The following is a 70,412-nucleotide window of genomic DNA, read 5'->3' as shown; positions in this document are numbered from 1 at the left end:
CGAGCCCATCTTGGGGTGGAAAAGGGAGCCTGGGCACAGCAAGTGTCAATCCTGATCCCATTTTTCCTTGCCAGGGAGACTTTGAAGCTCCCACTGGCCCATTACTGTCCAGTGAGGGATCTGGTTTCCTGCCATCAGATGGCTATTGGCAGTGACAGAAGCTGTCAAGATGAGAAGCAAAGAGGAGATAGAGCTGGAGGGCAGCTATTACAGGCAGAGAGATGAAGAAAGGGGGGAGGAAATAAATAAATATTTGAGATAAAATCTAATAAAGCACCAGCAAACTTCCTGGGGGAATGGAAAGATAGGAAATAGGCTTTCAAAGAGGAGATGTGACTTGCAAGGCAAGCACTTAGAAGAACATAGAGCTGGAGGTGTTCAGCCTGGAGAAGAGAAAGATGGGGAGACCTCAGAGCATCTCCCAGTGCCTGAAGGGGATGCAGGGAAGCTGGGGAGGGACTTGGGACAAGGGCCTGGAGGGATGGGATGAGGGGGAAGGGTTTCCAGCTGCAAGAGGGGAAAATCCTTAGTGTGAGGATGCCCAGAGAAGTTGTGGCTGCCCCATCCCTGGCAGTGTTGGAGGTTGGATGGGGCTTGGAGCACCCTGGGCTGGTGGGAGGTGTCCCTGACCATGGCAGGGGGGTGGAAATGAATGAGCTTTAAGGTCCCTTCCAACCCAAACCATTCCAGGATGGTTCTGTCCAGAGAACTTGGGCCATCTCCAACCTCAGAGATTTTCAGAACCAGACTAGAGAAAGCCCTGAGCACCTCACACTCCCAGGACCCTCTTGTAGTGGAACAAAGCAATCAGACACCTCTGATTACCGAGAAGTGGGTGTGAGCTGGTATCAAATCCACCTGTGCCCAATCAGGGCAGGCCCCTTATTGAGCATGTGCAAGACCAGGGAGCCAATAAAAGGTGAAACTCACAGCCACAGACTAGCTCACTCCCGAGCACAGTATTACCTTTATTGCGCCACTAGCGCTCATCGCCACCAAGGTGAGGCTCTCGTGGTGCAGCTGGTTAAGACCCAGTATTGCAATGCCGAAGGCCCCGGGATCGAGACTCCACAGAGTGGCACAGAGAGCTAGTCTGTGGCTGTGAGTTTCACCTTTTATTGGCCCCCTGGTCTTGCACATGTTCAATAGGGGGCCTGCCCTAATTGGGCACAGGTGGATTTGATACCGGCTCACACCCACTCCTCGGTAATCAGAGGTGTCTGATTGCTTTGTTCCACTACACCCTCTGGTCATAGAATCACAGAATCCTAGAATGGGCTGGGTTGGAAGGGACCTCAGAGATCATCAAGTCCAATCCTTGATCCACTCCCACTGCAGTTCCCAGCCCATGGCACTCAGTGCCACATCCAGGCTCTTTGGAAAGATCTCCAGACACGGAGAATCCACTACTTCCCTGGGCAGCCCATTCCAATGCCTGATCACCCTCTCCAGAAAGAAATTCTTTCTCATCTCCAACCTAAACCTCCCCTGGCACAACTTGAGCCCCTGCCCTCTTGTCTTGCTGAGAGTTGCCTGGGAAAAGAGCCCAACCCCCCCCTGGCTCCAACCTCCTTTCAGGGAGTTGCAGAGAGTGATGAGGTCTCCCCTGAGCCTCCTCTTCTCCAGCCTCAACACCCCCAGCTCCCTCAGCCCTTCCTCACAGCAATTCTGCTGGATCCCTTCACAGCCTCCTTGCTCTTCTCTGCACCTGCTTCAGCACCTCAAGCTCCTTCCTGAGCGGCTGAGGGGCCCAGAACTGGACACAGGACTCAAGCTGTGGCCTCACCAGGGCTGAGCACAGGTCATTCCAGGCTCAGGCATTGCAAGAGATTTCAGGGTTGTAAGGAAGAATTCTCCTGGAATTCTCCAAGACAAAATACCTCTGTCCCCTTTGTCTGGCAGGACAACCTCTTGGCAGCCCATGGGCTCCCTCAGACCTTGCAGCCCTCAAGTTTTCCTTTCCTTATTCCCTAAAAGGCTCTGGCAATGGGATGCCCAGGGAGGAAGGCAAAGGCTGGACAAGATTTTTATTCTCAGCACTGAGCTCTTCCCTTCCCCTGGGGGAAAATGCTGCCCTTTGCCTGCCCATCCTACTTCTCATTAAAGCTGAAAGTAATTTAGAGCTGCAATATTTGGAAGGGATTTAAAGCCACGTGTGGTGCTGAGCCCCCAAAATAGGCACCAGTTCCCTTCCTAGGTGAGGACTTCAATGAGGATGCAGGCAGGGGGTAGCCTGGGTTGAAGTCTCCATCTCCTTCCCCTTCCTTAACTCTGCAGGAAAACACAATAATTCATCCACCTCCATTCCTGGCTGTATTCTTAGGCACTGGAGAGCTTGAGCACTCAGTGTTAATCAATCGAGTTGGAGTGGAGCCATCAGCCTGTTACTATTTCAAGCTTTTTCAAAGAAGAAGAAGAAGGAAGAAAAAAAAAAAAACAAGTCTGAAAAAATAAAAGGCAGAAATGAAACATTTCTCTGGTAGTGTTGCAGAGAGAAGGAGGACACAGTGGTTGCTTTTTTTTTTTTTTTTTAATTTTGCACCCCCTCTATAGAATCTTTTTGAGGGATTTGGAGAAGGAAGAAAAATTAAAATAATGAAGGAGTGGTTTAATAATGACAGGAGTGGTTCAGAGCCCAAGGAAAGAGGCAAAGGATTTGGTGGGTTCAGTGTGGGGGATCTGAGGGGGGTCCCAGGAAGGTCCCCATCTCACCAACCAACCAACCCCTGGTTCTGTTCCAGGGAGCTGCTGGTCCTGAGGGTGCCAGAACCCATCCCAAGGAGTTCTGTGAGCCCAGGGTTAGAACTTCCCAAAATTAAAGTCAATCCAATGTTCACATCTTGGGTTCTGCTACTCCCAAGGAGGTTTTTGGGCAGCTCCATGCAGATGAGGTCTCTTGAAGCAGGGAAAGAAGGCTGGGTAATTCCTCATGTCCTGAGAGGATCAGGATTAAAAAAAAATAAAATTGTTGTCAAAGATAAATCTTAGCTGGAGCCTTGGGCAGAAAGCAGCAGGGGAGAAGAAACTCAAATGATGGCATCAAGTGTCCCACATTGGGGTCAGCACACATGGAGTGAAGGGGATGAGGCAAAAAGGGGGAGGCAAAAAGGGGGAGGCAAAAAGAAGAAAAAAGGAAAGGAGAAAAGAAGGAGAAAAGAAGGAGAAAAGAAGGAGAAAAGAAGGAGAAAAGAAGGAGAAAAGAAGGAGAAAAGAAGGAGAAAGAAGGAGAAAAGAAGGAGAAAAGAAGGAGAAAAGAAGGAGAAAAGAAGGAGAAAAGAAGGAGAAAAGAAGGAGAAAAGAAGGAGAAAAGAAGGAGAAAAGAAGGAGAAAAGAAGGAGAAAGAAGGAGAAAAGAAGGAGAAAAGAAGGAGAAAAGAAGGAGAAAAGAAGGAGAAAAGAAGGAGAAAAGAAGGAGAAAAGAAGGAGAAAAGAAGGAGAAAAGAAGGAGAAAAGAAGGAGAAAAGAAGGAGAGGAGGAAAAAAAAGAGGAAGGAGGAAAAGGAGGAAAAGGGAGGGAAAAGGGAGGGAAAAGGGAGGGAAAGGGAGGGAAAAGGGAGGGAAAAGGGAGGGAAAAGGGAGGGAAAAGGGAGGGAAAAGGGAGGGAAAAGGGAGGGAAAAGGGAGGGAAAAGGGAGGGAAAAGGGAGGGAAAAGGGAGGGAAAGGGAGGAAAAAAGGAGGAAAAAAAGGAGGAAAAAAAAGGAGGAAAAAAGGAGGAAAAAAAGGAGGAAAAAAGGAGGAAAAAAAGGAGGAAAAAAGGAGGAAAAAAGAGGAAAAAAAGGAGGAAAAAAAGGAGGAAAGGGTTGGACTTGCTGATCTCTGAGGTCCCTTCCAACCCAGCCAATTCTCTGATTCTAACTCCCAGCCCCTTTTTGGATCCTCCACTCCTCCTCCCAGCAAAAACCTGGGAAACATCCCATCACCTCCTGATCTCTAATACCTCCTGGGAGAAAAAAAAAAAAGGAAAAAACCAAGAAAAAACCCTTCAATATACCTTGTAATAAACACAATTATTTTTGGCTTCGTTGTATTTCTAAGAGAGCCATAAAAAAACCCTATAAACTCAGGTAGAAAACCCCAGGATATCTGAGACAAATGAGATGGAAAAGCTCTGAGTGTGGTAAATACAGCCTGACAGCTGCAAAGAAATCATTCCTGGCTATCAAGGGAGGGAAATCAAGCTGGAGCCATAATCCCTGCTTTGTAAAGAAAAGGGACTTAAGAAGCTCAGGGATGGAGTTTATCACCACCTTGCACATTTTCCATCTTTGCTGCCCAGCCTGAGATAACCTCTCCCCACCGTGGCAGCAGAGCTGTTGGGCAGCTCCTCTCCTTAATCTGCCTGAGACGAGGAGGGACCTGGTGGTTTTAATTAGCAATTAATTAATCAGATGAATTAAACCTCAGCACTGAGGTGTTACCAACTGGAAGCCTTCAGAGAAGTTTTGCTCTCTGCTGTTATGAATTATAAAGATGGAGTGGGCATCCCACTCCATGTGGATGGGATGTTCCTCAGGATGTTCCTCAGGATCCATTGCAAGGAAGTAAATATTGCAGGGGAAGAGGTGGCCACTTGCAGGAAAGGCTGAAGATCATAGAATCCCAGAATTCTTTTGGTTGGAAAAGCCCTTTCAGATCATCAGCTCCAACCATTCCCCCAACACTGCCCCATATCCCTCATCCCCACATCTCCAGGGCTTGGGAATCCCTCCAGGGATGATGGGGACTCCCTTGGCAAGGCCCTGACAACCCTTTCCAGGGAGAAATTGTTCCTAAATTCCAACCTAAACCTCCCCTGACATCTTCAGGCTGTTTCCTCAGAAATTCTCCAGCCCCTTCCCCATCTCTGGACACCTTCCATCCCTTCAATGTCCTCCTGGTCCTGATGGACCCAGAACTGACCTCAGGATTGTGCTGCTGGGGACAATCCCTGCCCTGCTCCTGCTGCCCAGACATTATCCCAGTCTCTAAAACCTCTCCTTCCAAGGATGAAGCCTGAAATACCTTCACCCTATGACTCCCTGTGATATTACAAGCCCAGCCTCATTCCACCTTACACCAGTAATCTTTTTCTCAGCTGAAAGCACTGCTCCAAATGACTTTATCCTCTTGCTGGTAAAAATATCACAGCCAGAAAGAGCCCTCCAGGAGGACCCCAAACATCTCCCTGTTATTTCAGCATCTGCCCTGCACTGGTTTTATCCAGGAGGCCAAGGAGCAAATCCATGAGCCAGCCCTGTAACACTGAGGTTGGAGATTTTTAGGAGCACCACACACCATTCCTGCAGCAAGGGATGTGCTCAGCTTGGCTTCCCTCCTCCTCTCACCCACCCACCTACCCACTCATGCTCTATTTATCTAAACCCCCCGAGAACAAACCAAGAGAGAATAAATAAAAAAAAAACCCAACATCTCTGAGGCAGCCTAGGAAAAGCAAAGCAATTCTAGGCAGAACCTTTGCAGAGCCCAGGAAGGTTGGGATGTGGTTGGGATGGCAGCAGAGGATGCAGATTGCTTCTCCACTGCTTATCTCGTGGAGGCAGAGCTATCACACCTCTCCCACACACCAGCCCTCCCACAGCCTGGCAGGGTCTGAAGCAGAAAATGGCCTCAGACTTAAAAGGGAATTATTTATTTATCCTGCTGAGAGATGTTTTTCATCAAGGTTGCAGCCAGAACTCAGCCGGGTGTTCCTAAGCACCGTTAAGATGTCTCATTACCAACTCCAAAGCCTGGGAAATGGGGATGGGCTGCTCTGCAAAGCTGGAATTAAACTGGGGAGAATCACATTTCCAGAGTGCTGTCCTCATTCAAAAGCACTCAGTGATCTCCTGACCCCTCATCTTCCCTACAGAGCCCAGGAAAGTCTTCAACATCCCAAGCTTCTGGCTCCTGGAATCAGGGGAACCTTCACTGCCAGGCAAACACCAACACCTGAGGGCTCTTAATTACAGGAAAAGCTGCAAACATCACCTCCAGGTCCAGCATCCACAAAGGAAAGTGAAAAAAAAAAATTATTCCTGTGGCTGGAAGGGCTGCAGAGGAGAGGAGATTTAGATTGGGTGTTAGGAACAAAATCTTCAGCGTGAGGGTGGTGGAAAAATGGAAGAGGTTGCCCAGGGAGGTGGTTGAGAGCTTGAGAGGTCCCTTCCAACCCAAATTATTCATAGAATCATAGAATGGGCTGGGTTGGAAGAATGGGTTGATCTCTGATGACCTCAGAGATCATCAAGTCCAACCCTTGATCCACTCCCACTGCAGTTCCCAGCCCATGGCACTCAGTGCCACATCCAGGCTCTTTGGAAAGATCTCCAGACACGGAGAATCCACTACTTCCCTGGGCAGCCCATTCCAATGCCTGATCACCCTCTCCAGAAAGAAATTCTTTCTCATCTCCAACCTAAACCTCCCCTGGCACAACTTGAGCCCCTGCCCTCTTGTCTTGCTGAGAGTTGCCTGGGAAAAGAGCCCAACCCCCCCCTGGCTCCAACCTCCTTTCAGGGAGTTGCAGAGAGTGATGAGGTCTCCCCTGAGCCTCCTCTTCTCCAGCCTCAACACCCCCAGCTCCCTCAGCCCTTCCTCACAGCAATTCTGCTGGATCCCTTCACAGCCTCCTTGCTCTTCTCTGCACCTGCTCCAGCACCTCAAGCTCCTTCCTGAGGGGCTGAGGGGCCCAGAACTGGACACAGGACTCAAGCTGTGGCCTCCCCAGGGCTGAGCACAGGGGCAGAATCCCTTCCCTGGACCTGCTGGCCACGCTGTTCCTGAGCCAGCCCAGGATGCCATTGGCCTTCTTGGCCACCTGGGCACACTGCTGGCTCCTCTTCAGCTTCCTGGCAATCCAGACTCCCAGGTCCCTTTCTGCCACTCTGTGCCCAGCCTGGAGCTCCCCATGGGGTTGTTGTGGCCAAAGTGCAGGACCCGGCACTTGGAATGTTGAACCTCATCCCATTGGAATCAGCCCAACTCTCCAGTCTGTCCAGGTCCCTCTGCAGAGCCCTCCTGCCTTCCAGCTGATCCACACTCCCCCCCAGCTTAGCGTCAGCTGTGAATTTGCTGATGATGGACTCAATCCCCTCTGCTTTTGTCTTTCAGAGCCAGCTCTTTGGCATATTTACCAATTTATCTTCAGCCTCCATGGTTGGAGCTAGCAGACATTTAAAGAGTGCAGTAATATACTCAAAAAATGCCAGAAGATTTAGCTGGAATACGAAGGGAGGGATATAATCCCAGCCCACTCTGAAGCATTTTTTAACAGGCAAGGGTTATTTTTTCTCTCATGAGCCTCTTGTTCCATTTTGATGTGATTTAAAAAAAATATAATATAAACCATTAAATAAATATCATCTAAACCAGTCCAGCATTTTTTCTTCTGTTTGAAAACCGTGATGAGAAAACACTTTAGGAACAGTTGCTGTAAGGAAAAATAAAAAAAAAAAAAGGCAAGGATTTTCTTCAGGGGAAAAAAAATAAATTTACAAGGCCTCTTCACCCCAAGCCCAGGGTTTTTTGGTCTTTTTCTTCAAGAAGGGAAAAAAGCCATGGTCCAGAAAAAGCTGAGCACTCAGAAGGGTGGGAAATGAGGTGGTGTGAGCAGCAGCCTTGTGCTGACCCTTCCAAACTCTGGACTTACCCACAGGCTCTGTGGCTCTTCAGGTAGGAGGGAGAGGAAACAATCTGTAGGAATGATTGCTTGGAGAAAAGCCACAGCCATTTGTATGTGCTAATCAGGTGCTACCTGCTAATCAAATCTTGATTTTTCAGGAGGAGCTGGGCTTTGCAAAGGCAGAGAACCAGAGCAGGGCACCTCTCCATAGGCACACAGCAGAATAAATGCATTTTCTCTGGTCAGAGGCAGCTCAAACCCATCCCTCTTACACCTGAGCATCCCTTTGGTACTCGTGGTGATTCATGGATGCCAACCAGAACAAACAGGTTTTTAAATAATAATCTTTAAGACATTTCTAAGTCAGCTGGAGGCCAACCTGAAGTTTTGGGAGGAGGGCAGTGTGACCCCAGCTCTTCTTCCCTTTGTCTCTACTGGGAGAAGAAGAGATGTGTGTCTGCTGTGTCTGGAAAATAACATCTGGAAGGTGGCGAGGAGACACCTGGCAAGAATTGTTGATGAAAAACAGCTCAAATCTTCCAACTCAACCCCACCTTGCTGGCTGATTTTGTCTTTCAGCTGAATCATGGCAAATGGCCCCGTTTTTGACAGTGCCAGCAGCTCCCAGGGATGCTCCCAGGCTCAGCAGATGCTCAGAGCTGTGGACACCAGGGCCATGAGGCTGGGAAAAAAGGGAAAAATCTTCCACCTTTCTGTGCTGTTGATGGCACCAGAGAAACCTGGCTGGGTCTTCCCAAGAATTTGGGTCTTGCTTTGCTAAAGAGTCCCTTTTGTCATGGTGGGACAAGGCTGCCAGGGGCTTGTAGTCCTCTCCATCGTGTTGAGGTTGAAGATCCACCAGGCAGAAGGAATTTCCCCCAGCCCTGAGAGCTCAGAGCAGATCCAGGCAGCCCAGATGTGTTGGCAGATGTGGAAGCATCGAGCCAGCATCCAGCTCTGGGTAGCACAGACCCTGTGGGGAAGCAGCAGAAGGTTCTTGCTGCTCTGAGGAGCCTTGGAAACCCCAGTCCAGCTGGATTGATATTCCCAGAGCTGTTAACTTTCTGTATTTCTTGATTTCCTTCCTTTTAGAAAGAGGAAAGTGCTGCCACAGGTGAAGAGAGGAGGAGAAGAGAGAGCTCAGGGGGATCTGCTTGGGATGGAGCTTTGGGCTCCACGGGGTTTTGGAAGAGGAGCAGCCACAGACCCCCAGGAAAGGGTCTGGGAAAGCTCCCACCCAAGCTACAGGGTGATCTGATCCTTTCTGTTCCTCAGCTGAGAAGTTGAGGTGACTCCAGGACTCAGTGATATTCCAGCATCCTGGCAGAGGCCGAGCTGAGGCTCACCCACCCATTGCCTCCCTGATCCCAAGGGATGGGCACTGTCCAGGCAGGACTGGTTTGGGAAAGCTGCCAGCAAAGCCTTTCCCTGAAGCAGTTTAAATTCCAGCAGAAATGCCAAGGAAAACACTGGCAGCTCTGGAAGCCTGGCCAAAAGCCTGGGGAGATCCCTCCTTCCATCTTCCTGTGGTTCTGCATAACCATCCCTCTGCAAGGGGGAAAAATTCATTTACTGACTCAACCCAGCTGCTGATGTTCTCCTGAAGCTGGGGATTTTTGGAGCTGCCTGAGCAAGGTATTAGCTGTTTCTCTCAGCCTGAGAGAGAAGCCAGTTCTGACATTTCCAAGCCCAAATTCTTGAAGTTTCTGCTGCTTTACAGAGCCTGGCACCAAGTTGGGGCTAGAAGTAAACTCTTCTCTTTCCTGGGCTGCAAAAAGCCAGGTTTTGTGTAGAGACAGAAGATAAACCAGGTGCCTGGAATTGCCAAAGAGTGGGTGTGAGTCCACCTGTGCCTGGTTAGGGCAGGCCCCCTATTACCAGGGGGCCAATAAAGGTGGGACACACACCCACAGAGTGAAGCTCACTCTGGTGCAAGGCAATGGAGAGGTCAGCAGCTCGTTGAGCCTCAGGAGCAAGAAAGGCTCCTCCTGCTACGTTTTGGGCTTGAAATCTCAGCCACCAAATCACAAGAAACCAGAATCCAGCTCATACTCCACACCAGCATCCTGCCAGGCACATTGAGCATCTGGAAAACCTCTTCCACTTGGGAATTCTTTGGCAGCACCTTGCTCCTGGCCTTGTTGAACCCCATGGAGTTGGCATGGGAAAACCTCCCCAGCCTTTCAAGGCTCTCTGAAGGGCTGAAACCTGCTGAGATAAGAGATGATTCTCTGCTCCTGGCTTGATTGTGTCTCTTCAGTGGCTGCCAAGCTTCAGCAGGGACCACAGGGCTTGGCTAAAGAATTATCATTTGAACTGGAAATTCAGATTTCAGCCACAGCTGGCACCCAGGATCCACATTGTTTTGAAATTATTGAAGATCTTTAAGAAGAAATTCTTTGGTTGAGGGTTGCCCCCAGAAGCTGTGGCTGCCCCATCCCTGGCAGTGTTGAAGGTTGGATGGGGTTTGGAGCACCCTGGGCTGGTGGGAGGTGTCCCTGCCCATGGCAGGAGGGTGGAAATGGATGATCCTGAAGGTCCCTTCCAACCCAAACCGTTCCATGGTTTTATGATAATTCTCTGATTCTCTGAGAACACAGATCTCAGTGTTGCATCTTGAGTTTCTTGACTTGGAGAGCACCGTGGGGAATCCCTGATTTCTCCCTTCTCCAAACTTTTTTTCTGGTGGTCTGGGCTTGTAGGTAGAGGTGTTACCTTTGGTTAACCCAACCCTGAAAGAAATCCAGAAGGCTTCTGGGGCTGTGTTGGTGTTTGAAATAGAAACCAGCCTGGGATTCCATGATTCTACACTTGGAGGTGGCTCAGAGGGCTGTATCTACATCTCCATCACCTTAACCACTGCCCACATGCTCAAAGTCAGCATCACCCCATGGGAATTGGTGTCCTTGCATCCGAGCAGTTCAGCTTCAGCCTGGCCCAACTCAGCCTCTTCCCAATCCTTCATCCAGATTTCTGCCTCTGCAGGACCCCTGGACCCCTCTTCCTGACCCTCAGTGTTCCTGCCTTGCTGAAGTTCCTTTCCTTGCCTTCCAGCCTTCAGCCCATTTCTCAACCTTTGCTTCCTCCTGCTCTCAGGAGTCACAACTGGAAAATAACAAAACCTGGGAGCTGAGGCAGCAGAAAGGATTTTCCCTGGGATGGGATTTCTGCAGGAACTGAGCTAAGAGCCCATGAGAAACCTCTCCCTGCAGGAAAGGGAGGCAGAGGAGGTTCCTGAAACCATCAGACTCCTCAGTGCCATGTCCTGAGCTGCCAGCAGCCTCAGGGGACCAGCACATTCCCAGAAAAATGAAGACACAGGGTCCCAGGAGGATCTAAGTGGCTTTAAAAGCCCCAAGCTCTGAGCAGCTACTGAATTTTTCATACCCCACACTCATGGTCTCTGGGCTGCCCATGCCCATGATCAGTGCCTGGGTCTGGCAGAACAGCACCAAATGTTTTTTCCAGCCAAATTGGCCCCAGATGTCCCCAAACCAGGGTGCTGAGCAAGCCCTCGAGGTGCCCATCTCTAATAGGAACTGAGCTGGGTGCAGCCAAGTATCTACAAGGGGCTTGGATGGAATCTGAGGTTGGAAAGAGAGACAGAAGTGAGGCTGTGGCTTTATTTGCATCACATCTGTCTGGTTGTGATGGTTCATGGGTGCAAAAAGGGCAGAAAATGGGTTAGCTCCATCCATCTCCTGAGGTTCAATGTCAAACCTCAGCCTGGGTTGGCATCTTAGCTCAGGAGTTATCTTTATTTTGGGGGAAAAAGAGCAGAGCTTGCTTGAATCCCCCATTTGGGAAGCTGGATGAGGGGGAGATAAAGGGACTTTTAGTGGAATTGGTTCATTTTATTGCTGTCATTTGGGTTTTAAGCAGGCCCTGACCCCTTCATTCAATCCTGCCTGGCAGGGGTGGTGACACGAAGGCACCAGATGCCTGGGAGAAGACCCTTGGGATGAAAGGATTGTGATAATTATTCCATGGATCACCTCCTGATGTCTTACAGCCACCAGTGGATAGAATTCAGCTGCAGGAGCTGATCCTATCTTCTCCTATAAAAGGTTTTATCAAAGTCATACCAATACACTTGGATGAAAATTGGTTATTTGGGATAGAGAGAAACAGGTTCTGGGGGAAAAAAAACCCAAAAAAACAACAAAACAAAACACCTGGGATCTAAAGAAACTGTTCTGGTTTGAATAGATAACAGAAATAGAGAGAAAGAATTAGAAGCTGTTCTATTGTGTTTCTTTTCAAAAGGGTATTTGGGGTTCAAATGAAACTGAAGGAAGTTTAAGGAATTAAATGGAGCTTTTAAAGGAGCAAATTGAAGCATTTTCATGCAAGAGTGGTAAAATGCATCAGCTGTCAAAATGTTTCAGCTTTTACAGGGCTCCTTCCAGCTGAGTTGATGGGGAACTTAACAGGCAGTGATGAAATGAAGGTAATTCCTGAGATCCAGCTCAGCTCTTTTGGGGACATCTGCCCCATCCCAAATCCAAGCTGCTCTCCTGGCCCTTGCAACCACATTTTGAGTGAGCTGGGACAGGATTTGATTATTCTTTGCTGGGACTTTTCCCCTTTTGGGTGTTTCTTCGTCAGCCACCCTGGAGACTGAGTCTACAACCACCAAAGCTCTGTGTAAATGATGCTGCAGCCTCTCTAAATAATACTGGGTTTGTGTCTATCACAGATAAAAAAGCTGAAAAATAGCCCAAAATGGCACAGTGGGTGCTGAGAGCAACCACGAGCTCTGGCTGCTCCTGCTGATGGGGACAAGTGGAGTTAATGCACTTAACTCCAGCATTTAGGATTCCCTCTATAGGGAGAGGTGGCTTTGGTCGGGCATTTCATCTCCTCCTATTAATCCAATAGTGCCAAGCCAGGATGGGATCTGTGTGTGGTGGGATGTGGAATTAGCTGGGAGGGCACTGAGTGCCATGGCTGGTGGATTGTCACGAGAGGAGAGAGAGAGGTGGTCCTTGGGCACCAAAATCTGGAGGAAAAGCTCTTTTCATCCCCATCACTTCAACCCAAACTCATTACTGGGCAGGTTGGATCCCCCCAGCTGTAGGAGATGACCACCATGATCACAACACCATCTCCATCATGTTTTTTCACCACCTTTGCTCTCCTGACCTGACTAATCCCATCCCTGCATCCAGCCTGTGCAGTGATGCGAATAGGGCAGCAAGCATGGAGCCAAGCCACATCTCCTGCTCCAGGGATGTCCTGTGGTGTCCCCTCCCACAGTCAGACCTAAACCAGGCTCAGCACCTTCTCCATCATGTTTTTTACCACCTTTGCTCTCCTGACCTGGCAAATCCCATCCCTGCATCCAGTCTGTGCAGTGATGGCAATAGGGCAGCTTGCATGGATTCAGGCCACATCTCCTGCTCCAGGGATGTCCCGTGGTGTGTCCTATCCCACAGCCAGACCTAAACCAGGCTCAGCACCTTCTCCATCATGTTTTTTCACCACCTTTGCTCTCCTGACCTGGCAAATCCCATCCCTGCATCCAGCCTGTGCAGTGATGGGAACAGGGCAGCAAGCATGGATTCAGGCCACATCTCCTGCTCCAGGGATGTCCCGTGGTGTGTCCTATCCCACAGCCAGACCTAAACCAGGCTCAGTACCTTCTCCATCATGTTTTTTCACCACCTTTGCTCTCCTGACCTGGCAAATCCCATCCCTGCATCCAGCCTGTGCAGTGATGGGAACAGGGCAGCAAGCATGGATTCAGGCCACATCTCCTGCTCCAGGGATGTCCTGTGGTGTCCCATCCCACAGCCAGACCTAAACCAGGCTCAGCACCAAGGGGACAACATGGACTTGGACCTCTGCTCCACCTCCTGCAGTGCCAGCAGGGACAACTTTTCCCTTGATGGGATTTGAAAGGGAACATTTGGCTCTCCCACTGCCAAAACACCTCCAACGCTCAGGAACTTGGGAGCTAAAATTCATGGCTTCTGGATCCCAAAAGCCACCAGCTCAGCTGTTTATCCTTCCCTGTAATCACACTCCCATCTGTTATCCTTTTTCTTTATTACCCATTCCCTTTCCCCCCTCCCTGGGTCTCCTTCCATGGATACCTGAATCCTCCAGAGGTGAAAAGCTCCCACCAGGAGAACACTCCCAGTTGGAAGAGCTGCTGTTTCTATTTCAAACACCAACACAGCCCCAGAAGCCTTCCAGATTTCTTTCAGGGTTGGGTTAACCAAAGGGAACACCTCTACCTACAAACCCAGACCACCAGGAAGGGAACTTCAGCAAGGCAGGAACACTGAAGGTCAGGAAGAGGGGTCCAGGGGTCCTGCAGAGGCAGAAATCTGGATGAAGGATTGGGAAGAGGCTGAGTTGGGCCAGGCTGAAGCTGAACTGCTCGGATGCAAGGACACCAATTCCCATGGGGTGATGCTGACTTTGAGCACGTGGGCAGTGGTTAGGATGATGGAGATGTAGATACAGCCCTCTGAGCCACCTCCAAGTGTAGAATCATGGAATCCCAGGCTGGTTTCTATTTCAAACACCAACACAGCCCCAGAAGCCTTCCTGATTTCTTTCAGGGTTGGGTTAGCCAAAGGGAACACCTCTACCTACAAACCCAGACCACCAGCAAAACGTTTGGAGAAGGGAGAAATCAGGGATTCCCCACGGTGCTCTCCAAGTCAAGAAATTCAAGATACAACACCGAGATCTGTGTTCTCAGAGAATCAGAGAATTATCATAAAACCATGGAATGGTTTGGGTTTGGAAAGGGACTTTAGAAATCATCCAGTTCCACCCCCCTGCCATGGGCAGGGACACCTCCCACCAGCCCAGGGTGCCCCATCCAACCTTCGACACTGCCAGGGATGGAACAGCCACAGCTTCTGGGGGCAACTTGGGGCTCAGCACCCTCACCCCAAACAATTTCTTCCTAAGATCTCCTCTCAATCTCCCCTCTTGCAGCTTAAAATCATTCCATCTCATCCCATCACTCCATTCCTTTATCCCAAGTCCCTCCCCAGCTTTCCTGCAGCCCCTTCAGGCACTGGAAGATGCTCTGAGGTCTCCCCAGAACTTTCTTTTTTCCAGGCTGAACACCCCCAATTTCTTCCTAAAATCTCATCTCCATCTCCCCTCTTTCAGTTTAAAGCCACTCCCCCTCTTCCCATCACTCCATACCTTTGTCCAAAGTCTGTCCCCAGTTTTCCTGGAGTCCCTTCAGGCACAGGAAGGTTCTCTAAAGTCCACCTTGAGAACGTGTAAATCCCATTTGGTCCTTGGTTTCCCCCAGCTGGCTGCTGGTTTCTCCCAGCCCCAATTCCAGGAGCAGAGCCCTGGTGTTGGTCACCTCCTGATGGTGCAGTAGCACCAAGCTGCCTTCCCCAAGGAGAAAGAAAAGGTGCCAGAGGGGAAAAGGAAAAGCAAAAAGCTTCACTGTGTTGTCCATGGAGAGAAAGTCCAAGACAAGGAGAGGTTGGGGGCACATTCCTCTGCTCCCAGCTTCACCCCATCCCTGGGATGGCTGCAGGAGGCTTCGGTCACACCATCAAGCTCCACTCCTTCCCTTGGCTCTTCCCGTGGATGTGTGGTGGTGACACCACTCCTGCTGGCCTGCTGAGAGGGGGAGAAGGGGCAGGAGCTGCTGCCAGAGATTTCTGCTGCTTGGCAGTGAAGTGGCAGGCCAGGTAATTAATTATCCCTGCTAATTAATTACACCGGACAGGAGCTGGGCTGCTCCCTGTAGGACTGCATCCCATCACTCCATGACCTCTCCCATTCCTCTCCCATTTTTCTTCAGCTCCTCTACTCCCAATCCTCAACCTCAAGCAGAAGGGGATACTTGAGGCCTGAAACCACCTCAGGGTGAGCAGGGAGCAGCTGGGCACACATGGCAATGTGACAATAGCTCCTGTCTGTCACCGAGGGTTTGATTTGCAGCATCAGCTTGGACAGGGACACTGCGCTGGGTTAGGAACTGGCTGGAGGGCCCAGAGAGTGGTGCTGAACGGGGCTGCATCAAAATGGTGGCTGTGGTGTCCCCCAGGGATCAGTGTTGGGCCCAGTGCTGTTCAATATCTTTATTGATGATTTAGATGAGGGGATTGAGTCCATCATCAGCAAATTCACAGACGACACCAAGCTGGGGGCAGTGTGGATCAGCTGGAAGGCAGGAGGGCTCTGCAGAGGGACCTGGACAGACTAGAGAGTTGGGATGATTCCAATGGGATGAGGTTCAACACAGCCAAGTGCTGGGTCCTGCACTTTGGCCACAACAACCCCATGGGGAGCTCCAGGCTGGGCACAGAGTGGCAGAAAGGGACCTGGGAGTCTGGATTGCCAGGAAGCTGAAGAGGAGCCAGCAGTGTGCCCAGGTGGCCAAGAAGGCCAATGGCATCCTGGGCTGGCTCAGGAACAGCGTGGCCAGCAGGTCCAGGGAAGGGATTCTGCCCCTGTGCTCAGCCCTGGGGAGGCCACAGCTTGAGTCCTGTGTCCAGTTCTGGGCCCCTCAGCCCCTCAGGACGGAGATTGAGGTGCTGGAGCAGGTCCAGAGAAGAGCAAGGAGGCTGTGAAGGGATCCAGCAGAATTGCTGTGAGGAAGGGCTGAGGGAGCTGGGGGTGTTGAGGCTGGAGAAGAGGAGGCTCAGGGGAGACCTCATCACTCTCTGCAACTCCCTGAAAGGAGGTTGGAGCCAAGGGGGGGGTTGGTTTCTTTTCCCAGGCAACTCTCAGCAAGACAAGAGGGCAGGGTCTCAAGTTGTGCCAGGGGAGGTTTAGGTTGGAGATGAGAAAGAATTTCTTTCTGGAGAGGGTGATCAGGCATTGGAATGGGCTGCCCAGGGAAGTAGTGGATTCTCCGTGTCTGGAGATCTTTCCAAAGAGCCTGGATGTGGCACTGAGTGCCATGGGCTGGGAACTGCAGTGGGAGTGGATCAAGGGTTGGACTTGATGATCTCTGAGCTCCCTTCCAACCCAGCCCATTCTAGGATTCTATGTTCTTTCCCAGCTGCCATCTCCCACCCAGGAACCTCTCCAGGGCTGTCTGATCCCAGAGCTGGTCTGCTGCATGCCCAAGCCAGAGCATCATTTTCATTTATTATTCATTTAAGGCCAGGTTGGATGAGGCTTGGAGCAACCTGAGCTGGTGGGAGGTGTCCCTGCCCATGGAGAGGGGTTGGAACTGAATGAGCTTGAAGATCCCTTCCAACCAAACCTTCCTGGGGTTTTTTATGGTCCTATGATGCTTTTTTTAAAAAGAAGTTGATTGCATTAAAAGACCCTTTTTGGTTTGAGACTCCCTAGGCACAAAGAAACTTAAACTCCTGGGATTTTCTCTCATCAGTGTGAGATGCTAAAATTGGGGCTCTCCAGCCTCTTGGAGAAATTTGTAGGCAAGGCACCGGAAAGGCTCTGGAGGCTGATGTTGAATTTTGATGATGTTCATCCATAATGGATGAAGAGTTTTATGTAAGAGCCTTTCCCTGGTGTTCATCTGAGGTCAGGCTGTCCCGGGCTGCCCATGGGAATTTGCAGCACATCAGAACAGAAAAAAAAAAACGGGCGGGAGGAGGGAAAACAGACCCTGAGCTGGGATCATTGCTTTTCATCTGACAACTGGGACCACTTGGCTTCCCTCTCCCAAAAAAAAAAAAAAAAGAAAAAGGCTCTGCCATGTGATACAACCTTGTCCCCTCTGCAAGGTACATCCTTGTTGTGTGAAATATGCATAAAGCTTCTCTTTGAGACACGAATCATGCTGCTGGTTTGGTATGTAGCCACACTTCCATCTGGTACCTCTGCACCGAGTGGAAAGAGAGATTTTCCATGGAAGGAATTCCCTCCCATCCTTCTGGGGGATGCTCTGACCACATCTCTCCTCAGGCCGCTGAGGCAGCCAAACCTTGGTTGCTCTGCTCTCTTTAAACAGGGAGGAGATTAATTAAACCTGAGAGTTTGCTAATGTACTGTTAAATCTGTCCAGAGGCAAGGCAGGAAAATGAACTGCAGTTAATTAGCAAAGATATTATTAATAAGACACCTGGATCAGAACCTGCCTGCATGGATTATCATCCTCCAGCTCTAGAGGGGCTTTGGAAATCCCTTCTATTTTCTCTTCCTGACTCTGCCATCCCTTGGGGAGGATTCCCACTTATTTGCTGACATCCATCCCAACAGCACCCATCTCCTGATGAGCCCTGCCAGGTCTGCAGGACCTGCAGTGGGATGAGGTGTCCCACCTCTGCTTTTTGCAGAACCTTGCAGAGATGTGGACCAGCAAAACCCTTCACCTCGTGTGTAATCAACAGCCCTCCAAAGGCCACAGGAGATTTCTTCAGCCTTCACACAGCCAAGGATGGGGATGGACACAGGTGACAGGGGGGTTACTGCAGGATGTCCCTCCAAGGAGCCAAGTCACACCTTTAATCTTAGCCAAACATTTGGACCAAATCATCCAGATCTTCTTAAAAGATCCCCCTCTCTTTTTAAAACCCCTCTTCAGCCTCCTTTCCTGTAGCACTTCTCCTACCCAGGAAAAAAACCTTTCCAGTCCCATACTGGACCTGTAAAGCCCATTTCCATGGGCAGAAGCACTGTAGGATCAGAGAATCCCTTCTCTGGAAGTTACCCTCAAGATCATTGACTCCAACAATGAACCCAGCACTGCCAAGGCCACCACTGCCCCGTGGCCCTCAGCACCACATCTCCAGGGCTTGAGAATCCCTCCAGGGATGATGGGGACACCAGGGCCTGACAACCTGTATTTCAGTGAATAAGTTTCTTTTATCACTCCATGTCAAGGTCTGGGTAGAGGACACGATGCTCCCCAACCTTTCCTCCTTCTCTGCTTTCCCACAAACCCACCAAACACTTTTGCAGTTTCCTGAGCTGGAGATCCAAGTGACACCTTCACTGAGCTCATCTGCTGATCTTTTCCCTTCTTATTTTCCCCACAGGAGGTTCCACTGGTCTCAGAAGTCCTCAGTGGGCACAAAGTGCTTCCAGCCCACCTGCATCACCCTCCTCACTGGTTTTGAGGCTCCCCCCACTCCTTCAGCATGAGCATCCCCAAAATACGTGGCACTTGCTGGAGATCCTGCACTTCCCAGGGTTTTCTCATCTTCCTCACACCTTCCCCTGGGTGACCTTGAAATATTGCCTTGCCCTCACAAGCTTGTAAATGGCAACATCTGAGCATAAATCTCCTGCCAAGGGAGAAAGTGGTGGCTCATTTCTCTTCCTTGCTTGCTCCTCCCTGGAGTTTTATTGTCTTGGCTCCAGGATTTCCTGTCTTTTCCTGTACACAGGAATTTCCTGGCCGAACCTGTAGGTTTATCTACTCCTTCTTCAGGACAGCCTGTTTATATCCACCTCCCATTGGATCATCCAAAGAACTCAGATCTGCTCTCAGTCCCCACCCCACCACCAGCTAAGCTGACTTTGACACCCCCTGGGCCATCCTGACATCCAGCACTGGTGTTCCCTTGAAAAGCATCCAGAAAGCAGGATAATTTATTCTAGGGGAGCATCTCCTGGTCATCAGCTGTACCAACACCAATGGAGGAAGCTGCCAAAGGGATGGGACCCAAACCCCAGCACCCAGGCTGCAGGTGTGGGAAAAGGGGCAGCAGTGATCTCTGCAATCTCCTGCTCTTGGTTTTCACTCCATCTGAGCATCTCCTCTTCCTTCTTCACTTAATGGGGTGAGGACTGTCCTGAGGTGGGAGATGAGGTTCCTTGAGACCCCTTCCAGAAAGGTTGAACTCCTAATGGATAAGAAAGAGAAGGTTGAGGAGCTCTGGGGTGAGCTGCAAGGCAGAAGATGGGAGGAGGTAGGGCTAAGTTGGTGATAGAAATACCAACTAAAGAGACATTCCCCAAAATGCCCACCTTCCTCTCTGGACAAGGGGATGAGTTCTCACTGCTCCTTCACAGAGCAGAGTGAATGGGGAAGGCACCACCACAGCCTCTGCCAGCAGCATGGAATGAATCCCAGCATGGAATGAATCCCAGCAGGGTCTGGGTGGGAAGGGACCTCTAAAGGTCACCCAGACCAACCCCCAGGGGCATCTTCAACCAGATCAGGTTGCTCAGAGCCCCATCCAACCTCACCTGGAATGTTTCCAGGGATGGGGCAACCTGGGCCAGGGTTTCACCACCCTCAAGATAAGACATTTCTCCCAAATATCCAGTCTAAATCCCTCCTCTGGCAGTTTACAACCACCAGCCCTGGTCCTATCACTACAGATCCTGCTGGAAAGTCTGTCTCCACCTTCCTTAAAATCCCCCATCAAGTACTGAACAGCAGCAACGAGGTCTCCCAGAAGCCACCCTTCCTCTGCATCACCACCACCCTGTGTCCCCAGCCCCTGTGTCCCCAAGCAGGGAGGGCTGGCTGCAGGTTTGTTTTTTTCCTGATGTTGGCACAGGGTTTGGAGATCCCAAAGCTTCAGATGTCTGAGTCATTCCCAGCACCCAACCCACCCGTGGCATCTTCTAAACCTGTCCTTGGGACTCTTTCAAGCTGTTGGGCTTTTCAGTTCCCACTCCCATGCTCTCAGACACGTGCTCTGGAGGAGATGCTTCCTCAGATCCTCCTGAGTTTGCCCCAGAACTCCTCCAGAAATGGAGAAAAGGGTAAAACAAAAGTGTTTCCTGCTGATGGAAGGGATTTGACCTGGCTCTTCTGGAGAGCAGAGAAGGGATGGGCAGGATGAGCAGGAGTCTGTTCCATCACCAGCTCCCGAGGATGAAATTCAGCAAGGATGAATTATACAAATGTTTATGCAATTAGAAGGAGCTGCAGTGAGTCCTTCTGCAGCCCAAAATAGCTCCGTGCACCAGCAAAGGGCCGGGCTGCCTTCACAACTTGTTAGGAAGAGAAAACACTCCAGGGCTGGCGAGTGGGAGAAGCTTCAGACAGAACAAACTCTTCCTGGCTGCTGCTGCTGGAGGGCAACGGGACAGAGGGGTGAAAGCTGCAGCTGCCCTCAAGCCTCCAACAACCACTGAAAATCCTCTGGTTGGGGGTTTGTCCCCTGATGGGGACATCTCTGGGTGTGCAGGCACCCCAGAGGTATCTGCATAGAATCCCAGGATGGTTTGGGTTGGAAAGGACTTGAAAAATCATCTATTTCCATCTCCCTGCCATGGGCAGGGACACCTCCCACCAGCCCAGGGTGCTCCAAGTCCCATCCAACCTTCAACACTGCCAGGGATGGGGCAGCCACAGCTTCTGGGGGGCACCCTGGGGCTCAGCACCCTCACACCAAAGAATTTTTCCCTAAAATCTCATCTCAATCTCCCCTATGGGGAATCACTGAGTCCCAGAATGGTTTGGGTTGGAAAATGATCCAATCCCAACCCCCTGCAACGGGCAGGGACACCTCCTACCAGCCCAGGCTGCTCCAAGCCCCATCCAACCTTCAACACTGCCAGGGATGGGGCAGCCACAGCTTCTGGGGGCACCCAGGGGCTCAGCATCCTCACCCCAAAGAATTTCTGCAGTGCTCCAGACAAAGCAGGGAGAGCCTGTGATCCAGAGGGCACCAAGTGTTCCTTTTCAGAAGGCAATTTTAAGATCTTCTCAAGGGCATTGGGCTGAATTTACAGGAGTCTTCAAAAAGAGATTTAGAACCCCCCCCTCTCTGTGCTGGCCAGGCCATGGGTAGGAGCTGGAAGGAGAAGGGAAGCAGAAGCACCATCTGGGCTTGGCAGGGATGCTCCTGAGATCCATGTTCTTGGCACATCCCAGCACTTCTCAGGCCTTCCAGGATAAAGTGGCAAGGGACCAAACACACCAACTCTGCTGCTCTTGGCCCAAGGTGGGGAAAGTGGTGGAAGAGGGCCAGAAAATGCTCTGGGAGCCCATGGAAGTCATCAGAGATCTTAAATCCTTCTGGGCAGCAGTGGTGGTGCTGGAGAGGGAGAGGGATGGCTGGGAGTCCCAGACACCCCATGGTGGCAGGAAGATGTCTGGGTGGTACAAACTATTCTTAAATAAGCCTGAAAAGCAGCTCTGGGCAGTGGAAAGGCAGTTGGCAAATGGGTCTTCTTCTGGTGGTCCATCACATGTTGGGAAATAGCCCAGGGGACATCCTTGCATCCAAGGTTGGAAGCAGCAGCCAAAGTAAAGCTCAAAAGTGAGAACTGGCCCTGGGTGCTCAATCCCAGCTGGAAAACCCACCCTGTCCACCTGTGTGCCACGTCCCAGACACCTGAGGGCATCTCAGGTGGCTCCTGGCACAACAACCAAGGTACCAAACCCTGCTGGACACTGTGGTGAGGGTACTCAAGACCAGCAAGACCCCATCCCATGGGAATGGGGACACCCAAAGCAATCACCTTGTCCCTCAGATACAGAGGCTCCAAATTCTGCAGCATCCCGGGGTGTGTTTATAGCTCTTGCACCATGGAACCAGCCTGCCAGGGAATTTATGTCCAAAGTTGGCTCATGGTAAAAAAAAACCCAAAAAACAAACATATTGTGGTTGCTAATGCTCTCATTGACAAGCCAGATGTCAAACCATGGCAGGATAATGTTCCTGAAAGCCTCAGCTGCTATAAAAGGGAGGCAAAGAGATGCTTGTTCCTTTGTTAGCCATCACAAGTTGATGGCATCTCACTGGGACTGAAAGGCTGATGAATGCTCAGAATAAAACACAATTAAAAGTTCCCCTGGGGGAGATTCATGGGAGAGGGTGCCCACACCTATGGGTTCTCTCGTGTGCATCCTCACAGCCAGGAGATGTGCAGGGCCCCTGGACCTCTGGCAAGAGCTGATCCACCATGGACAATTCCTTAGTTATTATTCCTTAAGGAATAATAGCAAAGAATTTCTTCCTCAGATCTCACCTCAATCCACCCTCTTTCAACTTAAAACCCTTCCCCTTCATCCCATCCCTTCAGGCCCTTGTCCCAAGTCCCTCCCCAGCTTTCCTGCAGCCCCTTCAGGCACTGGAAGGTGCTCTGAGGTCTCCTTGGAGCCTTCTCTTCTCCAGGCTGAACAACTCCAACTCCCAGCCTGGTTCCAGCCCTCCCAGCATCCATGTCAGAGCTGCTGTACCACATCTTGGTGGCCTCTGAGGGTTGTAAGGAAAAGAATATTGTGAAGAACATAAAATTGAACAGGTTTGGGTCATTTGCTTCCTGGGCTTTTTTTTTTTTTCCTCAGCAATTATTTTTCTATTTAACTTTGCTTTCATTTGCAAACTCTTTTGATGAGGGTTTCATGGGAGGCCTCCCAACTCCCTTGCCCATTGCCTAACAAAGCACCCACCAGCCCAGGGTGCTCCCCATCCAACCTTCAACACAGCCAGGGATGGGGCAGCCACAGCTTCTGGGGGCAACCTGGGCAACCAGGGGCTCAAGACCCTCAAATTAAAGAATTTCTTCCAAGGATCTCACCTCCATCTCTTCTTTTTCAGCCTGAAATTGTTCCCCCAGCACTCTAAAGGATCATGTGTCAGAGTCTGTCTGCATGTACCTGCATTGCAGAATCATTGAGGTGGGAAGGGGGCTTTGGAAGTCTCCAGTTCAACTTCCTAACCTAAGATGGGCATTCTTCTAACTTCACAGATTGCCCTTGCTCAGGCCCAGCAGAATTTTGAGTACCTCCAAGGATAGAGAACGCAGAAGAACCTCTCTGATCCCCTTCTCCTTCCCTGTGCACCTCCCAGAAGAGTCTGGTCCCATCTGCCCTAGAACCCTTCTTTGGGGCTTTCAGACACACAGACACCTTAGACCCTGAACTTTTTCTCTCCCAATTTGTCTTCTCTTCTTTTGAGAGGGTTTATTTCACATCAGCACCCTACCACTTAGATGACTTCTTGGTCTGCATCAGCTCCAGGAACCTGGAGCATCCTCTCTCCTTCTGGCTCCTCTCTGCTGAGGATCCTTTGGCACTGCTCAAAACTTGCTCTGCAGCACACAGTGAGGTTATGAGAAGCTGAAAATTGGTGTGTGTCTGAAAATTGGTGGCCTTCCAAGTAATGAAGTCCTTTCTACCTGATTTATTGTCTGGATCTGCAGCAAGTAAAAAAAAAACAACATAATAATAAGAATAAAGGAGAAAGAAAAGGGAGATGTAGAAGAATGTGAATACCAGCAGGGAAAGCCATGATGTGTTGTGGCAGAATGTGTCTGCTCAGCTCTTTTCTGGACATCTTTCTTTAGGATTTGAGTGGAAAAGGATAAAAATCCCCATGATATCCTAATCCTGGTGTCCAGTGTGGGTGGGAGAAGATGTTCCAGAGGAGAGAACTCAGAAGCCAACAGCAAATTTTGGAAAGAATGGAGTGAGAAGCCCTGCAGTGAGGCTGTGGGGATGCTCAGTGACCAAGCTGAGGTGTGTTCCATGGCCAGAAATTCCTCCTCTGCCTTCTCCAGAGCTCTCCCTCTTCCTGTCCTCAGCAGGACCAGCCCAGGGCTCCTCTTGCTGCTCTCCAAGAGCATGTTTGCATTTTTTCCCTCTCTGGCTTGGCTTCTATTTTTAAAGGAAAAAATAACCCAAACCAAACCAACTAGTTTTGCTGGTTTGTTTTTTTTTTTTTTTGTAACATGGCCTAACAAAGCTCCAGATAATGACAAACAAGTGAGCAAGAAATCTGGCACAAGCCAAGGAGATTTTAATCTGTCAGCCCGTGGGCGGGTGGAGCAGGATGGTGCTGGGTTTCTTCTCTTTAAGGTGGCTCTTCCCATCCCTGGAGATGCTTAAAATAAAGCAGCAGGGAAGCCAGAATGATCCTCAGCACTGAAACACGGAGCTGCATCCAGAAAATGCTGCTTTTTGTGGAGCCTCCAATCTGCCACACTCCATCCCTGCTCCCCTGCAAGGTCTGAGGGGTTCAAAGGGTGGAAATGTCTGCAGGAGGTCAGCTGGATGTGAAGCCAAAGAACAAGCCCTGGGTATTTTGGTGCTGGATATAACCAGAGGGGTCAGACAGAGCCAGAAAATACAGGGACAGCCAGATGGGGTTTGCAGCAGGTTGGTGGCAGAGCTTCTATCCCATGCTGAGGTCCAGCCAAGGCTTCATTTAACCATCATCCATGATCCTTTGGATCATTTAACCATCATCCATGATCCTTGGGATCATCTAACCCTCATCCATGGTCCTTTGAATCATCTAACCCTCATCCATGATCCTTTGGATCATCTAACCCTCATCCATGATCCTTTGGACCATTTATCCCTCATCCATGATGCTTTGGATCATTTAACCACCATCCATGATCCTTTGGACCATTTATCCCTCATCCATGATGCTTTGGACCATTTAAGCCTCATCCATGATCCTTTGGACCATTTAAGCCTCATCCATGATCCTTTGGATCATTTATCCCTCATTCATGATCCTTTGGACCATTTAAACATCATCCATGATCCTTTGGATCATCTAACCCTCATCCATGATCCTTTGGATCATTTACCATCATCCATGATCCTTTGGACCATTTAACCCTCATCCACAGTATTTTGGATCATTTAGCCCTCATCCATGATCCTTTGGATCATCTAACCCTCATCCATGATCCTTGGGATCATTTAACCATCATCCATGGTCCTTTGGACCACTTAACCCTCATCCATGACCCTTTGGATCATTTAACCCTCATCCATGGTCCTTTGGACCACTTAACCCTTATCCATGACCCTTTGGATCACTTACCATCATCCATGTTCCTTTGGATCATTTAACCACCACCATCATCCTCATTGCAGATCATCCAGCTGCCTTCAGCAGCTCCAAACAGCAATGACCACGGGATGGCAGCAAAATCCATCTCTGGGGAGGTCTCCAAACTTTTCCCAGTCCTTTCCCAGCCAGGTGAGTGCAGAACCCAAGCCCTGGCTGCAGAGGGCCAGGGCTGAGTGGAGGTGAAATGGCTTTTTGATACCTGAGACTTTGCTCTCATCTCCATTCCTCAGGCTTAGTTTTACTTTGCTGTAGAAAAATAAAAACCCCAAACCAAAAAACCCAAGAAACCAACCCAAATATACCTGTAAAACCACACCAGGATATTCCCATTTCCTTTTTTTTTTTTTTGGCTGAATGCCCCAGGATGTTTCCTGGGGATGGAGAAGAAGATGGAGAGGAGGGATGAAAACTCAACAGGGTTAAAAAAGACTTCTTTTTTGGCAAACCCAAATGTATCTCTAAACTGGGAAGGGAGTGGGATGAAGGGGTAAGATTTTGGGATGCTGAGGCTGCTGCTTCCACGTGTTGCCTCCTTCCAAGCCCTAACCTGGGTCTGGCTGGGAGGAGAAGACCATGCCAAGCATGGAGCAGGGAGAACAGGCTGTTCTGCTGAGGGATGAGGAAATCTCTGGCTAATGAGTTGGCCCCAGGCCCAGAAGAGCTGCCAGGACAAAATGGGGTCTCTCCTCCACTTATTCATTTCAATTGCCTGCTTCCAACCTTTCCATCTGTGTCATTTCTGGGAGGAAATAAAAAAAAAAAAAGCCAAACTCAGGAGGAATTTGGGATGAACCCTATGAAACCCAGGGTAAACCAGGGATTTTTTTTATTTATTTTTTTAGGGTGTTCTAAAGCAACACTTCCACTTTAGGGACGTGGTGGAATTGCTGTCCCTGGGGTATTCAAAACTCCAGGGCAATGTGGTGCTTCAGGAGATGATGCAGTGGTTAAGGAGGTGTGGGACTGATGGTTGGACACAAGGATCCTAAAGGTCTTTTCCAACCATGCTAATTCTCTTTCCCCTTGCTTCTCACATTTCTAGAGCAGATAAAGAAGTTGTAGGAGGTGGGAAAAGCAAACTAAGTGTCTTTTTTTTTTTTCCTCCAAGCCCAAATATCAATAGATGTCTGTTTCCCTCTCTCCATCCTCTGCATCCACCCCAGAAGAAGAGCAAAGCTCCCTCCTCCTTCCACCCACAGCAATTTTTAGCACCTCAGATCCATCCATCTGAGAGCACTGATGGAGAGGACACTTTGAAATATCCCCAGAAAAGGATGATTTCCATGTAATCACCTTGAGCAGGAGATTCAATCTGAAAGCCACCCCACTGAGAGATGAGGAGGAGGCTCCAAGGTGACTTTAGTGACTTCCCAGTCCCTGGAGGGACCTACAAGAAAGCTGGGGTTGGGGTTTTTATACAGGTGTGTTGTGAGAGGACAGGGGGAAAATGGTTTAAATCTGGAAGAGGGGAGATTTAGGTCAGAAATTAGGGAGAAAATCTTTAATTTGGGGGTGCTGAGCCCCAGGTTGCCCCCAGAAGCTGTGGCTGCCCCATCCCTGGCAGTGTTGAAGGTTGGATGGGGCTTGGAGCACCCTGGGCTGGTGGGAGGTGTCCCTGCCCATGGGGTTGGGATCTTTAGGTCCCTTCCAACCCAACCCATTCTGTGATTAGGATTCCACGCTGGAATTCCATGCAGCTTTAGGGGTCAGAATGCATACAAATCACATCCCAGCCCCTCTGATGGGAAGAGATCTCTCAGGGCTGGAGGGCTTGGAGTGAAGAGCTTAACAAGTGCAAAGAATTAAGCCTGCAATCACTTGGTCTGATTTAAATCAGGTGTTGCTGGGGTTTTTTTCCCCCTCTTGCTTTGATTAAAATAAGATGATTTTCCCTCACCTGTGTTTCTGATGCAGGCAGAAGTTCCATAACTTCAGCTGATGGGTTTTTTTTTCTTAAAAGAAAAACTCCTTAAAGCTAAAACTTCATCAGATCACTTCAGCTGGTGGCCAAGAATTTCCTTTAGCACCCTGCTACTCTTGGAGTATTAATTCTGGGATCTCCCTGCTTTATACACCAGTCACCTCTGGTATCCAATGGACCTTCTGTGTGCCTTTCCTCTGCCTCATTAGAGGAGGCTGACCTTGGTTATTCATTACAGAATTAAAATGAATATTCATTACAGAACAGTGATGGCACTTGGCATACATTGTCCCCAGGAGGATTTAGGTCAGACAGCAGGAAATCTTTACTGGGACAAGGATGAACTGGGAGGGTTTTGGGGTGGGAGAGGGGATGTGTCCCATCTCTGGTGGCTTTTGAGCAGAGAACCCAAACCTCAGGGGTGCAGCAAGGGGAGGTGATGCTGATTTGGGGCAAATAGTGTGTGTGTGGGGGTAATTCCAGAGAGCCCTTGTGCTTCTGCAGACTTTCTATGGAAGGAGGAGCATTGGAAAACTGCCAGGACCTTCTACAGGTAGTCAGCCATCCAAGAAGAAGAAGAGCACAATGTTTCATAGCAGAATTTTCAGGCTCTGGACTAATCAAAGAGTGATTAAATCAAAGAGAAGACAACGTAACCTGGGCAGCTGTCACTGCCATCGATTTGTTCTTCCAGCCCTGCATTAATGGTGCAAAAAAAAGACACTGTCTGTCCCCATCACCACTGCCCTGCTGTATTAATTCACCTCCAGAGCCTCCACTGAGCTCAGCTCCTCACTGTGTTCCCAGCTTAGAGCTGGAATAATGCCCAGGATGGGAAGCCTGAGGAGCAGGCTTTGCTCTCAGCCCTGGATAAAGCTATGGGAGACCTTGGGTGATCCCTTTTCTGCCTTCCAGAGGTATTCACAACCTCCTTCTGATTTCCTTTAAATCCCTGAATCCCAGACTGGTTTGGGTTGGAAGGAACCTTAAAGCTCATCCAGTCCCAACCCCCTGCCATGGGCAGGGACACCTCCAACCAGCCCAGGGTTCTCCAAATCCCATCCAACCACCCTCACAAGAAACTTATTCCCTTCTGTATGTGATAAAGCAGAAAAAATAAAGGAAAATTATCATTCCAAACCCTTCTCTACCCTTCTCTCCTAGCCCTGAGAGTAAAAAAATGGAGCTACTGGGACTCAGCATTCAGGGAGGATGCTGAGGGCCTGGGGCATTTTAGTCCATGTCACACAAGGCTTGAGCCATGCAGAATTCTTGCCCAGGAGCTGCCTAGACACTACAGGGTTTGGTTTTTCTTTCTAATTTGGATGTAACTGGCAGATGAAATCCAGTGAATCTCACTTACCATGTTACTGGTTTGGCATCCCTCTCCAGAGGATCCAGTGGAGCTGCTTCTCCTTCAGGCTCCACAACTCAGAGCAAGGATCATTTATTTCTGAGGATCTTGACCTGTGTTGGAGATAGATGCCTGCAGAGAGACATCCCTACAAAAGCTCTTTTCTGAGTGCTTTTGAGGGACAAAGGTTATTTCCTGTCTTTTTTAAATTTTTTTCTCCAAGCTTTCATGATTCACTGCACAGGTAAAATTCACAGAGGCAGCAGAAGACTCTTGGAAACCCCCAGCAAAAACCATGGACCAGTCCTGACCTCTTCCCACCTACCCAGGGGACTGGAGTTACCTTCCCTGGCTGCCCCTGCAGCAAAACTCATCATGATTTTTGCAAGTTAAACCTGCATCACCTGGGCTTGTTCAAACTCTCTGAAGAAGTCTGAAAGGAAGATGAACTCAGGCAGATAAACAGTTCATGTTCACACAGTGCCACAGGAGAGTTTGGGTTGGAAGGGACCTAGAAATCAGCCATTCCCACCCCCCTACCATGCCCAGGGACACCTCCCACCAGCCCAGGGTGCTCCAAGCCCCATCCAGCCTTCAACACCTCCAGGGATGGGGCAGCCACAGCTTCTGGGGCAATCTGGGACAGGGGCTCAGCACCCTCAAATTTAAGATTTTCTTCCTAATCTTCGACCTAAATCTCCCCTCTTCACACCAAAGAATTTCTTCCCAATATCTAACCTGAATCTCCCCTCTTCCAGTTTGAGACCATTCCCCCTCATCCCATCCCTAATGAAACACAAGAGATCAGCTGAACTGCTCTCCAGGCATGATCAACTAGAAAGGGAGCACCATTTGGGTGTCTTAACCATGGAATCATAGAATGGTTTGAGTTGGAAAGGAAGGACCTTTAATATCCCCTAGTTCCAACCCCTCAGTTATAGGCAGGGACACCTCTCACCAGCCCAGGGTGCTCCAAGCCCCATCCAACCTTCAACTCTGCCAGGGATGGGGCAGCCACAGCTTCTGGGGGCAACCCTCACCCCAAAGAATTTCTTCCCAAGACCTCATCTCATGTGTAACCTTTCAGTTACAGCTGTATTTTCTAATGCCCTTGTTCCACAGCTACACCTTTTGGTGATCAAAAGATAATTAAAGGTTATTAAAGCCAGGATTGGTTCCTGGTTCATCTCCCCACATGCTCCTGAGGGAAGGCACAAGCAAAGTCTTCCTGAGAAAGGCAGGAAGGAGCCTTTAGAGGAGAGAAGACTTTGCCCCAAGAGACAGCATCTGAGAGAAGCACAATTTAGCCTCCAGCTAAGACCAAGTTCAGCTGCTTTCTTCTGTGGTACAGCCAGAAAGAGAAACCCAGCCTGGGATTCAACCTGCTCAGCTGAAACTGAGATGCTAAATGGTGAGCAACATCCCCCTTCCCTGGAGTTTGCAACCCAAACACACTCAATTTAAGTAATTTGGCTGGAAATGTGGGGGTTTTTTTATTATTATTTTTTTGCTCACCTCAAGCAGTGATGACATTCCAGCTGCAATTCCCTATCCAGTCAAGGGGACAACCTGAGAGGTATGGCTGGGTTCCAGCACCTCTGTTTGTTCTACATGCCCACCAAAAGAAAAAAAAAGCATTTTGGTGTCTCTGATTTCCTCTTCTCTTCCATCTTCTCTTCCATCTTCTCTTCCATCTTCTCTTCCATCTTCTCTTCCATCTTCTCTTCCATCTTCTCTTCCATCTTCTCTTCCATCTTCTCTTCCATCTTCTCTTCCATCTTCTCTTCCATCTTCTCTTCCATCTTCTCTTCCATCTATCTTCTCTTCTTTTCCTTTCTCTTTTCTTTTATCTTTTCTTCTTTTCCTTTCTCTTTTCTTTTATCTTCTCTTCTTTTCCTTTCTCTTTTCTTTTATCTTTTCTTCTTTTCCTTTCTCTTTTATCTTCTCTTTTTTCTTTTCTTTTCCCTTTGTCTCTGGTTTTCTTTTCCCTTTATGCTGGTGGATATGTGGAAAGAGAACAGTTAAATTGGGCTGAAAAACCTGATTATCTGGGGGTTGGGTTGCTACTCAGGTGCTGTCAGCTGAGTCCCAGACTTTGCAGGACATTTATTTCAGCTGGAGATGAGTGCCTGGAGAAGGAGATAACCTGTGGAATTAAATGGGTTTTAATGGAAAGAAGGGAAAGGGACAGGTGAAATGAAATGGGGCTGCAGTGACAGACTCCTTAACTAATGACTTCTAAACTGGTTTACAATTTATATTTTGAAATGATACAGGAAGTTCATTAGGACAGAAAGGAAAGAGCTCTGCATGCTCCTGCTGCCCAGACTGCTGTTCAGATAATGGTTGTCCTGCCCAGGACTCACTTGGTGTAGAAAGCCAATATTTTTATCTCTGGTTTGCAGCTATAAAATGCCAGGCACAGAAAAGGAACTTGCCTGGTGCTGAGCCTGAGCTCTGTGGCTGCTTTCCAGCCAAAACCACAGCTCTGGAAGAACAGGTCCTTTTCTGGGAATTCATCCATTCCCAAGAAACCTCGATCAGGAGCCACCTGGTATCATTTGTAGCCACAACAGCTGAAGCAAACAAAGGGGGTGAGCTGGTGGAAAGCCTTCCACACACACACAGAGGCAGCCCCAGGGTCTAAACCAGGAGCAGCTTGGAATCAGGGAGATCCAAATCCCTGCTGCAAAGCTTCACCCTTCACCAAGGAGCCTCTGAAAGGGTTTTGGGGGTTGTTTCAGTGCACACCAGGGAATTGGTGAGGATTGCTCCTCATCCTCGTTGCTCCTAAAGCAGCAGAGTAAGTCAATCTCCAGCTCTGTCACCATCATGTGGCAGGGAAGGATCTGAATTTCAGTCTGGGAGGATTTCCCTTCCAATCCTTTTTTCCTTAAATCCCCCATTAGCCCAGCAGGCTCCATTTCCAGGGATGTTTAAAGAGCTGCTCAAGGAAATCCTCCTCAGCCTCGACAGGTTTCTTGTAGGTTTAGGTTTATTTTTTACTGGCATTATTTGTTTCAAAGCTTCCCCCCCACAATCTTTTAAGGAGAAAAAGCCTTTATCCCACCACTCCTTGCATCACTCTGTCAGAAATACCCCCAGATGGGGCTGAACAAGATCAGACACTCAAATCACCAGAGCAGAAGTGAAGTGCCATGAAACACAACAGAGTGGGACAAACCTCTCCATGGCTTCAACCCTAAAGCACCTTCTGAGGAAAGGCAGGAAGGGATGGGAAGTGAGAAGGGAGTTCCTGGGACCTGACTTGCAAAAAGGAAAGGAAAATCAGGGTGAGAGAACCACGACACCCCACCTGGTGGGGTCTTTCTCCTGCAGCTTCCAACAACCAGGGCAGGACCATGAAGCTTCACTTGCATTCAGCAGGGAGAGAGAAACCCAGGGCTGCAGTTCTGCTCTGCAAAACTGACCCCTTTTGCTTAAAAACCCCAAAGCAGAGAGCAATAGAAGGAGAACCTGATTTGCCTGTGTCTTGTTCTTGTGCATGTCTTAATTTTAGTTTTCTTTTGAAGAGCTCAGCCCCTGTTTTGATGCCTTCCATTTAAATTTCTCTCTTTCCCTGCTTTGATTTCCTTCCATTTAAATTTCTCTCTTTAAATTTAAAAACTATCTCAAGCAACAACAAGCCCTGGCATTTCCCTCCCAACAAGCAATCCAAGCAGACCCAGAGAGGTCTCCCAAGCTCCTTCAGAGGCTTTAGGAAACAGAGAAACTGAGTTTCTGGGACCTGATTTGCAAAAAGGAAAGGAAAATCAGGGTGAGAGAACCACGACACCCCACCTGGTGGGGTCTTTCTCCTGCAGCTTCCAACAACCAGGGCAGGATCACGAAGCTTCACTTCCATTCAGCAGGGAGAAAGAAGCCCAGGGCTGCAGTTCTGCTCTGCAAAACTGACCCCTTTTGCTTAAAAACCCCAAACCAGAGAGCAATAGAAGGAGAACCTGATTTGCCTGTGTCTTGTTTTCAGCTTGTTTTCGTGCATGTCTTGATTTTAGTTTTCTTTTCAAGAGCTCTGCTCCCATTTTGATTTCGTTCCATTTAAATTTCTCTCTTTAAATTAAAAACCATCTCAAGCAACAACAAGCCCTGGCATTTCCCTCCCAACAAGCAATCCAAGCAGACCCAGAGAGGTCTCCCAAGCTCCATCAGAGGCTTTAGGGAGGTGCACCCAGGTCTTGGGTGCAGTTCACCCCAGGGATAGGATTCCCCTGCAGCTCTCCAGCTCTGGCACGAGGATCCAGACACCCCCCAGAGTCTGATCCTCCAATCCCCCCAGGGCTTCCTGGAAGGTGGTGAGGACCTTTCCTGCCCACTGGCACAAAGGAATGGCTACAGAAATGCCTCAGTTCCTCAGCATGTTTAGAAATGTGTGTTTGGAAGAACACCAGAGGTCCAGACCTGAGTGGGAAGGAGCAGGCAAGGCAGAGCTTGAGTTATTCCTCCCTGTAAATATATTCTGTAAATCCAGGCTGTATATCCAGGCACTGGGAAGTAACCAGCCATGGGAGAAAAGGGTTGGAAAGTTCCCCAGCACCCATTTAGTCCTCGATTTGCATTTTCCTAGATGATTCCCAGGCACACTTCAACAACCCAGGAACAATTCCCATCAATTTGCATCCAGCCATTTTCTCCTGGAAGGAGAGAGAGTTTCCAGGCATGGAAGAGAACATTTCATGCCAGCTGGCCACGGGGCCCAGGATGCATTTAGTTCCTGGATGCACTTCGTTTATTAGCAGAGATGAAGCTGAACTGCCTCTCCTTAAGGAGCCTCATTACCAGAGATCAATAGCTGATGTCACCCTGCACTTAGGGAATCAAATCCTCTGGGACTGCCCTGCCATAGAATCCTAGAATGGGCTGGGTTGGAAGGGACCTCAGAGATCATCAAGTCCAACCCTTGATCCACTCCCACTGCAGTTCCCAGCCCATGGCACTCAGTGCCACATCCAGGCTCTTTGGAAAGATCTCCAGACACGGAGAATCCACTACTTCCCTGGGCAGCCCATTCCAATGCCTGATCACCCTCTCCAGAAAGAAATTCTTTCTCATCTCCAACCTAAACCTCCCCTGGCACAACTTGAGACCCTGCCCTCTTGTCTTGCTGAGAGTTGCCTGGGAAAAGAGCCCAACCCCCCCCTGGCTCCAACCTCCTTTCAGGGAGTTGCAGAGAGTGATGAGGTCTCCCCTGAGCCTCCTCTTCTCCAGCCTCAACACCCCCAGCTCCCTCAGCCCTTCCTCACAGCAATTCTGCTGGATCCCTTCACAGCCTCCTTGCTCTTCTCTGCACCTGCTCCAGCACCTCAAGCTCCTTCCTGAGCTGAGGGGCCCAGAACTGGACACAGGACTCAAGCTGTGGCCTCACCAGGGCTGAGCACAGGGGCAGAATCCCTTCCCTGGACCTGCTGGCCACGCTGTTCCTGAGCCAGCCCAGGATGCCATTGGCCTTCTTGGCCACCTGGGCACACTGCTGGCTCCTCTTCAGCTTCCTGGCAATCCAGACTCCCAGGTCCCTTTCTGCCACTCTGTGCCCAGCCTGGAGCTCCCCATGGGGTTGTTGTGGCCAAAGTGCAGGACCCGGCACTTGGAATGTTGAACCTCATCCCCTTGGGATCAGCCCAACTCTCCAGGCTGTCCAGGTCCCAGTTGGATTCCTCCTCTTTGCTGGTGAGGATCACTCCCACCTCTGTTTCTCACCCCTGAGGCTGTTGGATCTTCTGTCAAAATAAAGCTTTAATTCCAAATTTTCCCTCCTGCACCAGGAGTGGGTGCTGCTCCCCCAGGTTTGGAAGTTCTGGATTGCTCTGATCCCACTGTAGTGTGGAAGATGGAGAGGGATGAGTTCAGCTCCAGGAGGTGATTCTTCACCTCAGCTACCACCACCCACTGCTCCTCACAGCCTCCACCTTTATTTTCTTAGTGCCTCTGGAGGAAACCAACCTCAAAACAAGCCCGGGGTTCTTCCCGAGGGATTTTTTTTTCCAGGTAGAAAGTGGGAAAAACAGAACGGGGAATCTCAGAAAGACAGCTCAGGGGACATCAAATGTTTTTTTGGAAGAAGCCCCCAGAGTGGCAACCCAAGGGAAGGGAACTCTTCAGCTGTGGTTGGAGCTCTGGTTCTCCGTGGCAAAATGGTGACACCTACAGGAATCCTGGGATTTTTCAGGTTGGGAAAAACCTTCGGGATCACAGTGCCCAACCATCATCCCTGCTCTCCAAAGCTCTCCCCTAAACCCTATCCCCCTAAACCACATCTGGACGACTCCACCACTTCCCCGGGCAACTTGTTCCCAAGTGTCTGGCCACTCTTTTTGTGCAAAATTTGTTCCTAATGTCCAGGCTGAGCCTTCCCTGCTCCAGCCTGGATCCATTCCCTCTTCCCCTGTCACTAATTACCTGGGAGATCACCTCCAACCTCTCTCCAATGTCCCTTTGGGTACAGAGAGCCACAGCGTCTCCCCTCAGCCTCCCCTTCCTCAAACAGAACAGTCCCTCAATCATTCTTCATTTTTATTTAATGTATTTATTTATTTAATTTATTTATTTAATTTATTTTTTATTTGATTTATTCTCCACTCCTTTAAGCAGCTTCTTTGCCCTCCTCTCCCCCCCCCCTTCCATGTTTCACTGATATTGAAATTCCCAAAACTGGGCACAGTCCTCAAAGTGTGGCTGAGTACAGGGGAAAAATGAAAAAAACAACAAAAAAAGGCAAAAGATGGGGAAACCCCAACCTGCAGCCCCAAGGGGAGTGATGGCATCACATCAGTGACTTGACCTCATTATTCAAGGGATCCTGCAAGCAAATAAAACATCACTGGCACAAAAAAGTGCTGCCCACAGGGCACGGTCGTTAGCATGGGCTGCAGCCCAAGCAAAGCATAAATCAATTAAGCAAAACAAAAGTAAAATGATGGTAATTAAGCTTCTTTCTGAATGTATCTTCGGAGCTCTGCATGTGAGGCACCAGGACCAGGCTGCTTGTGCAGGCAAAGGAAGACTCAGACACAGGAGCACAGAATCTTTCCGAGGATGTTTAATCAGTTCTCTAATCAAAATCCACTTTGCATTTTTTTACCAGATTAAGGCACTTTATTACCCGAGACAGCCAGCTTGGGGCCACTCATCATACAACAGTGTGAGCTGGAAGAGACTTTTAAGATCATCAAATCCCAACCCCTGCCATGCCCAGGGACACCTCCCACAGCCCAGGGTGCTCCAAGCCCCATCCAACCTTCAACACTGCCAGGGATGGGGCAGCCACAGCTTCTCTGGGCAACCTGGGACAGGGGCTCAGCACCCTCAAATTTAAGATTTTCTTCTTAATCTTCGACCTAAATCTCCCCTCTTCACACCAAAGAATTTCTTCCCAATATCTAACCTGAATCTCCCCTCTTCCAGTTTGAGACCATTCCCCCTCATCCCATCCCTAATGAAACACAAGAGATCAGCTGAACTGCTCTCCAGGCATGATCAACTAGAAAGGGAGCACAATTTGGGTGTCTGAACCATGGAATCATAGAATGGTTTGAGTTGGAAAGGAAGGACCTTTAATATCCCCTAGTTCCAACCCCTCAGTTATAGGCAGGGACACCTCCCCCCAGCCCAGGGTGCTCCAAGCCCCATCCAACCTTCAACACTGCCAGGGATGGGGCAGCCACAGCTTCTGGGGGCACCCTGGGGCTCAGCACCCTCAAATTAAACCATTTCTTCCTAAAACCTAACCTAAATCTCCCCTCTTGCAGCTGGAAACCCTTCCCCTTCATCCCACCTCTCCCCTTTCATCCCTCCCCTCCTTTCCCTCCCCAGCTTTCCTGCAGCCCCTTCAGGCACTTTAAGGTGCTCTAAGGTCTCTTTGGAGCCTTTTCTTCTCCATCCCAAGGGATTTCGTCACAGGAAAACTTCCTTAGCTCTGGGTTAACATTTCCCCAGCCTCCTGACGAGCTGCCGAGCCCGGGAGCTTCAACTTGACCACGTTCCATCCCACCCAGGTGGGCAGCAAGCCCGAACCCTTCATCAGCCTCATTTAAAACCTCATTCCCAAGACCCCCTGAGCCCCCCACACACCGCCCCAGCTGCCCTGAGGGAGTGCGGAGACCTCACCCGGGCACAGCCGCTCAACCTCACGGTGCAGCTGCGGGAAACGCCTCAAGAGACACCCCAGGGCCGCTCCCAAGGCTCACCCCCTTTCCACACCTCATTTAGAGAGGATTTTACCTCACAATTTTTCCCTTTTTCCCCCGGCCCCCCCCCGCCCGCCCTTCCCGAGCCCGCCGTTCCCTCACGGCCTCTCCTTCAGGCGCCCCGGGGCTGCCCCGTTCCGCGCCGCTCCAGCCCTTTCATTGCCGCCTTAGCGCCTCCTCTTTACAGGCAGCGCCGGGGCAGCCCGGGTGTGCGCCGTGGGGTCCTTGAGGTGGGGCGGTCCGGTCCCGGTCCTGGTCCCGGTCCTGGTCCCGGTGCCGGTGCCGCTGGAAGGCCCGGGGGGAGGGTGGCGATGGACGCGGTGCTGTTGGCAGCCGCCGCTCTGCTCCTCGCTGTCCTCCTCTTCTTCGCTACCCGGCTCCGCAGCCAGGCCAGGGAAGGTGGGTCTGGGCCCGGAGAAGCGTCCGCTTGGTTCCGCCTCGTCCCGGTGGGGTCGTTGCCATGGTACCGGGAGGCGGGTTGGAAGGGGGGGTGGTGGTGGTGGTGGTGGTGGTGGAGGAGGTTCGGTTCGCCTGAGGGGGAATTCCCGGGGTTGGGGGTGCTCCGGGGATCTCTGGTGTCTTGGCCCTTCCTTACGCTCCCCCCCCCCCCCCCCGGTGCTGCTAAACGGAACCTGGGCCCGGTTCCGGTCCAAAACGGTGAAGGAGAACCGGGGGGAAAATCTGAGTGGTTTCCCTCATGTCGGGAAGGTGTCCCTAAAGCTCCTCTTGCACCTTTGGCAGGGCCTGGGGAATGTTCTGAAAGGGGGGACGGTCCCTTCCCTCTTCCCCCCCCCCCCTCCCCGGGTCACCCCGGTGCTGCTGAACGGAACCTGGGCCCGGTTGCGGCCCGAAAGGGTGAAGGGGGAACCGGGAGAAGATCTGAGAGGGTTCCCCTGTGTCGGGAAGGTGTCCCCAAGGCTCCTCCTTTGGCTGAAAGGGGGGGACAGTCCCTTCCCTCTTCCCCCCCGGGTCACCTCGGTGCTGCTGAACGGAACCTGGGCCCGGTTCCGGCCCGAAAGGGTGAAGGGGAACCGGGGGGAAATCTGAGTGGGTTCCCTTATATCGGGAAGGTGTCCCCAAGGTTCCTCCTGCACCTTTGGCTGAAAGGGGGGGACCGTCCCTATCCCCCCCCCCCTTGTCTCCTTCCTTGAGCTCCTTTTCACTCCAATTCCTCATTTTCTGCTCTTTTTCCCCTCTCTCCCGAGCCTGGGAAGGGCTGTGGTGTGGGTCAGTCCCTCTCTGGAAGGAGGGGATGAGGCAGCACTGCAGCTTTCCCTCCCACAGCCAACTTTTTGTTGCAGCTGGAGTCACCCAGAACCCTCTGGATTGGGAAAATCCTTGGGGATCAGCGAACCCCAATCCCTCTGCTTCCTCTCAGAGGGATTCAGGTTCTGGGGAGGAGGCTGGAACAACAACCCCGTGTCCAGACTGTCCAGACTGGGAGAGAGGAGGTTGTGGAGCTGCATGGTCTCAAAAATCAGATTTTAAGCTGCCACCACCAGTTTTGGGGTGTTTCGAGGGTTTTTTGTTTGTTTTCAGGGCAAAGGTAGCTTTGGTTATTTTTTTTAAGGCAGAAAAAACTCCTCTAGTATAAACAGAGCCATGGCTGCAAGAGTAAGGTGGGGACTGGGTGTTAAAATCAAGTTTTTGGTGGTAATCATTGCATTTTCCAACGTATTTCTCTTACATCTTTTCTTGTACAGACCTGGTTTAAATTTTCCTTTCTCAGTAACTTGCAGATTGATAAAACTTCATCAGATTCCCAGGGACTTGCAGCTGGGCTGTTGGGAAAAGTCAGTGGTGCTTATCCTAGGGAAGGGAGGCTGCTGGAAATACATCATATCCTGACCTTGGCTTGTACCATCACTTGGGTAAACCAGGGACTGTGGAGGATCCCCTTTTGCAGGCTAAATACTTCTGCAGTTTAGTGGTGTCCCAACAGGTGATCCCTCTGCTTTTATTGCAGTTTTCTGGTGATTTTTTTTTAATTTATTTTTTCTTTGTGATCCCTCTGCTTTTACTGCAACTTTCTGGTCTTTCTTTTTTTTATTTTTTCTTGGTGATCCTTCTGCTTTTACTGCAGTTTTCTGGTGATTTTTTTTATTTTTTCTTGGTGAACCTTCTGCTTCTACTGCAATTTTCTGGTCATTTTTTTTTTATTTTTTCTTGGTGATTCCTCTGCTTTTACTGCACCTTTCTGGTCATTTTTTTTTATTTTTTCTTTGTGATTCCTCTGCTTTTACTGCACCTTTGTGGTCATTTTTTTTTTATTTTTTCTTCGTGATCCTTCTGCTTTTACTGCAGTTTTCTGGTGATTTTTTTTTTTTTTTCTTGGTGAACCTTCTGCTTCTACTGCAATTTTCTGGTCTTTTTTGTTGAATTTTTTCTTTGTGATCCTTCTGCTTTTACTGCAATTTCCTAGTGATTTTTTTTTTTAATTCTTTCTTGGTGATCCCTCTGCTTTTACTGTAGTTTTCTGGTGTTTTTTTTTAATTTATTTTTTCTTTGTGATCCCTCTGCTTTTACTGCAACTTTCTGGTCATTTTTTTTTAGATTTTTTCTTTGTGATCCTTCTGCTTTTACTGCAACTTTCTGGTCTTTCTTTTTTTTATTCTTTCTTGGTGATCCCTCTGTTTTACTGCAATTTTCTGGTGATTTTTTTTTTATTCTTTCTTGGTGATCCCTCTGTTTTACTGCAATTTTCTGGTGATTTTTTTTTTATTCTTTCTTGGTGATCCCTCTGCTTTTACTGCAATTTCCTGGTGATTTTTTTTTTTTTTTTTATTTTTTCTTGGTGATCCCTCTGCTTATGAAGCAAAAGAAAACATCAGACCCCTGGAGCCTGCACTTTGTGATTTCTGACAAACCTGTCTCAGCCCCCAGAGCAAAGGGGTGGGTGACAAGAGGGTGACAGTGCAGTGACTCAGTTCAAAACGTCACCCTGGGAGCTCCCTGAGAACTGTGGAGTTACCAGGACCCAAGTTGGCTCCTTTGAAGCTGGTTGAGATGAGCTGCAAGCTCACCTTTGATCCTCCACAATCAATCTTATTTTCTGATCCTAGATATGGTAACAGGGGGGGGGGTTTGGGATCTGGGGATGCTGGAGACTTGGCAGAGAGTGGAGAGCATTTTGTGCTCCTGCTCTGGGACACAACAAGAACCCAGCAAGGCACCCAAAAATGTGTCCTGAATTTCTGTAAGTGTGATTCTGTAGCTTTTCCTGAGACCACTGGAATCTTGACCTGAGTTAAGGCACAGAAGTTAACACTCTGCAGGATGGAGCAAGTGACAACATAAAGAAATATCACTCTTTAACAACAAAATATCCAAAACAGGGATCAAGGAGAAGGATATTTCCCCATTTTCTGATTGTTTGGGCCTGACTTCCCCCAGCAGGAGCAGGGAGGTCTCAAAATAAAAAAAACTGAAGGAGTTTTCTCCAGAAAACCTCTGGAATGAGCCCACCAGTCAGTTCCTTGCTGCCATGCTGCTCCTGATATTCCTCATTAATCAGCTCTTAATGAGTTGGAACTGCAGGAAATCTGTCAGGCAGGAGCTGCTCTTCAGGTTGGGTTTCAGGTATAGGAGTTTACATATTCTCTGCTGAAATATGCATGCTGGAGGGTTTGAATTCAAATGAATCTACTTTAAATAGAAGAAAATCAAAAGATCAGAATGCTTTAGAAAGGGAAAATAAGGAATTCTGGGTCCTTGCCTTTTGGGAGCTCAGAAATTAGGAGGTTGCTTGTCCTGTCAGATAAAGGGGATTTATTTTATTTTTTTTCCTAGCAGAAGAGAAAAAAGGATTATCAGTTTAGATTAAATAAGGACATTTTTGAGCACTGAAGCAAGGGTCATTGTTTTGTGCTGTGGTGATTTCTTTGGGGTTTTGTTTTGTTGGGTTTTTTGGTTTTTGTTGAAGGATGTGGGCTCAGTCAGCTCAAGTCACAGCAGCAGCACGTAGCCAGGGCTTGTCCTTTACCATGGTCCTTACACTGTTGCACAAGAGACTGCTGCCAGGATAAAATTTCCACTGCACAAATAAGAAGCTTCCAGTGCAGGGATCCTGCTTCAACTTTATGCACTTATCTCCTGCCACACAGGGAAAAAAAAATAAATAAAAAGAAATACAAGAGAAGGGGAAGCATCCACTCCTTTGGAAGCCAGCACTGGGGCAGCACTTTGTAAAAGCTGCCTGGCAAAATAACTGCAAATCATTCATCAATTCTATGTCTTTTTATTAATTTTTTTTTTAATTTTGCAGCTGATGAGGAGCACCAGCAACATGTGGCAGCAGCAGCAGCAGCAGGGGCCAGGCCAAGGCCCCAGCTGGAAGAGAGGGGAGAGGGGATGCCCCGACGGCGGAGGAACATGGGGAGCAGGCTGATGGCCCAGAGGAGAGCTCAGCAGGCAGAGGACTGGCTGGAAGGTAACAGTTGGTTCAGTTCATCTTGCAAACACACTGACAACAGACCTTAGCAGCAGGTCAAGCTTGGTGAGGGGGTGCAGTTGGCTTCAAGTGTTGCTGACTGAATCATTTACAGCTTGGCTGGGATCTGGCTCTCTGGCCTGCTTCTTTTCAGACTTCATTACTTATCTCTTACCTTGAACTGAATTGCCTCTTTCTGCAGTGAATTGGGGCAGCTTGTTGTGCCAACAGTGCATCACAACCTGTTCTCCACTTAGAAACTGCCTTTTTTTTATTTCCTGCTTAGCCATGTATGTTAAATTTGGGTAAACAGAACCTGCACCTTGCAATAGAATAATGAGCTTTGTGAAACACTGGTTTCATGCAAACTGAATCAGTAATAGATGGGTGGGTATCAGTAATTCCCCAGTGTAATCTCTGCAAAATTTTGGAGTTTTCTTTCTGGGAAGCCATCCAGGGGGTGGTGAGCATCAAGCTGGAGACAACCACAGACATTTACTGCCTGCAGGGTGTTGCCAGTGAGTCCTCTGTTCCTGTGCTGGATCTCCAGCTATTAGCTCAACTTCTGTCCTGTGCTTATAGACAAGAATATCATAAAATCCCAGACTGGTTTGGGCTGGAAAGGACCTTAAAGCTCATCCAGTTCCACCTCCTTATGTGAGCAGGGACACCTCCCACCAGCCCAGGTTGCTCCAAGCCCCATCCAGCTTTCAACACTGCCAGGGATGGGGCAGCCACAGCTTCTCTGGGTTCAGCAGCTTCAGAGGAAAGAATTTTTTCCTAATGTTTAACCTAAATCTCCCCTTTTCAAATTTGAAACCATTGCCCCTTATCTTCTCACTCCACATGGTGATAAATAACAGCTTTCTGCACCCTGCAAGCCTCTCTCCCCTTTCTGGTGAGACTTCACACATTATCATCTTTATTACTAATGAGATTATAATCACCATAATTCACCTAACTGGATTCTTTCTACTTTCAGCTTCTGGGGTGAAGTGTTCAGGGTTTCTGCTGAAGTATTGATAATCAAGTGGGCTGTGCTTCACTTGAGTTTCTTTTTGGTCTGCAGTGGGGTGAGAAACAGTGAGCACACATCTGTGCTGAGACCTTGATTTTTGGGGCTGGTTGAACTGTCTTCAGCTTCTCTTGTCTTGCAGTTTGGGAGAGAGTGTTTGGCACTCAGGTTGGCAGGTAAATGTGCTGCTCCACCTAATTACCTTCCCTGACAGCTCTGAACTTTTCAACTTGGCTCCTTTCTTTTTATCTGATAACATCCTGGAAAGAAAAGGCAGTCAGAAAATCTCACGCCTTCAGCTCCAGACTTCAGAAGTTCAACCACCACCAGTGAAGCTGTCAAAGCAAAGGACTTCTCTCACTTTGTCCTTTAGCAACAGAAGAATTGGTGTCATTGGGCTGGAGAAATAATTCTTCTGCAGTTTCCTGCACATCAGGTGCAAGCACTGCAGCTCTTGCATGCAGTTTGCTTTGCAGTGACATCTCTGCTTCCTTTGGGGCTTTTTATTTCTTTTCCAAGTTTTTTTCCTTTTAGGGAGGAATGTGGTCCTTGTCTGGAAGCCCACCCTGTGGGTGTGTGGCACAGGCTGGAATCACCTCCTGGATTTGTCCCTCTTGAGCTGGGGCTGTGTGTGTTTTCTCTGGAGTACACAGCAGTTTTCTCTAATTACTGCTTCCATTTAAACCAGTCTGAAGACCCAGTTATCCCCACAGCAGAGTTTTGCTTCATAAAAATGAGTTGACTCACATGGAGAAAGCCCAGTGATGGGCAGTCCCAAGCAGTACAGGAGCAGTTGGGGCACCTGGGGCTGAAAAGTCAAGTTATTTGGTAGTGTAGACAGAAAGACTGCAAACAGGCCAGTCAGGTTTCTTCAGTCTTGCTTTGTAAATGTTCTTCTTGCTTGAACATCAGCAACTGAAGTGGATTTTTTTTGTTGTTGTTACAATAATTAGGTTTGTTGATAGGTTTCACTAGGAAGTTTCTGTTCTGGCTGTGGAATTGCCACACTGGGCTCCTCTTTAACTTTGGACAAAGCTACCTGAGCCTGCTCTGTCTCTCTCTGACTTCTGCCACAGGTATAAAACCAACCCATGGCTGCAGGATTTCTAGCACTGAACTCAAGAAGGGGGTGAGGATGTCCTGCCTCTCCCTGGGTGATTCTTTTACAGCCAGAAAAGTGCTGTCAGGTAGGAACTGCTGTTACCACCAAAGCCTGCTGGGGGCCAGTTGTGCTGACTCTTGGAAATGCTCTCAGAGCAACACTTCTGCAGGCTTTGGAGCTGTGGTCAGCCATGGGGGTTTTCTCTTTTCCATCTCACAATCAGATTTCAATTCCAGAATGAGAAAGAAAGCTTCATAAGGTAAACCAGCAGCTTGCAGTTTCTGCTGCCTGTGCTGAGCTGTTGTATTGTGCCACTGCTCCAATCTCTCCTTGGATAATGTGGATAGCACTAGGATAAAAACCCTGATGAGTTTTAATTGTCCCTTCTCTTGTTGGAATATTAATATTATTTCATTGCAAGTCTGGATAAGGAGTCACTCAACACAGACAAGGATAGTAAAGGATTGTTTTCAATCCTCAAATCTATGCTTATTGCCAGTGGAGCTTAAACCAGGTTATATTTCTTCCTTCAGCTCAGCTGGTTGGGTTTTAGACACCAAAATTGATTTAGACACCTAAATTACTTGGCACAGACCAAATAAATGGTGAAGTACTAAATGCCTTGACCTTCCTACCAGAACTGCAACCCAGGTGGCAAGTGTGGGGGGTCCCACGTGGGCTGTGAGGGGCAGACTCACTCACCCAGGTGCCTCCACTGCTTGGTTTGCTTGTGGAAAGTTTTCCAATGGTTGACTACTCAAAGGAGTTGCTGTTAGGAGAATATCAACACCTATTAATACCCTCTGATGACCCAGGTTTGCTGGGGGAGGTATTTTTATGTGATTCTCACGTTGAGAGCCCTGAGCTGTGTCCCAGCAGTGTGACTTCCAGGCTGGCTTGAGAAAAGTGGGTGCTTTATATTGCCCAGCTTCATTCCAGTCACACCACTACTGCCCTTCCTGCAGCCCAGTGGAATCATAGCATGGGTTGGAAGGGTTGCAGCTATAAAAACCTTACACGAGTGTTTTCTGCTAGTTTTGAACAAAAATAGAGAAAATCATTGTAATTTTTTAATCTCCACTCAGTGATGGATATGGTGCCTAACTTAGTGTGTGTTTGTGCTGCAATCTGCCAATATAAGCATCACTATTCCTCAGCAGGCTCTCTACCTCACATGTAACATTGCATTTCTCCTTATTCTACTTTGCTGAAAGATCTGGGAAACTTATTTATAAAAGTAGAAATGCTGTTGTGCTCCTGTCCTGTTCCTGTGAAGCAGCTGCCATTAGAGCTGGGTTACTTGATGGAGTAGCTGAAAGAATATTAATGCTTAATCAGTAGGAAAACCTTTCTAGTACAGTTCAACTGACTAATTAGTGAATCAAAAGTTAATTTTGACTTGCTACTATTCATATAGAAAGTGACTTATCAAAGTATCCACACTGTGTTTCTGCCCTTGAGCCATTTTAAGCACAGATGGTGTGTGGAAGAGGTAGGTGTGTGGTTTCCCAGTTAAGCCATCTGCCTTAATACAAGAAAAAAAACCTCTGAGTTGTTTGACTTCTGCTCAAAAGTGCCCTTTTTTTTTTTGTCCTGAGTGTTGGCTGATCTTGTGGCTCCAAATTAATACTTTGCAATCTGTACTTTGCATTACAGATTAACAAACCAGTGGCCTACTCAGTTCCTGAACTGGATGGCTATCAAATTTTTTAAAACTTAAATAAATAAAGTAGAAACTGTTAGGACTGTCCCTGCAGGGCTGTGTCACCCATGAATGCCCACACCTCTCCATTTGGTGGGCCAATTCCTTTCCAGTGCCTGGTGTCCTACATCTATTCAGTGTTCCTAATTCCTGTGTCTTCTTCAGGATGAGCTGTTTGTTTTCCCTGGCATCTTCCCCCCCTCTTTCTCACTCATTTTATTTGGTGCTACAAAATAATGGTGAATAAAGCAGCTAGCCCTGCCTCAGGGCCTTTTGTGAGTAGCCACATGTGCAGCTTGCATCTTTTTTTTGTTTCCCTTTGTTCCATCCCTTTGTTTCCCTTCCAAAGTTTAACAGGAACAGACACTTTGACAAAGAGAACAAGGGCAACTAAAACATATCATAAAAGTTGTTACATTTGAAGGTTGTTCTGCATGCAGTAGCTGATAAATTCCTACCCTGATAAGGACCAGCAGCATTCCAGCATGCCTTGCAGTGGCACTGGGCAGCATTTTTAAGAGGTACACTGTACATTCCAAAAGATTCAGACTTTTATGACTATTAACTCTTTCCTGGTGTCCTGCCTCCCCATCTATTCAGATAGCCAAGATTCCCTGAAGCCAGCACTCAGCTGAGCAAAATCCATGTTTTCCTAGAGCAGAATATGTCAAGTGGTGTAAAAACATGCTTGAAATTCTGATTGTTTCTGCTCTCTTACAGCTGCAAGGTGGTGGGAATGCTTTGCAAGCTCTGGAAACGGTGGTGTGGTTATGTTGAAGTCTGAAAAGGTGGAGCAGGACATGGTGGCAGGGTTGTGGCTGAAAGCACTGTGTCACCTCAGGTGAAAAGGGGGCTGTGTACCTCAGGGTTTGGTGTCCCCTCTCAGCACCATGTCATGAAATGGGAAAGAGGAATTTGAGCAGTCAGGGAAGGTGAAACAGCTTGTGTCAACTTGGAGCACTAAACTTTTCTCCCTTTTGGGCTGCAAGCCAGTGTACACCCCAGAGCTGCCACGTTTTAAGATAAACTGTACAAAGCACTCTAGAAAATCAGCTTTCAAACAGACCTTTTGGGTTTCAGCTACACAATGATGTCTGATGTTGTTAAGTTTCCCAACCAGATATCTTGGCAATTAGGAGTGTGTGAAAAGGGGTTGTTAAAAACTGCTGAAACCATAGCTTTTTTTTTTAGCATAGCAAGTAAAACTACTTAAAGAGACTCAGTTAAAAGCAAAAGCACAAGACAGAAAATCACCTTTATCCTGGCCCAAACCAGGACATTCCACCCCTTATTCCATACCATTTGCGCCATGCTCCAATCATTACTATCTCTTATCCTCAAACATATCTATACCAAATTACTACTATCTCTCTGTGCTAAATTCACTAAGTAATTCAGTCTACAATTGCAGATGTTCATCTATTGCAGCAGACTCTCAAAACAAGGAGCAATCTTCACAGTTCATGTCCATGGTGTACAAGTTGCAGGTTGCAGATGGTAACTTCAAGGGAGTTACAGCCGATGAACCTAGTTCTGGTTTCATCATCACAAAATCATCCTGAAAAACACTCACAGAACACTGTTAGTTTATGCAGCAATTCACACAACAGTAGTTAAGGAGGGATACAAGTTCACAACTCCCAAAGAGTCTATGCATTACTGATAGAGTATGGTTAAAAGGTGGTGGTGCAGCATGCACAGACCTTTGCATCATAGGTTTAGGGCACGGTACATGATAAGGATCTTCAATGTCATCATTATTATAGATCACATCTTCTACAGCCAATTCTTCCAGATACCTGATAGCTTTTCCAAGTTTGGCTGCTTTGATCTGTGGGCAGTCTATTTCCTCTTTATAGGGATATCTCTCCCTTACAGCTGACAAGAGTCGTTTCCAGAGTTGTTTCCAAAAAAAAAAAACCCAACAAATCAAGTCTCTCACACACTGGCTGTGTGCAGCATCCACTTTGCTTTTTGGTGCAGCCATTCTGCTGTAAGAACCAACTGAGCCAGCAAATCCTGTTACCATGTGCTTATCTTCTTGTCAGCATGATGAGGTTTATTTAACACATACTAATTTTCCCCAGGTTTTGTGCACTGCTGACCTTTAATGCTCTGCTGAATCATGGGCTGAGTCTGCATCCCTGTCTGGTGTCTTTTGTTGGGTGGAATTCCACACACTAGAAAAAGCTTGGAGGAAATGGTGCTGAAGGGATCACATCAGATGCTTCAAAGAGGAGGAAAGCAAATGCTGCTGAACAAAAGCATGTTTGAGCCAGGACTAGGGGAAAAAAAAAAAAGGCTTTAAAAGCCTTTCTAGAGTCCTGCCTGACCTCTGGTTCAAGGGAAAGAATATAGATGAAATGTGAGAAGCACTCAGAGCCTCAGGTTGGTTGGATATTGTCATAGCTGGTGTTTTATACTCATGGTGGTCTCCAGAAATAATTTTCTAAAGAATTATACCAATATTGGCACATAAATTTTGAAGGTAATAGCTCTGAATGCTGCACTGCTCACCCCTTGTGTTTGGGACAGCTCAGTGCTTTAAAAAGAAAGATATTTTAAGCTTCAGCAAAATTGTAGAAGCAATTGTGTCAAGTCTGAGTGTCCCCTGTTGCTCTCTTTCTTTGTGGTGTAGGAAGGGGGAAACCCTTTTGATCATCTCAGTAAGCAGAGAGCTGTAATTCTCTGAAGCCCAACTCAGCAAGCCTGCCCCATATTAACTGAAAACAATAAAGTTATTTTTGTTTTCCATACCCAGCTCTCAATGACATTTGATTCTGTTGATGTGTATCAGAGGCTTAACCACAGAACCTGGATTGGAATTGGTAAAAACAAGAGTGTTTCAAACCTAAGTGGGGTGTATAAAAGAAGGGTGAGTCCTTTAAGGGTTCCTTTACCAGCAGCTTGTTGAGGTTCCCTAAAAAGAGGAGCAGGCTCTCTGGAGAGAGCTCCCTGCAGAAAGCATTCTGCAAAACCCAAACCCAGAGCCCTGCCAAACCCAAACCTAAACCCCCAAACCAGTTCTGGGGGTTCTGGCAGCTCTGGGTACAACTGCTGCAGGCTCTCAGGACGCTGGGTATCACACATGATGGGGTTCTTGTTAGCCTGGTCTTAGAAACCTGATATTATAAATTATTTTACCCCAAAAAAGGGTTCCAGCATCTTTCATTTTGACTCTGCCAGCAGGAGTTTTAGGCATCAAAGGATGAAAAAGTCTTCAGCTGTGGGAGAGCATCCAAAGGAGAGCAACAAGGATGCTGAAGGGTCTGGGAAGAATGGATTGTGAGGAGTGGGTGAGGTCACTTGGATTGTCCAGTCTGGAGAAAAGGAGGCTGAGGGGGGACACTGCAGGATGTGGCTTCCTCAGGAGAGGATGAGATGGGACTGGCACCAACTTCTTCTCTCCTGTGGCCAAAGAGAGGACTCAGGGAAATGGTGGAAGTTGAAGCAGAGGAGGTTTAGGTGAGATTTTAGGAAAAGGTTTTTCACCCAGAGGGCAGTTGAGCACTGGAATAAGCTCCCCAGGGATGTGGTGACAGCACCAATCCTGCCTGGGTTCAGGAACCATTTGGATGCTGCTCTCAGGCACATGGGGTGATTTTTGGGGTGCCCTACACAGGGACAGGAGTTGGACTCCATCATCCTCATGGGTCCCTTCCAGCTCAGCAGATTCTGTGATCCTGTGAATCTTTGTGTTTTGTGCTGTGTTTTAGGGAGTGAGATGATGATTTCTCTGGGAGTGTTTAGGTCAATCCACAGCACTTACATGGTAGGGTTGAGGACTCCTTCAGATGAAGTGGCAACTGTTCACATGGAAGAAATGCCAGTCTTAAGAAGCTTTTTAGTGGTACTTAGCCCTTGGGTGATCAGGAACATCAGGCATTTACACACCACTTGTGTCTGAGGCTTTCCTATTCCACAGCTGCAGAAATCATCTTTATAAACCATTTGTCATGGAACTGGGAATTATTTACATGTAGTTCTGGTGCAGTCCAAGGTTTGCATTGCAGGGATTTCTCTCTCCCCCCCTTCCTCAAAGGTTCATGATGTTATTAGTGGGTGAGTGGTGTCCCTCTGAATCCCACTTTTTGGATGCATGTCTGTTCTGAGAAACTTGAAGTAGAAGGAAAAAAAGGTAGGAAAAAAGTCAGCAGGTGGGTTTTGAACAGCTATGTAATGACAAACAGCACATTTTGTGTGGATGAGAAAGTATTTTTTTTTTCTAATTATGGAAAGCAAGAAATCTTTCTGAAAAACCTCCCAAAGATCAAGTACATTTTTATTTCTGACCTCACTGGAGTGTGTGTTTGCCTTATTGCTTCTGCTCTGTGGCTTTGGCAGCCTCGTGTGATTCTTTTTTTTTTTTTCTTTTTCTTTTTTTTTGCCTTTTTTCCATCTAATAGGTCTTGTCTCAAATGTATGTGTGTCTCCTTTTCATCTGCTTCTGCTTTCTTAGGAAGCAGTGAAGTTTCTCAAAGGGATTTGGTTTTGGTTTTGTTTTTTAACCAATCTTAAAATTTATTGTTTACTCTTTTAACTCCCATGTTGCAGAGGAAGATGATGCTGAGGAGGTGCCAGAATTTCAGGTGTCTGGGAAAATTGGAGCAAAGAAGCAGAGGAAATTAGAAGAGAAACAAGCCAGAAAAGCACAGAGAGAGGTAAGAATTTCCTGCCACGTTGGGAGCCCAGAGCAGAACATCAGCAACACTCAGCACAGAGCTGGTGATGACAGACACCCCAGAAAGGCAAAGGCAGTGTCATCACTGCAGTGCTTGTGGTTTTGTTTGAAAAGCTGTAAATTCAGCTTTTTCTGTCATATCCCAAGAGTGTTTCATTTTCTTTCCATGAGGTTCTCTGGGAGGGAGAGAGGAGTTAAACCAAGTGCTCTTTATTGGATGTTTCCACTGATTTCTGGCTCACTGTCATCTCCCCTTAAAAAATACACCCAAGCCCACCTAGGAGTGTTGTAACACTGACCAAAACTGGGGGCAGTTCTCTGAGGAGATTTTCCTCTGCTTCCATGGTACAAAAACCTTTGTGTGGCTTTATCTACCTTGAGCCACGTTTAGTGTTTGTATGGAGAGGGGGAGATGATAACAGAGCCCCTGAAATCTGTCCTGGAGTCAGGTTTTGCTTGAAATCTGGCCCTAGAACAGAGGCCAAGTATGCAGAGGGAACACACTGTAGCTATTCAGCTCTTAAACCTGTGAGCAGAAATACTCATCTAAATACTGTTGCCTTTTTTCAGCTTTGCCCAGCACTTTGCTGTTAATTCCAGAGAAGCAAGACATTTTTTGAAGTGTGCTACTTCATTCCTTCTGGTTTTTCTGCCTTGTTTTGGGGTTGGTTTGTTTTTTTTTTTGCAAAAGCTCTGTATTGTTCTGTGATTTGGAACGTGGGGTTACAAGTAGAACTCAAGCAACCTTTGCAAAACAGAGGTTGGAGTGCACAGAGGACTTCCCATGTTTTACAGAATAACAGAGCTTATGAAACTTCACATTTCTAATCTGTAAATGATCCAGACAAGGGCAGTGAAATCCCATCTGGAGCATTTTGCTGTCACCTGAGGTTTAAATCCAGTTTCTTAGTGATATGCCCTGGAGCTTGGGCAGTTGGGAATAAACTTGAATATTATGTTTATATAAAGATCCCTTTCTCCCTGCAAGCTTTAACCATTTTGTTACTACTTTTCATATTCATTCTATTTAATGAGACCCTTTTTTTTTTTTCCTGTGGAAAATCTGAGCTAAGTTGAATGAAGCCAGATAAGCATCAGTTGGTGAAGAATCTTTTTTCTATTTTCATTTCAAAACATGCTGATTTTTATTTTCCCACACAGACAGATAAATTCCTCAGGTCTTTTTTTGCTGAAGCATTCAAAGCCACAAATCCACAGTTTGAATGGCTTCTGCTTATTCTTTTAATATCTTTTCAAATTGAAGTATACTGAAGGGATTGCAGAACAACTTCAGATCTCTGAACAATGCACTAAAAGCCTTTTTTTCCCTCATTTTGCAACAATCTCTTTACGAGATTGTTTTAAAAACAAATAAGATGATTTTAAGAGACCAGTACTCTTTTCTTAAAGAGTTTCTGCCCAGATTGATGATAAACTTGAATGTGCTTGGTTTTACAGAGTTTACATTCCCCTCTCCTCTTCCCTCCTCTCCTTAGAGTCCTTTCTAACTAAATTTTCAGTGAGGAGAAAGGGAATGCCATCACCTAATATCACTCCAGCAATCAGCTCAGATGCACACATGAAGATAATACAAGTGAGAAGGGGGATTTCTAAACTTATCACAGTGTTTAGGATGCTGCAGAGGGGAGGAAGGGGGAGTTAAATGATAATAACTTTTTTTTTATTCTCTTTACTGCTTTATTTCTCACCTGGGAAGCTCAGAAGAAGCCCCACCATGGAATCACAATGACAATATGAAATGTTTTAAAGGAATGTGCATTCAGGAGGAGTAAGGTTTGGCTTGCATAGTAGTTTGGTCTCTTTTTTTTTATTTTAGGCTGAAGAAGCAGAACGAGAAGAACGGAAAAAACTTGAGTCAAAAAGAGAGGAGGAAAGGAGGAAAGAAGAGGAGAGGCTGCGCCTGGAGGAGGAACGACAGGTGGGATTGGTTGGATTTCCACATGGAAATTCTGAGCTTGCCTTTGAGACAGCTCCTTTGTGAGTTCTGTGATCAGCAGAACTCCCTTTGCCTTCCACTCCTGCTGCCTATGGTTTAACTTTGGGGTTTTGTTGCTTGATTTTTGTTTGAATTACAACAACGGATCCCACCTTTGCTCCCCCAAAGTGAAAACTGCTCCAAACATCCCATGTAGCAGCAAACATCCCCCCACACATTGGAGTCTGGAACAAAAGGAAACCATCTCCTGGTGGTGGATCTGCTGCTGCTGTGTGCTATAGTGAGAGATGGGTTGATTTGTTAAAACCTTAACAAATGTTGCTGATAAAGTTTGGCCCATCAGGAAGAGCAGGTAAATGGGTTGGACCTAGTTGCAAGAGAAATTTTGGAGGCCAAGTTTGGTTATCACTAAGCTGGGGGGAGCATGGATCAGCTGGAAGGCAGGAGGGCTCTGCAGAGGGACCTGGACAGACTGGAGAGTTGGGCTGATCCCAAGGGGATGAGGTTCAACATTCCAAGTGCTGGGTCCTGCACTTTGGCCACAACAACCCCATGGGGAGCTCCAGGCTGGGCACAGAGTGGCAGAAAGGGACCTGGGAGTCTGGATTGCCAGGAAGCTGAAGAGGAGCCAGCAGTGTGCCCAGGTGGCCAAGAAGGCCAATGGCATCCTGGGCTGGCTCAGGAACAGCGTGGCCAGCAGGTCCAGGGAAGGGATTCTGCCCCTGTGCTCAGCCCTGGTGAGGCCACAGCTTGAGTCCTGTGTCCAGTTCTGGGCCCCTCAGCCCCTCAGGAAGGAGCTTGAGGTGCTGGAGCAGGTCCAGAGAAGAGCAAGGAGGCTGTGAAGGGATCCAGCAGAATTGCTGTGAGGAAGGGCTGAGGGAGCTGGGGGTGTTGAGGCTGGAGAAGAGGAGGCTCAGGGGAGACCTCATCACTCTCTCCAACTCCCTGAAAGGAGGTTGGAGCCAGGGGGGGGTTGGGCTCTTTTCCCAGGCAACTCTCAGCAAGACAAGAGGGCAGGGTCTCAAGTTGTGCCAGGGGAGGTTTAGGTTGGAGATGAGAAAGAATTTCTTTCTGGAGAGGGTGATCAGGCATTGGAATGGGCTGCCCAGGGAAGTAGTGGATTCTCCGTGTCTGGAGATCTTTCCAAAGAGCCTGGATGTGGCACTGAGTGCCATGGGCTGGGAACTGCAGTGGGAGTGGATCAAGGGTTGGACTTGATGATCTCTGAGCTCCCTTCCAACCCAGCCCATTCTATGATCACAAGAGAACATTGGTTGGAAGGGACCTTTAGAGACTGATCAGTCTCACTCACACCATGTCCCTCTAGAGCTCAGGACCTTGAGCAGCCAAGCTTTGAGTCTCCTGATGGAGATTTCCCACCCTCCCTGGGTCCCTTTTCCTTTCTGCTCTGTAGTGCTGCCTGCCTGACAGCTGGAACCAGCTGGGCAGAAAGTCACCTGCAGGTGATTTTGCAGCAGTTCTGTAAAATTACCCTGTGTGTTTCTCATGACACAAATTTACATGTGCTTCACAATGCAAGATTTCTAAACCACCCATCCAAAAGTGTGTGTCAGGAAAAAAAAAAAACCCACCAGAAAAACAGGTCCTGTGCAGTTGAAAAGCTTTTGTTGAATATTTTCACCAGGGCAAGCTTCTTTCAAAGCTGTTTTGTGTATTCTGGGCATCAGTGCTGCTGGCTAAGAGCTAGGAAAAAAGCCTCATGCTCTCTCTGGAGCTGGAACAACTTTTCTGGTAGCTTTGCAACATGTTTCTGGAAAACTGAGGTGTTCTGCACAATCCTGGGCTCAATAATTGCTGTCTGGGGGGGAGCCCAAACCCCAGCTTTCAGCTGGAACTTTCTGGGCTACTTAGATATTCATGGAGATTTGTGTCTGGGGTTTGTAGTGAGCAGATTTATTTTAATTATCTTCAATTTAATTGTGTTAAACTGGGGTGTGTTGCTCATAACATTTTAAAAGAGGAAAGACAGTTTTTCCTGTTCTCTGTTGAGAGCATGAAGCAGGATAAAGCAATTTAATTTTTTTTTTTCTCTCCATACATTTCACATGCAGATTGCACCCATGAAATACTTTGTAGGATGAACATTTACCTCTGGGGTTATCCCACCCCCTGAATTCTGCATTTTCTGAACTCTCTCTTCTTTTCTTTTCCTCAATAGAAGGCTCATGAGATAAAAACCAGAGGGTAGCTGGTGTGATTTTTGGAGGCAGTTTGATTAGTGACATTTCTGTAGTTTCTACAATCCCCAAAGACAAAAGAAAATTAGGAGTTTATCACTAAAGTTTGCCTTGAGAAATATTGCAGTCATAAAATAGCTTTTTTTTTTTTCCTTTTCCATCAGAATCTTTTTGCTGGTGCAGTGACAGTGGCAAATCTCCAAACAAGCAGAACCAGCTTTTTTAGCTAAAATTCAGTAGAACCTTTATTTCAGTCTCTCCCAAGAAGTGTTACCAACACTGTGCTAACATTTTTGGCCAACTCCAGACAACAAATGGAAATTATACCTTCAAGGGGCCCAAATCTTCCCCATTCTTGAGAGAAATAACCCCCTGGTTCTATTTGTATGCACATATAAATAAAATGTGGTCACCCCTTGGCTCCAGTGTTGCAACCCAGTTAAATGTATTTTTACATTCAAGTTTCCTTTCCAGTGTTCTGGTGACCTGATTGGCTCTGCATGTGAGGAAGCTCCTTTTTAATTGGCATTTGCCTCAGCCCTGGGGATTTCCCTTCTCTCTCTTGGGAGTTTTTTAGTGGTGAGATGGTTTACCAACCAACAGCCTGTCAATAAGAGCCAACTTCCTCTGATGCTGCAAGACATCAGATTGCTTTCCCAAGAGTTTTTTCTTGGGTTTTTTTGTCCTGTGCACAGGGATTTTTGTGGATTTTACCCCCTCTGCTTAGCTGTGCCTTGCTAATGGAGATGACTGGGCAGGTGCAGGGCTCACAGCCATCACTCTTTACATGTGAGAACAGAGTTTGCTGCTGCTAAATTCACTGCTCTTGAAGCAGTTTGACAAAGGAGAGACACTACCAGTCTTCTAGCAAGGAAACTTTTAAGTGTTTTGAGATAAAAAGTCCCAGCAGGAGTGGGACCTCCTGGAGTTTGTCCCTGTTAGGTTCAAACAAGTTCTGTATTGCTCAGATATTCTTTGTGCTCCAAGTTTCCAGACTAAGGCAAACTGGTTTGGGCTTTCAGTTTTGCATTTAAGTACCTAAATAAAAATGGTCTGGATCTTAAGAGCTGTAAAAATGGAGAATCAACCAGAATCAACCCAAAGGTCCTGTTGAAGCTTTTGACAGCCAAGACCCTCAAGTTTTGGGCTCTTTGATTTGGTATTTGTTCATGTGAGACCATGCACCAAGTTGTAAAATGTTGATGGTTGTGTTATTTTATTGTGTGTAACATGAACATCAAGGTCTGAGTGCCTCCCAGCAGAGCTTTTTGGCATTTATAGCCACTGTTTGTAAATAAGCAGGGTGTTTCTGGGAGCTGATGGAAGGCTCAGTTTAAGCATCAGTTTTCCACTGTGTACACTTTGCTGAAAATTAATTTCTCCTGAGGAAGTAGAAGTTGAAAAGCTTGCAGGAAACTCACTCAGCTCGACTTCTGAGGGGATGAGGACTGGTAAAAACATTCATTCTGACTTTCTAGAAGTATTTGGCTTATGTTTGAACAGTGGGGGAGTGGGGAGGGAGTCCTAGAAATCATAGAATTCCAGGTTTTTTGGTTGGCAGGGACCTTAAAGATTATCCATGGGCAGAGACACCTCCCACCAGCCCAGGTTGCTCCAAGCTCCCTCCAACCTGGCCTTCAAAATTCCAGGGATGGGGCAGCCACAGCTTCTCTGGCTCAGCACCCTGACAGGGAAGAGATCCAGCTCCTCTGTGCCAAGTTATTTCCTGCAAAGTCCCTTTTCACTTCCTGCAGCTCCTGCACTAAGAGCATGGAACCTGGATGTTAGGCAAGGAGAGTTTCTTTGGGCCCTGAACCCCAGATCATGTCAAGGAATCAGCCACAGAGAAGGAAAGGTGGGAAGCAGGGGGTGGTTGAAGCTGCCTGAGCCATTCCTCATGAGCAATGAGATCTCTTCCACTTAGCAGTGGAATAAGCTGCTTATAAATGATTTGTTTGTCAGCAAGTGGGTCCTTTATCTGATTTGGAGGAGGGCTGGCACAGCTCACAGCCAGCTCTTTCCTCTCCAGGAAAGCTGCTTAGGCAAAGCTCTCAGAAAAGCCACTTACTCTGTGGGCCAGTATCACCTAATCTCAGTGTCACCTTAAAGGGGTTAGTGCAATGAAAGCCAGAAAAAGGGGTTCAGTAACTTCTTCCTGGATGGTATTATAAAGTTCCTCACCCTTTCCTAAAAATACTGATGCCTGATAAACTCTCAGCAGCTGGAATCTGTCCAGGCAGTGCAGTTACTCAAGCACTATCCCAGGGATGCAGAGAGAGTTGTGATCCCAAAAGTCAAGGTCTGCTTCCTCCAGCTGTAAGTCAAAGAGTTTTCAGGTCTTTGTGGGTTTCAACTTGTAAAAAAATAATAATAATTAAGCTTTTGTGCAGTTGGCACAATTAATATTTTTGATATCAAGGAAATAATGGTTGTGATCCAGGTGAGAAGCAAACAGAAGGTGATGATCTGAAAGGAGCCTCACACCAAATCCATGTCCTCAGTGGGCAGGTGGGAGCCTGGAGAGGACTGAAAGAACAGACTGGGAGCACTGGGAAGTTAGTGGTGACCAGATCCAGTAGAGCTGATGGGTAAGGGTGTTGGAAAGGGGCTCCCAGAGTGCTGGAGACCCCCAGGTTGCATGGGGATCTGGTAGCTTTTGGGTCTGTGCTGTGCAAGGTGGTTTTTAAGACTTCAAAGCCAGCATGCAGAGGTAAATGGAGCCAATCCAGCAATGAGGAGGTGGACATCCAGCCAGAAAGAGGAGAGAGTGAAGAAAGGTTTGAGTGTTTCATTTTTTAATTTGTTTTTTCAGTAAAGTGATGGCTGGAGTCAGAGAGTTTGTTTTTTACATGCAGTGGAGTAAACTGATCAAAAAGAAAACTTGACACTGTAGCAAACACCCAGCTTGGGTAACCTTTGGGTGGGTGAGAAGCAAACCTGCCTCAAGCCAAAAAAACCCCCCAAAAAGGGCAAGCAGCTGAAGGTGAGCATCTGCAGTTACCAAATTTCCAGGATGCTGGGGTTTCCCCATCACCCCACCCACTGGACTTTGCACATATTCTTGAGATCCCTTTGGTCCTGGTTTTCTCACATTTCTGTGTTGGGAGCATTCCTTCTCCTGACTTTCTAGGAGTTTGATCCAACCTTCTCTTCAGTTTTGATTGAAGGACAACTTTCCCATCCTCATTCCTGGTATCCTTGCTGGGTTTGGCCTTACTTGGTCTCTTTTTTTTAATAGGAACATTTTTTCAATGTACTTAATTAGCAGTTCCCTTCTCTCCTTGTTGTAATGGAACAAGTGTTTGCTTTCCAGCCATTAAAGGAAGCAATTACCACATTAGTGTCAGAGCTGAAGCAGGCAAGCATTTAGAAATCAATATAATTGTTCTGCAAGAGATCAATTCCTGTGCTAACAGCAAAGGAATGCCCAGAGGTTGTCCCTGAAACTTGAAGAATTCATTTCCTAAGTTTCAGCCAAACCTTTGCAATGTGACAGCCACCAGACTGGAACCTCACCAGGCCAGGTGCTGCACAAACAGAAATTTCTCTGCAAAAGAAAATTTGGGTAAGAAAACATTGTTCTTCTGTGTGGAGTTCCATGTGGGATGTGTTTTGGAGAAGAACCAAACAAATTAAAAAAAAAAAATAAATCATGGAAAACTGAAAATTTCAGGGGGTTCAGTAAAAACCTGTTCTTACCTGAAACTTCTTAAAGTAATCTAGCACATTCCAAAACTTTTAATTGTGGTTTTGCTGTGGGAATGTGTGACTGTTCCACATTGTGTCAGCATTTCACTGGTGTCCAGCTGGGAGTTTTCTTGACATGAATTATTTCTTTTCTAAGGCTTCCCCATTTCTTTCAGAGTAGGTAACTGAAAGGATTTATATTGCAAATAACTCCAAGCAGAGCCTGTAGTTCTGGTTAACAATCAAACATGTAAAAAACCAAACAAACCTATTTTAGTACAATCATACCTTGTCTTCTGTGCCTAAAATACTTCATGGAGTTCTTGATTTTTCCATGCAGCCAGCTTGGATGTAATCAAAAAAGAGATTTTACCTGAACCTCTGTTCCAGACCAGAGCTCTCTGCAAATACCTGATGAACACTGGTGCCTTCCAGAGCAGAACTGGGACCAGTTATTTAACTGGTGGATGGTGCAGCAAAGTACAGTGAAGGGCAGGGGCTTCCTGGCAGAGGAAACATAACCATGCAAATTAAGGAAATCAGGGTGCTTTATAAGAGTGGTTTTCTCCTCTGTCTCAGAGCTGTGAAGAGCCAGCCTGGGTGTATTTTGTGCAAGCTTCCACTGCCATGTGGGGTGGCTGCTGCCTTAAAGGTGGCTTCTGAAATTAATGAGGCCATCAAAGCAGGATTTAGACTTATTTTAGCTGCTCTCTGCCCTGAGGAAAACCAAACTGCAGATGGAGAGCTTGCTACCTGACTTAGAACTCAAGGGAGGAGCAAACTGACCACTTGGCATCTTTTCTATTCAGGAAGAGGAAAAAAGGAAGGCAAAGGAAGAAGAGGAGAAGAGGGAGTATGAAGAGTACCTGAAGCTGAAGGAGAGTTTTGTAGTTGAAGAGGAAGGGGTTGAAGAATCAATGACAGAGGAAGAGGTATGTATGAGGTTCCTACTCCAGTTTTCTTGATCCTTGTTATGCTCAGGCTGCCCTTACTGCATTCAGAAATGAACTTGAAAGTCAAGAGTCAGCCAAATGTTTTTTCTTGTAAATTAAGGAAAGGGCACATGTTAACCTGGAGTGTTCCCTGGAGAATCCTACAGTTCCTCAATCCAGGCTCCTTCAGCTTGGTGTACTAATGCAAATGTGTCTCTCTGGAAATGAGGTTCTTTCCTCCCTTACTGTAAAGACCAAAATAAAACTCATCCTGGAAGTCAGATACTCTTTTAGTGTCATCAGCTTTGCTCTGTCCATGTGGCTAAAAACAGAGTCTGGTAGTGCCCATGTATCTTGGGAGAGGAACTGCTTGGGTTTTATTTTATTTTCTATGCAGAGCTGCTGTGAAATCAAATGAAAAGCCAATCCCTTGTCTTAAAAAGCATCTGTTAAGAGAATTCCCAGGACACAGCCTACGTGCCTGTGGGTTGTGTGCTGGGGGAAACTCTTTATTTGGTCTTGAGGTCAAACTCTGCTCTGAAGTTCCTGTGGCTGCCAGCAGATGCTGCTGGGGATGGTGGTTGAAACGTGGTACTTGTCATAGTATCACAGTGAGCTTGAGAAAGTCCCACCTTATTCTGTCTGCTGGAAACCTGCTAGACTAATGTGAATTGCTGTCAAATGCTGAAGTTGCTCTGGGGTTGTAGCTGCCAAATTTGAGCTGCATTTCATGGTGAGTATTTCTCTCAGGGCCACGTGTGTGTTTCCTCCTCTGCTAATGGGATCCTGTTGGCACTGAATGGATTTTCCTCTTCAAGTGCTTGAGAGTGGCTTTGGGCTGAGGAACTTGTAGTGAGTCAGTGCTGCTTGACATTAGTCCCAAGTTCTCCCCATGGACCCCTTCCCACTGGGATCAATTCCTGCCTCATGCTAGGATTAACACCAAGTGAAGTTGTGTCTGGCAGTGGGGCATTTCCTGAGGTGCAGGGAACAGGGAAATGCACACTCTGTTGGAAGTTCTTTCAAAAAAGATGTCTATCCTGTTAAAAGACCATATTATACCTAAATATTAAATTATTCCTCTTTAGATCCCCTTTAAAGCTGGAATGTGTTTATTATCTGTGGTCCTGCAGCTGTCTGGCAAGGAGAAATTTCTCTTTATGTGGAAGAGAGAAGGATGCTCCTCACTCAGAAGAGCTTGGCAGGCAGTAGATGATGCCTGGATCTCAACCTGAGCTATTTTTGGTTGGAGTGGGGACACAGAACTGTGGCAGGAGGGGATTTGAAAGTTCTCTTCAGGAGCAACCCCAGGCTCAGAGTTGTTTGGAGGCAGCAGCCTTGCAGAAAGGGCAAGGTGCCCTTGTGGTGGGTGATATCCCGAAGCATTTCAGTCTCCTGTTACAAGAGCTGCCTCTGCCTTGTCTTGTTGAGCCTCAGCCTGCTGAAAATTAAAAGTCCTGAGTTCAGAGCTAAGTGGTTAATTAAGGCTGATTGATTTTCAAGGTTGCAGAGTAACTCGATCTCCCCTTAACTTCAATGCCTGTTGTTTGCATTGCCTTTGAAAGCTGAGCTGCCTCTATTAAAACCTCGGGTTTCAGGTGCATAGCTTTGAAAAGGGCTTTTTGAGCCCCCACATGTGCTGAGCAGCTGGGCTCTGCACTTGGCCAGCTCCATGTTCTGCCTCCTGGATCTCTCTGCTTCACCTCTGCACAAAATGTCCTGGCTGGGTGCATGGAACAGAAGGCACAAACTCCCCCAGATGTGGTAATCTGGGGGTCTGTGTGATGTGAGGGATAAAAGATTTAAAGATTTCCTTTCAGAAAACATTTAAATGCAAATTGGAACTGAGACATTCCCTGCCTTAGAAAAAAAATACCTACAGCCAGAGAGTTCCTAGTTAATATTACATCTAGATGTGGTTGTTTTTTTTTTCAGAATCAGTGTGTATGGTTAAAACTTGGCAAGTGTGCAGGCTGAACACTTTTATAATATTTGCAGTCAGCAAGTTTGCAGTGCAGCTGATGCTCCTGACTTTAACACTTGTTTTTCCTGCTGTTCCCAGTCTCGCAGCTTCCTGATGGAATTTCTGGACTATGTTAAGGTAAGCTGCCCTTGGCCTTTCTCCTCCTTCCATACTTGCTAAATTGTGTAAAATACCTTCATCAAAGAGCTGAGCAGCAAAAAAAAAAAAAAAAAAAAAGGGGGAATCTTGACTTCCTCCATGCTTTACTTACATGTTCACCAACTCCCCAAAGCAATAGCCACTAAATTTGGGTGGGTTTCAAAGGGATGGCACAGGTTAAGGGCTGATTCTGCCCTGGTGTGGCTGGAAGGGATTACTCACAACCTCTCAGCTGAGTGTTTAAGCACATGTGTAAAGTTCTGTATTAGTCACTTCTACTTGACAGCAGAGAAATTAAGCACAGGCTGAGAACCTCATGCAGAAGAGCATTTGACACCTGATTTCCTATGCAGAGATGAGTTGCAGAACTGGGGCATTGCTTTCTTTTACAGGTTTTAGTATTATTTTTTTTTTAATCTTGGAAGTATGCTTAATATATAGATTGTGTGCAGCCCTCATCTTCTGTCCTATTCACAGAAACTGTTGGCTTAGATCTAGAAGCAATGCTAAGCTGCAAAACTTCTAAATTAAGAGAGCAATTGGCAATTTAAAAAAAAAAATTAATTTAGCCTTTCTGCTGAGTAACTTCTTTTACTGGTAGAAGTGCCTGGAGGTAGCTCACCTCATTCCTAAGGGTGTTTGAAATAAAATGCAGCCTCTTCTTTCCAGCTTTGCCTCGTGGGATTGTTCAAAGAGGATTTTTCTCAAAAGCACCAAAAGAATTGACACCTCCCCAATTCTGCTTTTTCCAAAAATTCTGCTTTTTCTTTTTTGTTGTTGGTTTTTTTTCCTCCTTTGGGGCTTTCTTAGTAGAACTTCAACCTCAGTTTGCTCAATGTCACCACCTCACAGCACACCTCTCTCTGCTGCACTCACTGTCCTCTGTGTTTGCTTTTTAGAGTCCAGTCCTCAAGGTATAAACCTGACTGCTCTGGAGCTAAATAATCAGATTTTAATGGGACCCTTATGGTTTTAGTCAGCAGTGCTGTAGCTGCCCAACACACCTTACAAACCAGCTCTCTGAGCACTCCAAAAAATTAATAATGAGGTGGGCAGAGGTTAAGGAAAAAAAAAGAAAAAAAAAACAACATCTTAATCCTGGGAGCTCTTGCTCTGTTTGATCCCTTGCTGAGGACAGCAGTAGAATCATAAGTAAAATCAAATTAATCCAGTCATGTGGAGGTGTGTCTGTGTTGCTGGATGAAATTTCAGCCTGTCTCTAGAACCTGGAGCCTGTGGTGCAGGGATTTGTTGGCTTGGGACCTCACAATGTCATTATATTTCAGTGTGTTTATGGGGGGAGCTCATCCTAATTCTACCCCACCCTCTGGGCTCTTATTCACAGCAGGATCTGTCTTGGAAAGGTTCCAGTAAACTTGGTCATTGGAGGTGAATATCTTTCAGTGAAGGTTTCAATCCTGTTTTTCTTGTTTCTGTGGCTTTGCACACACACAAACCTCCCCCCCCCCCCTCTCCCTCCTGTGTTCTTTTAAAAGAAGATGTGACGAATCTTGGCAGTTCCCAGCTCTGAGAACTGAATTCCATGGACTGGTTCCAATTCCATGTGTTCAGTCCATGGTATTCAGTTGTCTAGCTTGGCTGCATCAAACTTCACAACTACTAAGTCTGTGTGTGGCTTTATTTTATTTTTTTTTTGGTCTGATATTATTAATGGAAATAGATTCATCTGTTTCAGCCCCTCTGATTTCTTCAGTGTCCTCTCCATGTGCTCTCAGAATCAGAAACAAATGCATTTATTGTTTGAATTATTGCATCTGATAATGTAATTGGAGCTCCTGCTGCTGTACATAGCTGGCTCTGAGGAATGTAATCCAGAATGTTAACTCAACATGGTTCAGAAGTTTTTATCTTTTCCACATTCCTTACAAACAGTGCAGCTTTTTACTGCACCTAAACAGATGAGGCACTAAAACGTTTTTGCAGACAAGAAAACAGCAACCAAGTAGCTCCCAGAGGAGTGCACTGGTTGTTTTTTTTTTCTCTGCAGTTTTCTGGAGCTCTAGAGAAGCATAAAACCAGATGTGCCCAGTGGTGCTGCCTGAGCAGGGCTGCACTCAGAAGCTCTTTCAGGAGCAGAATTAAAACTTGCAATTCCTGCTTCTGCCTCTGCTCTCAGAGGTCTTCACCCTGCAGGAGTTCATTTGCACAGCACTGATGGTTTTAATACTTCCCCAGGAAGGTGATTATGGCATTAATAGATATACCATTAATAAAACAAACTGTCTGGATTCTTCTCTATGCACTGATACATACCAGTGATCATTAAAAAATGTACTTCAAAATATCCCTCAAACAAAAAGGGATCTTGTTAAAGCACAGTGGAAATTAAAGATAACAGCAGAGAAACTCAGGTGATGGGAGAACAAACCCAGGGCTGTTTGTTGTGCTCCTGCTCATCTTGTTCTCCTAAGGAAAGGTTCAAGATGAATGCTGGCAAATTTATTTGGGTCAGAGCATCTGCTCTTTCCACAGAGAAAAGTGGTTGAAGTGGCTTGGAGTTTTTTTTTTTTTTTGATGAGCTGTGCTGGCTAGGAAAGGTTCATTAGAACAGCAGGTTCTACTTTGTCTATTCAATGGATTTTTAATTTGAAAGAAAAAGAAATACTCTCACCTTCCAATTCATCAGCTGCATTTAACTCTTGTTTGTTTCCATAGAAAACAAAGGTTATCCAGCTGGAAGACTTGGCTTCCCATTTGGGTTTAAGAACACAGGTCAGTACCACCACCAAGTACAAGCAGTGAGTTTAAAAGGACAGGAGAGAAAGTTGGGTGAATAAGGGTAAAGCCCATGCCAGGGCATTACTGAAAATGCTTGGATTTCAGTGAAGTTCAGCAAAATGAGCCCTAAAAATGTGTCCACAGTGAAGAATTGTTGGCTTACAGGGTTGTTGCAGTGGGAAGTGCTCAGCCTGGCTGCTAACAAATGGATCCTGCAGTGTTTGCCAGACTGGTGATAGAGCAACTCATAGAACCTGGGGATCAAAAGCAGAGCTGGGAGGAAATGCAGACACTGCCTGCATAATTAGACAAGGTTTTTTATGTTTGCAGACAATCTGTAAGTTGTTTTCTTTTCCTCCAGTTGCTTGTGTATTCTTAGCACATTTAAGAGTTCTAAGAATTAAGACTCTTGCAGTTGGAAGGGACCCACAGTGATCATCTGCTCCGACTCCCTGACCACTTCAGGGCTGACCAAAATGTCTCTTAAAAACTGACAGCCTTGGGGTTTTGACCATCTCTCTAGGAAGCATTTTTCAGACCACCCTAATTTAGATTTCTGGTGCATTATTTAAGAGTATTGCTCCTCACAGCCCCATGTAAGGCTGTAAAAATGAGCTCATGGTGTGATCTCTTTATTTTTTTTCCCCTCTCTGTCTTCTTTCTGTTCTCTAAGCATTTTCTGGTTTGACTCAGAAGAATAATTGTGGCTTGATTTCAGTTTGAGCAGGTCTGACAAACATTTTAAGTTATCCTGTGCCTCATCTGATCTTGGGGTGCCCCTTTACAGCAGCTGACACTGCTGCAAGTCCAGGCTGCTGTGCCTCTGCCTCCCTCTTGACCCAGAGCTTCATTTAAGCATGCAGGGAGCCAGTAATGGAGTTTATCTGGTGGAAATCTAAACTATAACTTGTTTCTGCACTCCCAGAAAGGCAGAACTGTGCAAAAAAACAGGGCTTGGGTACTGGCTTGAGATATAGTGGAACTGTATGGTTGGAGTAACTGTACAGTTAGCTCAGCCAGAAATTCCATAATTTGTTCATTGAAACCCATTATTTGTTCTTTGTCTTGGTTAATTGGTTTCCTCTTAAAGAGAGCAGGAATAAAAAAAAAAAAATAATACAAAAAGCTCTGGAATGTACTTGAGTGTAGCCAGGTCCTTGGAGAAATCCCTCAATGAACTTGGTGGCCTTTCCCTGGGAAGATGTGTCTGAGCAACCCCCTTCCATCAAACCAGCAGCTAACCTGGCAATTAAAATCTCTTTTGGGGGTAGTTATTTGAACACCCCAACATGCAGAACCTCACTTCATCCTCCTAAGACCAAAGGATCCACACTGCAGCTGTCTCTGTGGAATTACTGAGGTGTCTCCTTCCCTGAAGTCTTTAGCACTGAAGAATTTCATACCAGCCTCCATCTGTAGTTTAGCTGAACTGTGAAGTGGGTTTTTTTGCCTTCCTCTTGATCTGTTTGTGATTCCTTTTTCCCTTCTGAGCAGGATGCAATCAACAGGATCCAGGACCTGATGGCAGATGGCACACTAACAGGTGACAGCCAAAACACCAAGGGGACTTGGGTTTAGCTGACAAAATAGGTGGTGCAGAAAAACTCCTTTGCTATGGTAGGAAGAGCCTTCCACTGTAATTTCCATTTTAAACTGCAGAAGGTCCTCAGAGGACTCAATTAATAAATATTTCTATCATCCCTCCCTGCTTTAGCTGCTGGGAAACTGCTGTTGAAAGCACTGTGAGGAGTGAATTCAGGAACCAGCAGAAGGTCCTGCACCTTGACTGAGCTTCCAGTCTTCTGAAATCTGAATTAGGGATGTTTGGGGGTGGTTTACAAGCCTGTTCTGAAGGTGCTGTGGCTACAGCCAGGACGTGGGGCATGCCAGGGTGTGAGAGAAGCAACCAGAACACTTCAGGCCCCCTGAAGTGTTTGTTCACAGAGTCTGAAGTTGGGATGCAAGCAGAGGCTGAGCATGTGGGTAACTCCTGCTCTGAACCTGTCTGGTTTAGTGCTGAGCAGCTTTCTGAGGACGAAGCAGGGGAAGGTAGCAATGCAAACACTCACCTGATACTCTGGTGATGGCTGGGAAGCAGCTGTCTGGGTGGGCACATGTGGATGCCCCTTTGAGTGACCTAAAAATGCTCTGAATCACAGTGTAAGGAGATGTCCTGGCTGTGCCTGCGGCCTGAGAGGCAGCCCAGGGAGCTCTCTGCCTTGCATTTGATCCTGGGATGTGTTGAGAAAACAGAGATGATTCTTACTCTTGATGGAGCAACTGCAATATGAAAACTGAGCTTAATTCCCTTTTAGAGGGTAAATTGGAGTGGGGAAGCTGGGCTGAAGCACCTCCTGCTGCTTTTCTCCCCCACCTGCCTGGGCTCAGAGCATCAGCACCAAAACTCTCAACCCCAGGTAGGTCCTGTGGTGCTCTCAGCCAAGTGCAGGCAAGGCCAGGAGACTGGGGTGCTTTGCTGAGCAGAATCAGTGTCACCAAAGCACTCTGCTCTTGTCAGAGTTGTGCTCAAAAGAGCCAAGAGCAGAGAGGAGATAAAAGCCTGACTGCCAGCACGTTGCTCTGCCTGCCCTAGATAGGAAGTGCAGCCTCAGCACTTTGAACAGCCCTTCCAAAAGAAGTGAGTGATGTCTGTTGGGAAGTGAGAGGGAGCCAGAGTGCTGACTTCAAGGTCCTTTCTTTTCCCCCCTCTAGGTGTGATTGATGACAGAGGGAAATTCATCTACATCACTCCCGAGGAGATGGCTGCTGTGGCTCAGTATATCAAACAGAGGGGACGGGTCTCCATCACAGAGCTGGCCCAGGCCAGCAATTCCCTCATCAACCTCCAGCCTGACAGCCAAGCTGTTGCTCCAACTGTGGCTTGAGAGGAATACAGCAGGAGTTTGACTTCTTCATGAATAAGCCCTGTAATTAGAAAGCAACAAAATCCCCTTTAATCTGCTCACGGTGCTTGGAGATCGGCTGCTCCTTTTTGAGCATCAGCTGCAAACCTGATCCAGAGTTCCTGCTCTCATCCTGTTAGAGCTGATAGAAAATAGGACAAGGACTTGGGGTTCAAACACTCTGATCTACCTGTTCCCCAGGAATATCAGCAGTTCCTACAGAGGGACTTTATCTTGGCAGCCAGGCCTGTGGGACTCTACCCAAACTTTTTATCATTTCCAGATTCTGATGTCTGTAACGAATGTAGTTGGGTTTGATTGCACTCAGAAGTCTCCAGGTTTGCTCTGAGCTGTGGGACTTTGTGGCAATGACACAAAGAGCCCAGAACACCAGGTGTGCTGGGTGAAGCTGCCAGATCTTGTCTTCTCCATCAGCACTGGAAGGACAGAGCAAAAAAAGAAAAGTCGACGAGCGTGTCCCTTCATCCTGAAACTCTAGAAATGTGAGAACTTCCAGAGGTTATTTCAGAGAATTTCTGCTCCATAAATATGTTTTTCTTGGTTGATGTCATGCAAAAGGCTTGCTGGCAGCCTGGCTGCATTATTTTGCTGTGGCCAGGAGACAGAAACACCTCTAGGGAAAGGCTGACTCGCCTCATGTATTGTGCAGGCCAATTCTGCTGATACCAACCAGACTCTGGTGATTCATCCTTTGAAGTAAGAGCCAGCTCAGTGGGTCTGAAGACCTCAGACACCCCCAGCCTGTGGCCTTTGTGTTTCAGAAGTTTTTTTAAAAGTAAGAAAAGTTTAAAAGAAAAAAACAGGCACTCTGAATCATGCAATTAATGTTACAAGTAAATGATTCTTAATGTATTAATTACAGGGGTCAGCATATTTCCTGCATAAGAACATTTCTTTTTTTTTTTAAATAGCCTAATTGATGCTTTGTTAATTCTCCTTTCTGAAACCAACAGAATCTGTGTGGGTTTTTATAAGTGGGAAGGGCAGGAGGGGTTGGCTTTGTCACTTCCAAACTTAGAACCTGAGTAGACTACAAGCCAGGTTATCACTGAGATGAGAGAGCAATGAAAGAATGTTTAAAAGCCTCTTTTCCTTTTTAACCTCATCACTACTGCCCAAGGTGATGCTCTGCAGAGTGCTGTGGAAGATGGGTGATTTATTACTGTGTTGCCCAAACCACAGCCAGCAAAAAGATTGCTTGAGATTTGATGCTTGTGATGTCTCTCAATAGTTCAGAATTTTATTTTCTCCATGTTTTGGTGTTTTTGTTTTGGTTTCGTTTTGGTTTTGGGGTTTTTTGGTTCTGTCCTAAACTGCCAATAAAAACTGCATTGAAAGAACTGCAGATATTTGTGTTTGAGATCTTTTTTTTTTTTCTGTCTTAAAGGATTTTGAGATAAAGGAGCCACCCAGCAGTGCCACAGTGTCCAGTGTGCCAGTCAAAAACCAGAGGTACTCCATTAAATCCCCTGAAATCACTCAGTTTCTGTGAAGGTACCAAAAACCACCACATCCACTGCTTCCTTCTGCAGCTGCACCAGCAGAGCTGCTCTGCCACCTGAGGACAGGTCAGTTGTCTGCTGAGAACTGAGGCTGCAAATTCCTTTTCCACCTTTCTGCACCTGAGCTGGGAGGAGATCTCTATCTGGAAATGCTCTGCATTATTTTTGTCTCAGGTTGCTGGAGTTTCAGGGGGCTGTGCCAAGCTTGGAGGGGTTGGTTGTGATTCACTGGCAGGTGGCAGAAAGGCTGATGGAAAGCTGGAGTTTTTGAGGAGGTGCCAGGCAGAAGAATGGGATGGCAAAGGATTCATTAGGAGCCAAATCCATGGGCTGTTGGAGGAAAAATGCCACTTGCCTGAGCTCCTGCTTCAAGCTCCAAAGGAATGTTTGCCCAGGGAGTGAAGGATGGCAGAAGGGCAGGGTAAGCAGAGCAAGCCCTTGCCTGTGGGGTCACTGAAAAAGTTTTGTAGATCTTTCTGCATCTTCTCTGTCACTGTGGGAGAGCAGAAGGGAACCTGTGGGTCCCACCCAAACCTGAGCTCAGAGCTGACACCACGTTTTAGGGGGGCTGTGCTCACCTTTATCCATGCTCTGTGTCCACTGTAAGGTTTTGGGTGGTCTGAAGCCATAGAAATGGGTGTGCAAACCCCTCATCCCAATGAGCTTTGGGCAAGGAGGAGGCTCAGGGGAGACCTCATCACTCTCTGTAACTCCCTGAAAGGAGGTTGGAGCCAGGGAGGGGTTGGGCTCTTTTCCCAGGCAACTCTCAGCAAGACAAGAGGGCACAAAGGGTCTCAAGTTGTGCCAGGGGAGGTTTAGGTTGGAGATGAGAAAGAATTTCTTTCTGGAGAGGGTGATCAGGCATTGGAATGGGCTGCCCAGGGAAGTAGTGGATTCTCCGTGTCTGGAGATCTTTCCAAAGAGCCTGGATGTGGCACTGAGTGCCATGGGCTGGGAACTGCAGTGGGAGTGGATCAAGGGTTGGACTTGATGATCTCTGAGGTCCCTTCCAACCCAGCCCATTCTGTGATTCTATGAATTCTAAGGACATCCCCTCCCAATCCTCCTCTGGTTCCCTGGTTTGCTCCCTGGTGCTTGGTCCAATCTCTTTTTATCATTTCTAAAATAGCTGGAACATCCCTTAGTTTATTTTTTTTTCTATGTTTAGAAAACACATTCTTCTGTATTTTATTTTTTCTATGACATCTCTACATCTGTTAAACCTTGCTCATGCATTTGGCAGCATTTCTCACCATGTTTTCCCTCTAAACTAGTGCAAGAGCTCCCAGGTATTCTGCTGGAGCATGGAGAGAATAATAATAATAATTACAAGCTCATTTCAGTGAGCTTGTCCCAATTTTGCCATTCCACCTGAAGGCAAAGACCAAAAAAAAAAAAAAAAAAGAGATTGAAAACCTCATCTTTATATCACACAAGGTGAGAGCTGATCAAGGGAAACTCCAGCTCCTTTTTCAACCAAAGAATATGACCAAAAAATAAGTTTTAATTTTATTTCTTGGTTTAGAACCCACCAGCCACGTAGTTTCCAGCTTTTCTCTGTAACTATGGATATGAGGAAGAAATTTGGGGGTTTTTTTGTTAATTGTGCCTTGTTTGAGGGGGTTTTTTGTGTGGTTTTTTTTGTTTTTAACTGCTACTGTGTGTTTATCCTTTGAGGAAAATGCTAAATGTCACAAGATGGCAGTGAATCACAAAGCTGCAAGATTCCCCTCTGCACAGAACCAGTCAAATGCTGGATTCACAGATTTTTTTTTTAATTATTTAATCTTTTTTCTTTTCTTCTTTTAACCCAAAAGCAAATAGAGAGCAGTGTCAGAAGGCAGGGATCTCCACCCAAAGGGCTGACATGCAGGGAAGTTTTATACCCTGGAGCAATGTGAGGATGGAACCTGAATTCTTTTCATCTTCTCTGACATTAACAACAAAAAAAAAAGTGAAAGTCAAGTAAAACAGAGGAATAGAACCAAAAAAAAAAACAACCTTCATTTTCAACAAAATAAAGGAACTTTTATGGCTTCTGTTGGTTCATCCATATTCATCACCAATCACATTTTGTGACAAATCATTCCTGGCTGGTTTTGTGCTGGAACAACGAGTGCCATCAGCTGAGCTGCACTTGGGGACCATTTTCTGGAGGGTTCTCAGCTGGCCTGGGACAAAGTTCCAGGAAATCTTGGATTTCTTCATCCTTCAGGAGGCTTCAGGAGTAGAGATGGAGGAACAATTCCACATTATTCATTGCCCAGGAACCCACTTCGTGGCCCTTCTGAGCCAAAGATCTTTCTGCCACCAGATGAACCCTGGGGGAGTTTGCAGATCACACCAGGGCAAACAAAAGAAACCATCAGGGCATCCAAAGCCATTGAATTCCTGGCCATGCCCATCAACAGGAGATGCTGCAGAGCCAAACAAGCCCTCAGAAAGAGAGAAAGGTCTCTTTTGGGGACAGATCATTGCTTTGGAAGCCACTCAGGATGTGCCCAGGGCTCCTCAGCTGGGCTGCCCACTCTGGAGGACACAGAAGGGACCCAGAGGGATTTTTATCACCTGATCCTTGAGCTCCTGTGGCCACCATGGATGTCTTTAGGGCCAGCAGGTCCCATATGGCCCTGTGCTCTGGGATGCAGTTGGCACAGC

At 47.3% G+C, this 70,412-nt stretch overlaps 1 protein-coding gene across 1 annotated transcript; it reads left to right on the top strand.

Moving 5' to 3' along the window:
• Positions 1 to 36,987: 36,987 nt before the first annotated feature.
• DDRGK1 (DDRGK domain containing 1) lies at positions 36,988 to 67,597 on the top strand. The gene is made up of 9 exons (XM_030450762.1): positions 36,988 to 37,163; positions 41,029 to 41,193; positions 49,567 to 49,673; positions 51,531 to 51,632; positions 58,345 to 58,467; positions 60,530 to 60,568; positions 63,266 to 63,322; positions 64,823 to 64,871; positions 66,041 to 67,597. The coding sequence occupies exons 1-9, from the start codon at positions 37,076 to 37,078 to the stop codon at positions 66,211 to 66,213; spliced, it is 903 nt and encodes a 300-aa protein (XP_030306622.1). The 5' UTR covers positions 36,988 to 37,075; the 3' UTR covers positions 66,214 to 67,597.
• Positions 67,598 to 70,412: the final 2,815 nt, after the last annotated feature.

The sequence above is a fragment of the Calypte anna genome, chromosome 4B, assembly GCF_003957555.1.
Source record: "Calypte anna isolate BGI_N300 chromosome 4B, bCalAnn1_v1.p, whole genome shotgun sequence".
Classification (NCBI taxonomy): domain Eukaryota; kingdom Metazoa; phylum Chordata; class Aves; order Apodiformes; family Trochilidae; genus Calypte; species Calypte anna.
The sequence above is the reverse complement of the archived record's forward strand: the minus strand, read 5'-3'. Positions and strand labels throughout refer to the sequence as shown.

Coding starts and splice junctions, on each gene's coding strand:
- DDRGK1 (XM_030450762.1), top strand. CDS start 37,076: ATGGACGCGGTGCTGTTGGCAGCCGCCGCTCTGCTCCTCGCTGTCCTC. Junction 51,633..58,344: donor GCCTGGAGGAGGAACGACAG/GTGGGATTGGTT, acceptor TTTTCTATTCAG/GAAGAGGAAAAAAGGAAGGC. Junction 58,468..60,529: donor AATCAATGACAGAGGAAGAG/GTATGTATGAGG, acceptor TGCTGTTCCCAG/TCTCGCAGCTTCCTGATGGA.